Consider the following 72,089-nt stretch of genomic DNA (forward strand, 5'->3'; position numbering starts at 1 on the left):
ACTCATCTTAAGATGGAGAGTAGCTATATAATTGACCTTGCCCTCATGGTAATTCTTCTTCCTTGTCTATCCAGAGGTCAGACAAAGCCACCCTTTACTCAGTGGTTTTCTGGGGAAACTATGGGAAGTGGGAAAAATGAAAGTTTGTAAGCCCACTTGCTTTGAGCCACCAAAATGGGGTGATCTTTAGCTGGGTTTAGACCACCTCTGGGAAGACAGCTATGCAGTGAAATAGATGCCCACCAGTGCTTTCGTGTACTCAGGAACCATAAGTCTTTGCCAGAAATTAAAAAAAAAAAATCTGGGAGTAGGGAGAAAACATCTCCCTGAGACTGTGTGTTAAAGAGAGCCAGTGAGCACGCTGCATTGCTTGCTGGGTGACCACGTGGATCTACATATGGAGTGGAGGTCAGAGAAATGCAGCAATAAAAGGACTGCTTGTGTATGGGCCCGCATACCTGTGGATTTGGTTTACGTGAAAACGATGAGAACACGAGGGTGACTCGACTCAAGTTCACCACGTCGCATCAGGAGCCCAGGCTTGTTGAATAGTGGCGAGAGCCCATGGTCTACAACCAAGGTGACCGGTGGACACGCCGTGGAGGCTGAGCGAGGTAGCCGGCACGGGTCGACCAGAAGCCCTCCAGACGGCGATATTCGAGACTATGAACTGGTGCCTAAGAGTGCTGATTTTATTCACGGCCTGTCCGGCTTTGGTTTTGCGATGGACACAGACTTTGAAAAGTTCCTATTGGAATGCAGATTTCTTCATGGCGAGCAATGATGGTTTCCTCTGAGCACTGGTTTTATATTAGTGGGCCATAAGTAAAGTGGTTAGGTAAAATTTGGGGTATAAAAGCACAGAGTAGTTGGCTTACAAACTTTCCGTGTGGGGGAACATTCCATAAGTTTTAGAATTAAGGTCCTGATGTTACTTAATTCCATGTTGGTGTTAAAGAATTTTGAATGGGTGCCAGGTTCGCAAATGTGCAATTAGTTCGTGGATTGTGCCAACCTGGATGATACACACGTGCGGTTAAATGAAGGGCAGAGGGATCAATGGCTCCTTGAGCATTGCCATTCTAGTTAGGTCCCTTCATTTCTGAACGTGGGAGCAGGGTGCAGCTGCCTCAGCTTGTTCCCTGCTTTAGCTGTCAAGGCTCCTTTCCGGCAAGACGTCCCTGAGCCGAAGACACATGGACCAACCCAGAGGAAGCCCTGGGCTGTTGGAGTAGCCGTGCAGAGATATGCTGACATATCCACTGCCCACGGTGCTCTGCTTACACATTCACTGCCTCGGCTCTCCTCCTTAAGCCAGCAACATGCCGTCTGTTTTGAAAGATGGAGGAGGACATTGCAATTGGTGTTGGACATGTGGGTTAATGGGTTAATGTCGGACTTGTGGGTTTGGACCACACTGCTTTCGGATGTCTGCTTGATGAACACTTAACCTTGATATATGAGTCTCACTTAGACATGAGTTTCTGTGCCCCCGTTTCTCTACGAGAGCCAGAGTCACAAATAGGACACCTAGCAGTGGGGCAATGGAAAACTCATCTTAAGATGGAGAGTAGCTATATAATTGACCTTGCCCTCATGGTAATTCTTCTTCCTTGTCTATCCAGAGGTCAGACAAAGCCACCCTTTACTCAGTGGTTTTCTGGGGAAACTATGGGAAGTGGGAAAAATGAAAGTTTGTAAGCCCACTTGCTTTGAGCCACCAAAATGGGCTGACCTTTAGCTGGGTTTAGACCACCTCTGGGAAGACAGCTATGCAGTGAAATAGATGCCCACCAGTGCTTTCGTGTACTCAGGAACCATAAGTCTTTGCCAGAAATTAAAAAAAAAAATCTGGGAGTAGGGAGAAAACATCTCCCTGAGACTGTGTGTTAAAGAGAGCCAGTGAGCACGCTGCATTGCTTGCTGGGTGACCACGTGGATCTACATATGGAGTGGAGGTCAGAGAAATGCAGCAATAAAAGGACTGCTTGTGTATGGGCCCGCATACCTGTGGATTTGGTTTACGTGAAAACGATGAGAACACGAGGGTGACTCGACTCAAGTTCACCACGTCGCATCAGGAGCCCAGGCTTGTTGAATAGTGGCGAGAGCCCATGGTCTACAACCAAGGTGACCGGTGGACACCCCGTGGAGGCTGAGCGAGGTAGCCGGCACGGGTCGACCAGAAGCCCACCAGACGGCGATATTCGAGACTATGAACTGGTGCCTAAGAGTGCTGATTTTATTCACGGCCTGTCCGGCTTTGGTTTTGCGATGGACACAGACTTTGAAAAGTTCCTATTGGAATGCAGATTTCTTCATGGCGAGCAATGATGGTTTCCTCTGAGCACTGGTTTTATATTAGTGGGCCATAAGTAAAGTGGTTAGGTAAAATTTGGGGTATGAAAGCACAGAGTAGTTGGCTTACAAACTTTCCGTGTGGGGGAACATTCCATAAGTTTTAGAATTAAGGTCCTGATGTTACTTAATTCCATGTTGGTGTTAAAGAATTTTGAATGGGTGCCAGGTTCGCAAATGTGCAATTAGTTCGTGGATTGTGCCAACCTGGATGATACACACGTGCGGTTAAATGAAGGGCAGAGGGATCAATGGCTCCTTGAGCATTGCCATTCTAGTTAGGTCCCTTCATTTCTGAACGTGGGAGCAGGGTGCAGCTGCCTCAGCTTGTTCCCTGCTTTAGCTGTCAAGGCTCCTTTCCGGCAAGACGTCCCTGAGCCGAAGACACATGGACCAACCCAGAGGAAGCCCTGGGCTGTTGGAGTAGCCGTGCAGAGATATGCTGACATATCCACTGCCCACGGTGCTCTGCTTACACATTCACTGCCTCGGCTCTCCTCCTTAAGCCAGCAACATGCCGTCTGTTTTGAAAGATGGAGGAGGACATTGCAATTGGTGTTGGACATGTGGGTTAATGGGTTAATGTCGGACTTGTGGGTTTGGACCACACTGCTTTCGGATGTCTGCTTGATGAACACTTAACCTTGATATATGAGTCTCACTTAGACATGAGTTTCTGTGCCCCCGTTTCTCTACGAGAGCCAGAGTCACAAATAGGACACCTAGCAGTGGGGCAATGGAAAAACTCATCTTAAGATGGAGAGTAGCTATATAATTGACCTTGCCCTCATGGTAATTCTTCTTCCTTGTCTATCCAGAGGTCAGACAAAGCCACCCTTTACTCAGTGGTTTTCTGGGGAAACTATGGGAAGTGGGAAAAATGAAAGTTTGTAAGCCCACTTGCTTTGAGCCACCAAAATGGGCTGACCTTTAGCTGGGTTTAGACCACCTCTGGGAAGACAGCTATGCAGTGAAATAGATGCCCACCAGTGCTTTCGTGTACTCAGGAACCATAAGTCTTTGCCAGAAATTAAAAAAAAAATCTGGGAGTAGGGAGAAAACATCTCCCTGAGACTGTGTGTTAAAGAGAGCCAGTGAGCACGCTGCATTGCTTGCTGGGTGACCACGTGGATCTACATATGGAGTGGAGGTCAGAGAAATGCAGCAATAAAAGGACTGCTTGTGTATGGGCCCGCATACCTGTGGATTTGGTTTACGTGAAAACGATGAGAACACGAGGGTGACTCGACTCAAGTTCACCACGTCGCATCAGGAGCCCAGGCTTGTTGAATAGTGGCGAGAGCCCATGGTCTACAACCAAGGTGACCGGTGGACACCCCGTGGAGGCTGAGCGAGGTAGCCGGCACGGGTCGACCAGAAGCCCACCAGACGGCGATATTCGAGACTATGAACTGGTGCCTAAGAGTGCTGATTTTATTCACGGCCTGTCCGGCTTTGGTTTTGCGATGGACACAGACTTTGAAAAGTTCCTATTGGAATGCAGATTTCTTCATGGCGAGCAATGATGGTTTCCTCTGAGCACTGGTTTTATATTAGTGGGCCATAAGTAAAGTGGTTAGGTAAAATTTGGGGTATAAAAGCACAGAGTAGTTGGCTTACAAACTTTCCGTGTGGGGGAACATTCCATAAGTTTTAGAATTAAGGTCCTGATGTTACTTAATTCCATGTTGGTGTTAAAGAATTTTGAATGGGTGCCAGGTTCGCAAATGTGCAATTAGTTCGTGGATTGTGCCAACCTGGATGATACACACGTGCGGTTAAATGAAGGGCAGAGGGATCAATGGCTCCTTGAGCATTGCCATTCTAGTTAGGTCCCTTCATTTCTGAACGTGGGAGCAGGGTGCAGCTGCCTCAGCTTGTTCCCTGCTTTAGCTGTCAAGGCTCCTTTCCGGCAAGACGTCCCTGAGCCGAAGACACATGGACCAACCCAGAGGAAGCCCTGGGCTGTTGGAGTAGCCGTGCAGAGATATGCTGACATATCCACTGCCCACGGTGCTCTGCTTACACATTCACTGCCTCGGCTCTCCTCCTTAAGCCAGCAACATGCCGTCTGTTTTGAAAGATGGAGGAGGACATTGCAATTGGTGTTGGACATGTGGGTTAATGGGTTAATGTCGGACTTGTGGGTTTGGACCACACTGCTTTCGGATGTCTGCTTGATGAACACTTAACCTTGATATATGAGTCTCACTTAGACATGAGTTTCTGTGCCCCCGTTTCTCTACGAGAGCCAGAGTCACAAATAGGACACCTAGCAGTGGGGCAATGGAAAAACTCATCTTAAGATGGAGAGTAGCTATATAATTGACCTTGCCCTCATGGTAATTCTTCTTCCTTGTCTATCCAGAGGTCAGACAAAGCCACCCTTTACTCAGTGGTTTTCTGGGGAAACTATGGGAAGTGGGAAAAATGAAAGTTTGTAAGCCCACTTGCTTTGAGCCACCAAAATGGGCTGATCTTTAGCTGGGTTTAGACCACCTCTGGGAAGACAGCTATGCAGTGAAATAGATGCCCACCAGTGCTTTCGTGTACTCAGGAACCATAAGTCTTTGCCAGAAATTAAAAAAAAAAATCTGGGAGTAGGGAGAAAACATCTCCCTGAGACTGTGTGTTAAAGAGAGCCAGTGAGCACGCTGCATTGCTTGCTGGGTGACCACGTGGATCTACATATGGAGTGGAGGTCAGAGAAATGCAGCAATAAAAGGACTGCTTGTGTATGGGCCCGCATACCTGTGGATTTGGTTTACGTGAAAACGATGAGAACACGAGGGTGACTCGACTCAAGTTCACCACGTCGCATCAGGAGCCCAGGCTTGTTGAATAGTGGCGAGAGCCCATGGTCTACAACCAAGGTGACCGGTGGACACCCCGTGGAGGCTGAGCGAGGTAGCCGGCACGGGTCGACCAGAAGCCCACCAGACGGCGATATTCGAGACTATGAACTGGTGCCTAAGAGTGCTGATTTTATTCACGGCCTGTCCGGCTTTGGTTTTGCGATGGACACAGACTTTGAAAAGTTCCTATTGGAATGCAGATTTCTTCATGGCGAGCAATGATGGTTTCCTCTGAGCACTGGTTTTATATTAGTGGGCCATAAGTAAAGTGGTTAGGTAAAATTTGGGGTATAAAAGCACAGAGTAGTTGGCTTACAAACTTTCCGTGTGGGGGAACATTCCATAAGTTTTAGAATTAAGGTCCTGATGTTACTTAATTCCATGTTGGTGTTAAAGAATTTTGAATGGGTGCCAGGTTCGCAAATGTGCAATTAGTTCGTGGATTGTGCCAACCTGGATGATACACACGTGCGGTTAAATGAAGGGCAGAGGGATCAATGGCTCCTTGAGCATTGCCATTCTAGTTAGGTCCCTTCATTTCTGAACGTGGGAGCAGGGTGCAGCTGCCTCAGCTTGTTCCCTGCTTTAGCTGTCAAGGCTCCTTTCCGGCAAGACGTCCCTGAGCCGAAGACACATGGACCAACCCAGAGGAAGCCCTGGGCTGTTGGAGTAGCCGTGCAGAGATATGCTGACATATCCACTGCCCACGGTGCTCTGCTTACACATTCACTGCCTCGGCTCTCCTCCTTAAGCCAGCAACATGCCGTCTGTTTTGAAAGATGGAGGAGGACATTGCAATTGGTGTTGGACATGTGGGTTAATGGGTTAATGTCGGACTTGTGGGTTTGGACCACACTGCTTTCGGATGTCTGCTTGATGAACACTTAACCTTGATATATGAGTCTCACTTAGACATGAGTTTCTGTGCCCCCGTTTCTCTACGAGAGCCAGAGTCACAAATAGGACACCTAGCAGTGGGGCAATGGAAAAACTCATCTTAAGATGGAGAGTAGCTATATAATTGACCTTGCCCTCATGGTAATTCTTCTTCCTTGTCTATCCAGAGGTCAGACAAAGCCACCCTTTACTCAGTGGTTTTCTGGGGAAACTATGGGAAGTGGGAAAAATGAAAGTTTGTAAGCCCACTTGCTTTGAGCCACCAAAATGGGCTGATCTTTAGCTGGGTTTAGACCACCTCTGGGAAGACAGCTATGCAGTGAAATAGATGCCCACCAGTGCTTTCGTGTACTCAGGAACCATAAGTCTTTGCCAGAAATTAAAAAAAAAAATCTGGGAGTAGGGAGAAAACATCTCCCTGAGACTGTGTGTTAAAGAGAGCCTGTGAGCACGCTGCATTGCTTGCTGGGTGACCACGTGGATCTACATATGGAGTGGAGGTCAGAGAAATGCAGCAATAAAAGGACTGCTTGTGTATGGGCCCGCATACCTGTGGATTTGGTTTACGTGAAAACGATGAGAACACGAGGGTGACTCGACTCAAGTTCACCACGTCGCATCAGGAGCCCAGGCTTGTTGAATAGTGGCGAGAGCCCATGGTCTACAACCAAGGTGACCGGTGGACACCCCGTGGAGGCTGAGCGAGGTAGCCGGCACGGGTCGACCAGAAGCCCTCCAGACGGCGATATTCGAGACTATGAACTGGTGCCTAAGAGTGCTGATTTTATTCACGGCCTGTCCGGCTTTGGTTTTGCGATGGACACAGACTTTGAAAAGTTCCTATTGGAATGCAGATTTCTTCATGGCGAGCAATGATGGTTTCCTCTGAGCACTGGTTTTATATTAGTGGGCCATAAGTAAAGTGGTTAGGTAAAATTTGGGGTATAAAAGCACAGAGTAGTTGGCTTACAAACTTTCCGTGTGGGGGAACATTCCATAAGTTTTAGAATTAAGGTCCTGATGTTACTTAATTCCATGTTGGTGTTAAAGAATTTTGAATGGGTGCCAGGTTCGCAAATGTGCAATTAGTTCGTGGATTGTGCCAACCTGGATGATACACACGTGCGGTTAAATGAAGGGCAGAGGGATCAATGGCTCCTTGAGCATTGCCATTCTAGTTAGGTCCCTTCATTTCTGAACGTGGGAGCAGGGTGCAGCTGCCTCAGCTTGTTCCCTGCTTTAGCTGTCAAGGCTCCTTTCCGGCAAGACGTCCCTGAGCCGAAGACACATGGACCAACCCAGAGGAAGCCCTGGGCTGTTGGAGTAGCCGTGCAGAGATATGCTGACATATCCACTGCCCACGGTGCTCTGCTTACACATTCACTGCCTCGGCTCTCCTCCTTAAGCCAGCAACATGCCGTCTGTTTTGAAAGATGGAGGAGGACATTGCAATTGGTGTTGGACATGTGGGTTAATGGGTTAATGTCGGACTTGTGGGTTTGGACCACACTGCTTTCGGATGTCTGCTTGATGAACACTTAACCTTGATATATGAGTCTCACGTAGACATGAGTTTCTGTGCCCCCGTTTCTCTACGAGAGCCAGAGTCACAAATAGGACACCTAGCAGTGGGGCAATGGAAAAACTCATCTTAAGATGGAGAGTAGCTATATAATTGACCTTGCCCTCATGGTAATTCTTCTTCCTTGTCTATCCAGAGGTCAGACAAAGCCACCCTTTACTCAGTGGTTTTCTGGGGAAACTATGGGAAGTGGGAAAAATGAAAGTTTGTAAGCCCACTTGCTTTGAGCCACCAAAATGGGCTGATCTTTAGCTGGGTTTAGACCACCTCTGGGAAGACAGCTATGCAGTGAAATAGATGCCCACCAGTGCTTTCGTGTACTCAGGAACCATAAGTCTTTGCCAGAAATTAAAAAAAAAAATCTGGGAGTAGGGAGAAAACATCTCCCTGAGACTGTGTGTTAAAGAGAGCCTGTGAGCACGCTGCATTGCTTGCTGGGTGACCACGTGGATCTACATATGGAGTGGAGGTCAGAGAAATGCAGCAATAAAAGGACTGCTTGTGTATGGGCCCGCATACCTGTGGATTTGGTTTACGTGAAAACGATGAGAACACGAGGGTGACTCGACTCAAGTTCACCACGTCGCATCAGGAGCCCAGGCTTGTTGAATAGTGGCGAGAGCCCATGGTCTACAACCAAGGTGACCGGTGGACACCCCGTGGAGGCTGAGCGAGGTAGCCGGCACGGGTCGACCAGAAGCCCACCAGACGGCGATATTCGAGACTATGAACTGGTGCCTAAGAGTGCTGATTTTATTCACGGCCTGTCCGGCTTTGGTTTTGCGATGGACACAGACTTTGAAAAGTTCCTATTGGAATGCAGATTTCTTCATGGCGAGCAATGATGGTTTCCTCTGAGCACTGGTTTTATATTAGTGGGCCATAAGTAAAGTGGTTAGGTAAAATTTGGGGTATAAAAGCACAGAGTAGTTGGCTTACAAACTTTCCGTGTGGGGGAACATTCCATAAGTTTTAGAATTAAGGTCCTGATGTTACTTAATTCCATGTTGGTGTTAAAGAATTTTGAATGGGTGCCAGGTTCGCAAATGTGCAATTAGTTCGTGGATTGTGCCAACCTGGATGATACACACGTGCGGTTAAATGAAGGGCAGAGGGATCAATGGCTCCTTGAGCATTGCCATTCTAGTTAGGTCCCTTCATTTCTGAACGTGGGAGCAGGGTGCAGCTGCCTCAGCTTGTTCCCTGCTTTAGCTGTCAAGGCTCCTTTCCGGCAAGACGTCCCTGAGCCGAAGACACATGGACCAACCCAGAGGAAGCCCTGGGCTGTTGGAGTAGCCGTGCAGAGATATGCTGACATATCCACTGCCCACGGTGCTCTGCTTACACATTCACTGCCTCGGCTCTCCTCCTTAAGCCAGCAACATGCCGTCTGTTTTGAAAGATGGAGGAGGACATTGCAATTGGTGTTGGACATGTGGGTTAATGGGTTAATGTCGGACTTGTGGGTTTGGACCACACTGCTTTCGGATGTCTGCTTGATGAACACTTAACCTTGATATATGAGTCTCACTTAGACATGAGTTTCTGTGCCCCCGTTTCTCTACGAGAGCCAGAGTCACAAATAGGACACCTAGCAGTGGGGCAATGGAAAAACTCATCTTAAGATGGAGAGTAGCTATATAATTGACCTTGCCCTCATGGTAATTCTTCTTCCTTGTCTATCCAGAGGTCAGACAAAGCCACCCTTTACTCAGTGGTTTTCTGGGGAAACTATGGGAAGTGGGAAAAATGAAAGTTTGTAAGCCCACTTGCTTTGAGCCACCAAAATGGGGTGACCTTTAGCTGGGTTTAGACCACCTCTGGGAAGACAGCTATGCAGTGAAATAGATGCCCACCAGTGCTTTCGTGTACTCAGGAACCATAAGTCTTTGCCAGAAATTAAAAAAAAAAATCTGGGAGTAGGGAGAAAACATCTCCCTGAGACTGTGTGTTAAAGAGAGCCAGTGAGCACGCTGCATTGCTTGCTGGGTGACCACGTGGATCTACATATGGAGTTGAGGTCAGAGAAATGCAGCAATAAAAGGACTGCTTGTGTATGGGCCCGCATACCTGTGGATTTGGTTTACGTGAAAACGATGAGAACACGAGGGTGACTCGACTCAAGTTCACCACGTCGCATCAGGAGCCCAGGCTTGTTGAATAGTGGCGAGAGCCCATGGTCTACAACCAAGGTGACCGGTGGACACCCCGTGGAGGCTGAGCGAGGTAGCCGGCACGGGTCGACCAGAAGCCCACCAGACGGCGATATTCGAGACTATGAACTGGTGCCTAAGAGTGCTGATTTTATTCACGGCCTGTCCGGCTTTGGTTTTGCGATGGACACAGACTTTGAAAAGTTCCTATTGGAATGCAGATTTCTTCATGGCGAGCAATGATGGTTTCCTCTGAGCACTGGTTTTATATTAGTGGGCCATAAGTAAAGTGGTTAGGTAAAATTTGGGGTATAAAAGCACAGAGTAGTTGGCTTACAAACTTTCCGTGTGGGGGAACATTCCATAAGTTTTAGAATTAAGGTCCTGATGTTACTTAATTCCATGTTGGTGTTAAAGAATTTTGAATGGGTGCCAGGTTCGCAAATGTGCAATTAGTTCGTGGATTGTGCCAACCTGGATGATACACACGTGCGGTTAAATGAAGGGCAGAGGGATCAATGGCTCCTTGAGCATTGCCATTCTAGTTAGGTCCCTTCATTTCTGAACGTGGGAGCAGGGTGCAGCTGCCTCAGCTTGTTCCCTGCTTTAGCTGTCAAGGCTCCTTTCCGGCAAGACGTCCCTGAGCCGAAGACACATGGACCAACCCAGAGGAAGCCCTGGGCTGTTGGAGTAGCCGTGCAGAGATATGCTGACATATCCACTGCCCACGGTGCTCTGCTTACACATTCACTGCCTCGGCTCTCCTCCTTAAGCCAGCAACATGCCGTCTGTTTTGAAAGATGGAGGAGGACATTGCAATTGGTGTTGGACATGTGGGTTAATGGGTTAATGTCGGACTTGTGGGTTTGGACCACACTGCTTTCGGATGTCTGCTTGATGAACACTTAACCTTGATATATGAGTCTCACTTAGACATGAGTTTCTGTGCCCCCGTTTCTCTACGAGAGCCAGAGTCACAAATAGGACACCTAGCAGTGGGGCAATGGAAAAACTCATCTTAAGATGGAGAGTAGCTATATAATTGACCTTGCCCTCATGGTAATTCTTCTTCCTTGTCTATCCAGAGGTCAGACAAAGCCACCCTTTACTCAGTGGTTTTCTGGGGAAACTATGGGAAGTGGGAAAAATGAAAGTTTGTAAGCCCACTTGCTTTGAGCCACCAAAATGGGCTGATCTTTAGCTGGGTTTAGACCACCTCTGGGAAGACAGCTATGCAGTGAAATAGATGCCCACCAGTGCTTTCGTGTACTCAGGAACCATAAGTCTTTGCCAGAAATTAAAAAAAAAAATCTGGGAGTAGGGAGAAAACATCTCCCTGAGACTGTGTGTTAAAGAGAGCCTGTGAGCACGCTGCATTGCTTGCTGGGTGACCACGTGGATCTACATATGGAGTGGAGGTCAGAGAAATGCAGCAATAAAAGGACTGCTTGTGTATGGGCCCGCATACCTGTGGATTTGGTTTACGTGAAAACGATGAGAACACGAGGGTGACTCGACTCAAGTTCACCACGTCGCATCAGGAGCCCAGGCTTGTTGAATAGTGGCGAGAGCCCATGGTCTACAACCAAGGTGACCGGTGGACACCCCGTGGAGGCTGAGCGAGGTAGCCGGCACGGGTCGACCAGAAGCCCACCAGACGGCGATATTCGAGACTCTGAACTGGTGCCTAAGAGTGCTGATTTTATTCACGGCCTGTCCGGCTTTGGTTTTGCGATGGACACAGACTTTGAAAAGTTCCTATTGGAATGCAGATTTCTTCATGGCGAGCAATGATGGTTTCCTCTGAGCACTGGTTTTATATTAGTGGGCCATAAGTAAAGTGGTTAGGTAAAATTTGGGGTATAAAAGCACAGAGTAGTTGGCTTACAAACTTTCCGTGTGGGGGAACATTCCATAAGTTTTAGAATTAAGGTCCTGATGTTACTTAATTCCATGTTGGTGTTAAAGAATTTTGAATGGGTGCCAGGTTCGCAAATGTGCAATTAGTTCGTGGATTGTGCCAACCTGGATGATACACACGTGCGGTTAAATGAAGGGCAGAGGGATCAATGGCTCCTTGAGCATTGCCATTCTAGTTAGGTCCCTTCATTTCTGAACGTGGGAGCAGGGTGCAGCTGCCTCAGCTTGTTCCCTGCTTTAGCTGTCAAGGCTCCTTTCCGGCAAGACGTCCCTGAGCCGAAGACACATGGACCAACCCAGAGGAAGCCCTGGGCTGTTGGAGTAGCCGTGCAGAGATATGCTGACATATCCACTGCCCACGGTGCTCTGCTTACACATTCACTGCCTCGGCTCTCCTCCTTAAGCCAGCAACATGCCGTCTGTTTTGAAAGATGGAGGAGGACATTGCAATTGGTGTTGGACATGTGGGTTAATGGGTTAATGTCGGACTTGTGGGTTTGGACCACACTGCTTTCGGATGTCTGCTTGATGAACACTTAACCTTGATATATGAGTCTCACTTAGACATGAGTTTCTGTGCCCCCGTTTCTCTACGAGAGCCAGAGTCACAAATAGGACACCTAGCAGTGGGGCAATGGAAAAACTCATCTTAAGATGGAGAGTAGCTATATAATTGACCTTGCCCTCATGGTAATTCTTCTTCCTTGTCTATCCAGAGGTCAGACAAAGCCACCCTTTACTCAGTGGTTTTCTGGGGAAACTATGGGAAGTGGGAAAAATGAAAGTTTGTAAGCCCACTTGCTTTGAGCCACCAAAATGGGGTGACCTTTAGCTGGGTTTAGACCACCTCTGGGAAGACAGCTATGCAGTGAAATAGATGCCCACCAGTGCTTTCGTGTACTCAGGAACCATAAGTCTTTGCCAGAAATTAAAAAAAAAAATCTGGGAGTAGGGAGAAAACATCTCCCTGAGACTGTGTGTTAAAGAGAGCCAGTGAGCACGCTGCATTGCTTGCTGGGTGACCACGTGGATCTACATATGGAGTGGAGGTCAGAGAAATGCAGCAATAAAAGGACTGCTTGTGTATGGGCCCGCATACCTGTGGATTTGGTTTACGTGAAAACGATGAGAACACGAGGGTGACTCGACTCAAGTTCACCACGTCGCATCAGGAGCCCAGGCTTGTTGAATAGTGGCGAGAGCCCATGGTCTACAACCAAGGTGACCGGTGGACACCCCGTGGAGGCTGAGCGAGGTAGCCGGCACGGGTCGACCAGAAGCCCACCAGACGGCGATATTCGAGACTATGAACTGGTGCCTAAGAGTGCTGATTTTATTCACGGCCTGTCCGGCTTTGGTTTTGCGATGGACACAGACTTTGAAAAGTTCCTATTGGAATGCAGATTTCTTCATGGCGAGCAATGATGGTTTCCTCTGAGCACTGGTTTTATATTAGTGGGCCATAAGTAAAGTGGTTAGGTAAAATTTGGGGTATAAAAGCACAGAGTAGTTGGCTTACAAACTTTCCGTGTGGGGGAACATTCCATAAGTTTTAGAATTAAGGTCCTGATGTTACTTAATTCCATGTTGGTGTTAAAGAATTTTGAATGGGTGCCAGGTTCGCAAATGTGCAATTAGTTCGTGGATTGTGCCAACCTGGATGATACACACGTGCGGTTAAATGAAGGGCAGAGGGATCAATGGCTCCTTGAGCATTGCCATTCTAGTTAGGTCCCTTCATTTCTGAACGTGGGAGCAGGGTGCAGCTGCCTCAGCTTGTTCCCTGCTTTAGCTGTCAAGGCTCCTTTCCGGCAAGACGTCCCTGAGCCGAAGACACATGGACCAACCCAGAGGAAGCCCTGGGCTGTTGGAGTAGCCGTGCAGAGATATGCTGACATATCCACTGCCCACGGTGCTCTGCTTACACATTCACTGCCTCGGCTCTCCTCCTTAAGCCAGCAACATGCCGTCTGTTTTGAAAGATGGAGGAGGACATTGCAATTGGTGTTGGACATGTGGGTTAATGGGTTAATGTCGGACTTGTGGGTTTGGACCACACTGCTTTCGGATGTCTGCTTGATGAACACTTAACCTTGATATATGAGTCTCACTTAGACATGAGTTTCTGTGCCCCCGTTTCTCTACGAGAGCCAGAGTCACAAATAGGACACCTAGCAGTGGGGCAATGGAAAAACTCATCTTAAGATGGAGAGTAGCTATATAATTGACCTTGCCCTCATGGTAATTCTTCTTCCTTGTCTATCCAGAGGTCAGACAAAGCCACCCTTTACTCAGTGGTTTTCTGGGGAAACTATGGGAAGTGGGAAAAATGAAAGTTTGTAAGCCCACTTGCTTTGAGCCACCAAAATGGGCTGATCTTTAGCTGGGTTTAGACCACCTCTGGGAAGACAGCTATGCAGTGAAATAGATGCCCACCAGTGCTTTCGTGTACTCAGGAACCATAAGTCTTTGCCAGAAATTAAAAAAAAAAATCTGGGAGTAGGGAGAAAACATCTCCCTGAGACTGTGTGTTAAAGAGAGCCTGTGAGCACGCTGCATTGCTTGCTGGGTGACCACGTGGATCTACATATGGAGTGGAGGTCAGAGAAATGCAGCAATAAAAGGACTGCTTGTGTATGGGCCCGCATACCTGTGGATTTGGTTTACGTGAAAACGATGAGAACACGAGGGTGACTCGACTCAAGTTCACCACGTCGCATCAGGAGCCCAGGCTTGTTGAATAGTGGCGAGAGCCCATGGTCTACAACCAAGGTGACCGGTGGACACCCCGTGGAGGCTGAGCGAGGTAGCCGGCACGGGTCGACCAGAAGCCCACCAGACGGCGATATTCGAGACTATGAACTGGTGCCTAAGAGTGCTGATTTTATTCACGGCCTGTCCGGCTTTGGTTTTGCGATGGACACAGACTTTGAAAAGTTCCTATTGGAATGCAGATTTCTTCATGGCGAGCAATGATGGTTTCCTCTGAGCACTGGTTTTATATTAGTGGGCCATAAGTAAAGTGGTTAGGTAAAATTTGGGGTATAAAAGCACAGAGTAGTTGGCTTACAAACTTTCCGTGTGGGGGAACATTCCATAAGTTTTAGAATTAAGGTCCTGATGTTACTTAATTCCATGTTGGTGTTAAAGAATTTTGAATGGGTGCCAGGTTCGCAAATGTGCAATTAGTTCGTGGATTGTGCCAACCTGGATGATACACACGTGCGGTTAAATGAAGGGCAGAGGGATCAATGGCTCCTTGAGCATTGCCATTCTAGTTAGGTCCCTTCATTTCTGAACGTGGGAGCAGGGTGCAGCTGCCTCAGCTTGTTCCCTGCTTTAGCTGTCAAGGCTCCTTTCCGGCAAGACGTCCCTGAGCCGAAGACACATGGACCAACCCAGAGGAAGCCCTGGGCTGTTGGAGTAGCCGTGCAGAGATATGCTGACATATCCACTGCCCACGGTGCTCTGCTTACACATTCACTGCCTCGGCTCTCCTCCTTAAGCCAGCAACATGCCGTCTGTTTTGAAAGATGGAGGAGGACATTGCAATTGGTGTTGGACATGTGGGTTAATGGGTTAATGTCGGACTTGTGGGTTTGGACCACACTGCTTTCGGATGTCTGCTTGATGAACACTTAACCTTGATATATGAGTCTCACTTAGACATGAGTTTCTGTGCCCCCGTTTCTCTACGAGAGCCAGAGTCACAAATAGGACACCTAGCAGTGGGGCAATGGAAAAACTCATCTTAAGATGGAGAGTAGCTATATAATTGACCTTGCCCTCATGGTAATTCTTCTTCCTTGTCTATCCAGAGGTCAGACAAAGCCACCCTTTACTCAGTGGTTTTCTGGGGAAACTATGGGAAGTGGGAAAAATGAAAGTTTGTAAGCCCACTTGCTTTGAGCCACCAAAATGGGCTGATCTTTAGCTGGGTTTAGACCACCTCTGGGAAGACAGCTATGCAGTGAAATAGATGCCCACCAGTGCTTTCGTGTACTCAGGAACCATAAGTCTTTGCCAGAAATTAAAAAAAAAAATCTGGGAGTAGGGAGAAAACATCTCCCTGAGACTGTGTGTTAAAGAGAGCCTGTGAGCACGCTGCATTGCTTGCTGGGTGACCACGTGGATCTACATATGGAGTGGAGGTCAGAGAAATGCAGCAATAAAAGGACTGCTTGTGTATGGGCCCGCATACCTGTGGATTTGGTTTACGTGAAAACGATGAGAACACGAGGGTGACTCGACTCAAGTTCACCACGTCGCATCAGGAGCCCAGGCTTGTTGAATAGTGGCGAGAGCCCATGGTCTACAACCAAGGTGACCGGTGGACACCCCGTGGAGGCTGAGCGAGGTAGCCGGCACGGGTCGACCAGAAGCCCACCAGACGGCGATATTCGAGACTATGAACTGGTGCCTAAGAGTGCTGATTTTATTCACGGCCTGTCCGGCTTTGGTTTTGCGATGGACACAGACTTTGAAAAGTTCCTATTGGAATGCAGATTTCTTCATGGCGAGCAATGATGGTTTCCTCTGAGCACTGGTTTTATATTAGTGGGCCATAAGTAAAGTGGTTAGGTAAAATTTGGGGTATAAAAGCACAGAGTAGTTGGCTTACAAACTTTCCGTGTGGGGGAACATTCCATAAGTTTTAGAATTAAGGTCCTGATGTTACTTAATTCCATGTTGGTGTTAAAGAATTTTGAATGGGTGCCAGGTTCGCAAATGTGCAATTAGTTCGTGGATTGTGCCAACCTGGATGATACACACGTGCGGTTAAATGAAGGGCAGAGGGATCAATGGCTCCTTGAGCATTGCCATTCTAGTTAGGTCCCTTCATTTCTGAACGTGGGAGCAGGGTGCAGCTGCCTCAGCTTGTTCCCTGCTTTAGCTGTCAAGGCTCCTTTCCGGCAAGACGTCCCTGAGCCGAAGACACATGGACCAACCCAGAGGAAGCCCTGGGCTGTTGGAGTAGCCGTGCAGAGATATGCTGACATATCCACTGCCCACGGTGCTCTGCTTACACATTCACTGCCTCGGCTCTCCTCCTTAAGCCAGCAACATGCCGTCTGTTTTGAAAGATGGAGGAGGACATTGCAATTGGTGTTGGACATGTGGGTTAATGGGTTAATGTCGGACTTGTGGGTTTGGACCACACTGCTTTCGGATGTCTGCTTGATGAACACTTAACCTTGATATATGAGTCTCACTTAGACATGAGTTTCTGTGCCCCCGTTTCTCTACGAGAGCCAGAGTCACAAATAGGACACCTAGCAGTGGGGCAATGGAAAAACTCATCTTAAGATGGAGAGTAGCTATATAATTGACCTTGCCCTCATGGTAATTCTTCTTCCTTGTCTATCCAGAGGTCAGACAAAGCCACCCTTTACTCAGTGGTTTTCTGGGGAAACTATGGGAAGTGGGAAAAATGAAAGTTTGTAAGCCCACTTGCTTTGAGCCACCAAAATGGGCTGATCTTTAGCTGGGTTTAGACCACCTCTGGGAAGACAGCTATGCAGTGAAATAGATGCCCACCAGTGCTTTCGTGTACTCAGGAACCATAAGTCTTTGCCAGAAATTAAAAAAAAAAAATCTGGGAGTAGGGAGAAAACATCTCCCTGAGACTGTGTGTTAAAGAGAGCCTGTGAGCACGCTGCATTGCTTGCTGGGTGACCACGTGGATCTACATATGGAGTGGAGGTCAGAGAAATGCAGCAATAAAAGGACTGCTTGTGTATGGGCCCGCATACCTGTGGATTTGGTTTACGTGAAAACGATGAGAACACGAGGGTGACTCGACTCAAGTTCACCACGTCGCATCAGGAGCCCAGGCTTGTTGAATAGTGGCGAGAGCCCATGGTCTACAACCAAGGTGACCGGTGGACACCCCGTGGAGGCTGAGCGAGGTAGCCGGCACGGGTCGACCAGAAGCCCACCAGACGGCGATATTCGAGACTCTGAACTGGTGCCTAAGAGTGCTGATTTTATTCACGGCCTGTCCGGCTTTGGTTTTGCGATGGACACAGACTTTGAAAAGTTCCTATTGGAATGCAGATTTCTTCATGGCGAGCAATGATGGTTTCCTCTGAGCACTGGTTTTATATTAGTGGGCCATAAGTAAAGTGGTTAGGTAAAATTTGGGGTATAAAAGCACAGAGTAGTTGGCTTACAAACTTTCCGTGTGGGGGAACATTCCATAAGTTTTAGAATTAAGGTCCTGATGTTACTTAATTCCATGTTGGTGTTAAAGAATTTTGAATGGGTGCCAGGTTCGCAAATGTGCAATTAGTTCGTGGATTGTGCCAACCTGGATGATACACACGTGCGGTTAAATGAAGGGCAGAGGGATCAATGGCTCCTTGAGCATTGCCATTCTAGTTAGGTCCCTTCATTTCTGAACGTGGGAGCAGGGTGCAGCTGCCTCAGCTTGTTCCCTGCTTTAGCTGTCAAGGCTCCTTTCCGGCAAGACGTCCCTGAGCCGAAGACACATGGACCTACCCAGAGGAAGCCCTGGGCTGTTGGAGTAGCCGTGCAGAGATATGCTGACTTATCCACTGCCCACGGTGCTCTGCTTACACATTCACTGCCTCGGCTCTCCTCCTTAAGCCAGCAACATGCCGTCTGTTTTGAAAGATGGAGGAGGACATTGCAATTGGTGTTGGACATGTGGGTTAATGGTTTAATGTCGGACTTGTGGGTTTGGACCACACTGCTTTCGGATGTCTGCTTGATGAACACTTAACCTTGATATATGAGTCTCACTTAGACATGAGTTTCTGTGCCCCCGTTTCTCTACGAGAGCCAGAGTCACAAATAGGACACCTAGCAGTGGGGCAATGGAAAAACTCATCTTAAGATGGAGAGTAGCTATATAATTGACCTTGCCCTCATGGTAATTCTTCTTCCTTGTCTATCCAGAGGTCAGACAAAGCCACCCTTTACTCAGTGGTTTTCTGGGGAAACTATGGGAAGTGGGAAAAATGAAAGTTTGTAAGCCCACTTGCTTTGAGCCACCAAAATGGGCTGATCTTTAGCTGGGTTTAGACCACCTCTGGGAAGACAGCTATGCAGTGAAATAGATGCCCACCAGTGCTTTCGTGTACTCAGGAACCATAAGTCTTTGCCAGAAATTAAAAAAAAAATCTGGGAGTAGGGAGAAAACATCTCCCTGAGACTGTGTGTTAAAGAGAGCCTGTGAGCACGCTGCATTGCTTGCTGGGTGACCACGTGGATCTACATATGGAGTGGAGGTCAGAGAAATGCAGCAATAAAAGGACTGCTTGTGTATGGGCCCGCATACCTGTGGATTTGGTTTACGTGAAAACGATGAGAACACGAGGGTGACTCGACTCAAGTTCACCACGTCGCATCAGGAGCCCAGGCTTGTTGAATAGTGGCGAGAGCCCATGGTCTACAACCAAGGTGACCGGTGGACACCCCGTGGAGGCTGAGCGAGGTAGCCGGCACGGGTCGACCAGAAGCCCACCAGACGGCGATATTCGAGACTATGAACTGGTGCCTAAGAGTGCTGATTTTATTCACGGCCTGTCCGGCTTTGGTTTTGCGATGGACACAGACTTTGAAAAGTTCCTATTGGAATGCAGATTTCTTCGTGGCGAGCAATGATGGTTTCCTCTGAGCACTGGTTTTATATTAGTGGGCCATAAGTAAAGTGGTTAGGTAAAATTTGGGGTATAAAAGCACAGAGTAGTTGGCTTACAAACTTTCCGTGTGGGGGAACATTCCATAAGTTTTAGAATTAAGGTCCTGATGTTACTTAATTCCATGTTGGTGTTAAAGAATTTTGAATGGGTGCCAGGTTCGCAAATGTGCAATTAGTTCGTGGATTGTGCCAACCTGGATGATACACACGTGCGGTTAAATGAAGGGCAGAGGGATCAATGGCTCCTTGAGCATTGCCATTCTAGTTAGGTCCCTTCATTTCTGAACGTGGGAGCAGGGTGCAGCTGCCTCAGCTTGTTCCCTGCTTTAGCTGTCAAGGCTCCTTTCCGGCAAGACGTCCCTGAGCCGAAGACACATGGACCAACCCAGAGGAAGCCCTGGGCTGTTGGAGTAGCCGTGCAGAGATATGCTGACATATCCACTGCCCACGGTGCTCTGCTTACACATTCACTGCCTCGGCTCTCCTCCTTAAGCCAGCAACATGCCGTCTGTTTTGAAAGATGGAGGAGGACATTGCAATTGGTGTTGGACATGTGGGTTAATGGGTTAATGTCGGACTTGTGGGTTTGGACCACACTGCTTTCGGATGTCTGCTTGATGAACACTTAACCTTGATATATGAGTCTCACTTAGACATGAGTTTCTGTGCCCCCGTTTCTCTACGAGAGCCAGAGTCACAAATAGGACACCTAGCAGTGGGGCAATGGAAAAACTCATCTTAAGATGGAGAGTAGCTATATGATTGACCTTGCCCTCATGGTAATTCTTCTTCCTTGTCTATCCAGAGGTCAGACAAAGCCACCCTTTACTCAGTGGTTTTCTGGGGAAACTATGGGAAGTGGGAAAAATGAAAGTTTGTAAGCCCACTTGCTTTGAGCCACCAAAATGGGCTGATCTTTAGCTGGGTTTAGACCACCTCTGGGAAGACAGCTATGCAGTGAAATAGATGCCCACCAGTGCTTTCGTGTACTCAGGAACCATAAGTCTTTGCCAGAAATTAAAAAAAAAAAATCTGGGAGTAGGGAGAAAACATCTCCCTGAGACTGTGTGTTAAAGAGAGCCTGTGAGCACGCTGCATTGCTTGCTGGGTGACCACGTGGATCTACATATGGAGTGGAGGTCAGAGAAATGCAGCAATAAAAGGACTGCTTGTGTATGGGCCCGCATACCTGTGGATTTGGTTTACGTGAAAACGATGAGAACACGAGGGTGACTCGACTCAAGTTCACCACGTCGCATCAGGAGCCCAGGCTTGTTGAATAGTGGCGAGAGCCCATGGTCTACAACCAAGGTGACCGGTGGACACCCCGTGGAGGCTGAGCGAGGTAGCCGGCACGGGTCGACCAGAAGCCCACCAGACGGCGATATTCGAGACTATGAACTGGTGCCTAAGAGTGCTGATTTTATTCACGGCCTGTCCGGCTTTGGTTTTGCGATGGACACAGACTTTGAAAAGTTCCTATTGGAATGCAGATTTCTTCGTGGCGAGCAATGATGGTTTCCTCTGAGCACTGGTTTTATATTAGTGGGCCATAAGTAAAGTGGTTAGGTAAAATTTGGGGTATAAAAGCACAGAGTAGTTGGCTTACAAACTTTCCGTGTGGGGGAACATTCCATAAGTTTTAGAATTAAGGTCCTGATGTTACTTAATTCCATGTTGGTGTTAAAGAATTTTGAATGGGTGCCAGGTTCGCAAATGTGCAATTAGTTCGTGGATTGTGCCAACCTGGATGATACACACGTGCGGTTAAATGAAGGGCAGAGGGATCAATGGCTCCTTGAGCATTGCCATTCTAGTTAGGTCCCTTCATTTCTGAACGTGGGAGCAGGGTGCAGCTGCCTCAGCTTGTTCCCTGCTTTAGCTGTCAAGGCTCCTTTCCGGCAAGACGTCCCTGAGCCGAAGACACATGGACCAACCCAGAGGAAGCCCTGGGCTGTTGGAGTAGCCGTGCAGAGATATGCTGACATATCCACTGCCCACGGTGCTCTGCTTACACATTCACTGCCTCGGCTCTCCTCCTTAAGCCAGCAACATGCCGTCTGTTTTGAAAGATGGAGGAGGACATTGCAATTGGTGTTGGACATGTGGGTTAATGGGTTAATGTCGGACTTGTGGGTTTGGACCACACTGCTTTCGGATGTCTGCTTGATGAACACTTAACCTTGATATATGAGTCTCACTTAGACATGAGTTTCTGTGCCCCCGTTTCTCTACGAGAGCCAGAGTCACAAATAGGACACCTAGCAGTGGGGCAATGGAAAAACTCATCTTAAGATGGAGAGTAGCTATATAATTGACCTTGCCCTCATGGTAATTCTTCTTCCTTGTCTATCCAGAGGTCAGACAAAGCCACCCTTTACTCAGTGGTTTTCTGGGGAAACTATGGGAAGTGGGAAAAATGAAAGTTTGTAAGCCCACTTGCTTTGAGCCACCAAAATGGGCTGATCTTTAGCTGGGTTTAGACCACCTCTGGGAAGACAGCTATGCAGTGAAATAGATGCCCACCAGTGCTTTCGTGTACTCAGGAACCATAAGTCTTTGCCAGAAATTAAAAAAAAAAAATCTGGGAGTAGGGAGAAAACATCTCCCTGAGACTGTGTGTTAAAGAGAGCCTGTGAGCACGCTGCATTGCTTGCTGGGTGACCACGTGGATCTACATATGGAGTGGAGGTCAGAGAAATGCAGCAATAAAAGGACTGCTTGTGTATGGGCCCGCATACCTGTGGATTTGGTTTACGTGAAAACGATGAGAACACGAGGGTGACTCGACTCAAGTTCACCACGTCGCATCAGGAGCCCAGGCTTGTTGAATAGTGGCGAGAGCCCATGGTCTACAACCAAGGTGACCGGTGGACACCCCGTGGAGGCTGAGCGAGGTAGCCGGCACGGGTCGACCAGAAGCCCACCAGACGGCGATATTCGAGACTCTGAACTGGTGCCTAAGAGTGCTGATTTTATTCACGGCCTGTCCGGCTTTGGTTTTGCGATGGACACAGACTTTGAAAAGTTCCTATTGGAATGCAGATTTCTTCATGGCGAGCAATGATGGTTTCCTCTGAGCACTGGTTTTATATTAGTGGGCCATAAGTAAAGTGGTTAGGTAAAATTTGGGGTATAAAAGCACAGAGTAGTTGGCTTACAAACTTTCCGTGTGGGGGAACATTCCATAAGTTTTAGAATTAAGGTCCTGATGTTACTTAATTCCATGTTGGTGTTAAAGAATTTTGAATGGGTGCCAGGTTCGCAAATGTGCAATTAGTTCGTGGATTGTGCCAACCTGGATGATACACACGTGCGGTTAAATGAAGGGCAGAGGGATCAATGGCTCCTTGAGCATTGCCATTCTAGTTAGGTCCCTTCATTTCTGAACGTGGGAGCAGGGTGCAGCTGCCTCAGCTTGTTCCCTGCTTTAGCTGTCAAGGCTCCTTTCCGGCAAGACGTCCCTGAGCCGAAGACACATGGACCTACCCAGAGGAAGCCCTGGGCTGTTGGAGTAGCCGTGCAGAGATATGCTGACTTATCCACTGCCCACGGTGCTCTGCTTACACATTCACTGCCTCGGCTCTCCTCCTTAAGCCAGCAACATGCCGTCTGTTTTGAAAGATGGAGGAGGACATTGCAATTGGTGTTGGACATGTGGGTTAATGGTTTAATGTCGGACTTGTGGGTTTGGACCACACTGCTTTCGGATGTCTGCTTGATGAACACTTAACCTTGATATATGAGTCTCACTTAGACATGAGTTTCTGTGCCCCCGTTTCTCTACGAGAGCCAGAGTCACAAATAGGACACCTAGCAGTGGGGCAATGGAAAAACTCATCTTAAGATGGAGAGTAGCTATATAATTGACCTTGCCCTCATGGTAATTCTTCTTCCTTGTCTATCCAGAGGTCAGACAAAGCCACCCTTTACTCAGTGGTTTTCTGGGGAAACTATGGGAAGTGGGAAAAATGAAAGTTTGTAAGCCCACTTGCTTTGAGCCACCAAAATGGGCTGATCTTTAGCTGGGTTTAGACCACCTCTGGGAAGACAGCTATGCAGTGAAATAGATGCCCACCAGTGCTTTCGTGTACTCAGGAACCATAAGTCTTTGCCAGAAATTAAAAAAAAAAAATCTGGGAGTAGGGAGAAAACATCTCCCTGAGACTGTGTGTTAAAGAGAGCCTGTGAGCACGCTGCATTGCTTGCTGGGTGACCACGTGGATCTACATATGGAGTGGAGGTCAGAGAAATGCAGCAATAAAAGGACTGCTTGTGTATGGGCCCGCATACCTGTGGATTTGGTTTACGTGAAAACGATGAGAACACGAGGGTGACTCGACTCAAGTTCACCACGTCGCATCAGGAGCCCAGGCTTGTTGAATAGTGGCGAGAGCCCATGGTCTACAACCAAGGTGACCGGTGGACACCCCGTGGAGGCTGAGCGAGGTAGCCGGCACGGGTCGACCAGAAGCCCACCAGACGGCGATATTCGAGACTATGAACTGGTGCCTAAGAGTGCTGATTTTATTCACGGCCTGTCCGGCTTTGGTTTTGCGATGGACACAGACTTTGAAAAGTTCCTATTGGAATGCAGATTTCTTCGTGGCGAGCAATGATGGTTTCCTCTGAGCACTGGTTTTATATTAGTGGGCCATAAGTAAAGTGGTTAGGTAAAATTTGGGGTATAAAAGCACAGAGTAGTTGGCTTACAAACTTTCCGTGTGGGGGAACATTCCATAAGTTTTAGAATTAAGGTCCTGATGTTACTTAATTCCATGTTGGTGTTAAAGAATTTTGAATGGGTGCCAGGTTCGCAAATGTGCAATTAGTTCGTGGATTGTGCCAACCTGGATGATACACACGTGCGGTTAAATGAAGGGCAGAGGGATCAATGGCTCCTTGAGCATTGCCATTCTAGTTAGGTCCCTTCATTTCTGAACGTGGGAGCAGGGTGCAGCTGCCTCAGCTTGTTCCCTGCTTTAGCTGTCAAGGCTCCTTTCCGGCAAGACGTCCCTGAGCCGAAGACACATGGACCTACCCAGAGGAAGCCCTGGGCTGTTGGAGTAGCCGTGCAGAGATATGCTGACATATCCACTGCCCACGGTGCTCTGCTTACACATTCACTGCCTCGGCTCTCCTCCTTAAGCCAGCAACATGCCGTCTGTTTTGAAAGATGGAGGAGGACATTGCAATTGGTGTTGGACATGTGGGTTAATGGGTTAATGTCGGACTTGTGGGTTTGGACCACACTGCTTTCGGATGTCTGCTTGATGAACACTTAACCTTGATATATGAGTCTCACTTAGACATGAGTTTCTGTGCCCCCGTTTGTCTACGAGAGCCAGAGTCACAAATAGGACACCTAGCAGTGGGGCAATGGAAAAACTCATCTTAAGATGGAGAGTAGCTATATAATTGACCTTGCCCTCATGGTAATTCTTCTTCCTTGTCTATCCAGAGGTCAGACAAAGCCACCCTTTACTCAGTGGTTTTCTGGGGAAACTATGGGAAGTGGGAAAAATGAAAGTTTGTAAGCCCACTTGCTTTGAGCCACCAAAATGGGCTGATCTTTAGCTGGGTTTAGACCACCTCTGGGAAGACAGCTATGCAGTGAAATAGATGCCCACCAGTGCTTTCGTGTACTCAGGAACCATAAGTCTTTGCCAGAAATTAAAAAAAAAAAAATCTGGGAGTAGGGAGAAAACATCTCCCTGAGACTGTGTGTTAAAGAGAGCCTGTGAGCACGCTGCATTGCTTGCTGGGTGACCACGTGGATCTACATATGGAGTGGAGGTCAGAGAAATGCAGCAATAAAAGGACTGCTTGTGTATGGGCCCGCATACCTGTGGATTTGGTTTACGTGAAAACGATGAGAACACGAGGGTGACTCGACTCAAGTTCACCACGTCGCATCAGGAGCCCAGGCTTGTTGAATAGTGGCGAGAGCCCATGGTCTACAACCAAGGTGACCGGTGGACACCCCGTGGAGGCTGAGCGAGGTAGCCGGCACGGGTCGACCAGAAGCCCACCAGACGGCGATATTCGAGACTATGAACTGGTGCCTAAGAGTGCTGATTTTATTCACGGCCTGTCCGGCTTTGGTTTTGCGATGGACACAGACTTTGAAAAGTTCCTATTGGAATGCAGATTTCTTCATGGCGAGCAATGATGGTTTCCTCTGAGCACTGGTTTTATATTAGTGGGCCATAAGTAAAGTGGTTAGGTAAAATTTGGGGTATAAAAGCACAGAGTAGTTGGCTTACAAACTTTCCGTGTGGGGGAACATTCCATAAGTTTTAGAATTAAGGTCCTGATGTTACTTAATTCCATGTTGGTGTTAAAGAATTTTGAATGGGTGCCAGGTTCGCAAATGTGCAATTAGTTCGTGGATTGTGCCAACCTGGATGATACACACGTGCGGTTAAATGAAGGGCAGAGGGATCAATGGCTCCTTGAGCATTGCCATTCTAGTTAGGTCCCTTCATTTCTGAACGTGGGAGCAGGGTGCAGCTGCCTCAGCTTGTTCCCTGCTTTAGCTGTCAAGGCTCCTTTCCGGCAAGACGTCCCTGAGCCGAAGACACATGGACCAACCCAGAGGAAGCCCTGGGCTGTTGGAGTAGCCGTGCAGAGATATGCTGACATATCCACTGCCCACGGTGCTCTGCTTACACATTCACTGCCTCGGCTCTCCTCCTTAAGCCAGCAACATGCCGTCTGTTTTGAAAGATGGAGGAGGACATTGCAATTGGTGTTGGACATGTGGGTTAATGGGTTAATGTCGGACTTGTGGGTTTGGACCACACTGCTTTCGGATGTCTGCTTGATGAACACTTAACCTTGATATATGAGTCTCACTTAGACATGAGTTTCTGTGCCCCCGTTTCTCTACGAGAGCCAGAGTCACAAATAGGACACCTAGCAGTGGGGCAATGGAAAAACTCATCTTAAGATGGAGAGTAGCTATATAATTGACCTTGCCCTCATGGTAATTCTTCTTCCTTGTCTATCCAGAAGTCAGACAAAGCCACCCTTTACTCAGTGGTTTTCTGGGGAAACTATGGGAAGTGGGAAAAATGAAAGTTTGTAAGCCCACTTGCTTTGAGCCACCAAAATGGGGTGATCTTTAGCTGGGTTTAGACCACCTCTGGGAAGACAGCTATGCAGTGAAATAGATGCCCACCAGTGCTTTCGTGTACTCAGGAACCATAAGTCTTTGCCAGAAATTAAAAAAAAAAAATCTGGGAGTAGGGAGAAAACATCTCCCTGAGACTGTGTGTTAAAGAGAGCCTGTGAGCACGCTGCATTGCTTGCTGGGTGACCACGTGGATCTACATATGGAGTGGAGGTCAGAGAAATGCAGCAATAAAAGGACTGCTTGTGTATGGGCCCGCATACCTGTGGATTTGGTTTACGTGAAAACGATGAGAACACGAGGGTGACTCGACTCAAGTTCACCACGTCGCATCAGGAGCCCAGGCTTGTTGAATAGTGGCGAGAGCCCATGGTCTACAACCAAGGTGACCGGTGGACACCCCGTGGAGGCTGAGCGAGGTAGCCGGCACGGGTCGACCAGAAGCCCACCAGACGGCGATATTCGAGACTATGAACTGGTGCCTAAGAGTGCTGATTTTATTCACGGCCTGTCCGGCTTTGGTTTTGCGATGGACACAGACTTTGAAAAGTTCCTATTGGAATGCAGATTTCTTCATGGCGAGCAATGATGGTTTCCTCTGAGCACTGGTTTTATATTAGTGGGCCATAAGTAAAGTGGTTAGGTAAAATTTGGGGTATAAAAGCACAGAGTAGTTGGCTTACAAACTTTCCGTGTGGGGGAACATTCCATAAGTTTTAGAATTAAGGTCCTGATGTTACTTAATTCCATGTTGGTGTTAAAGAATTTTGAATGGGTGCCAGGTTCGCAAATGTGCAATTAGTTCGTGGATTGTGCCAACCTGGATGATACACACGTGCGGTTAAATGAAGGGCAGAGGGATCAATGGCTCCTTGAGCATTGCCATTCTAGTTAGGTCCCTTCATTTCTGAACGTGGGAGCAGGGTGCAGCTGCCTCAGCTTGTTCCCTGCTTTAGCTGTCAAGGCTCCTTTCCGGCAAGACGTCCCTGAGCCGAAGACACATGGACCAACCCAGAGGAAGGCCTGGGCTGTTGGAGTAGCCGTGCAGAGATATGCTGACATATCCACTGCCCACGGTGCTCTGCTTACACATTCACTGCCTCGGCTCTCCTCCTTAAGCCAGCAACATGCCGTCTGTTTTGAAAGATGGAGGAGGACATTGCAATTGGTGTTGGACATGTGGGTTAATGGGTTAATGTCGGACTTGTGGGTTTGGACCACACTGCTTTCGGATGTCTGCTTGATGAACACTTAACCTTGATATATGAGTCTCACTTAGACATGAGTTTCTGTGCCCCCGTTTCTCTACGAGAGCCAGAGTCACAAATAGGACACCTAGCAGTGGGGCAATGGAAAAACTCATCTTAAGATGGAGAGTAGCTATATAATTGACCTTGCCCTCATGGTAATTCTTCTTCCTTGTCTATCCAGAGGTCAGACAAAGCCACCCTTTACTCAGTGGTTTTCTGGGGAAACTATGGGAAGTGGGAAAAATGAAAGTTTGTAAGCCCACTTGCTTTGAGCCACCAAAATGGGCTGATCTTTAGCTGGGTTTAGACCACCTCTGGGAAGACAGCTATGCAGTGAAATAGATGCCCACCAGTGCTTTCGTGTACTCAGGAACCATAAGTCTTTGCCAGAAATTAAAAAAAAAAAAATCTGGGAGTAGGGAGAAAACATCTCCCTGAGACTGTGTGTTAAAGAGAGCCTGTGAGCACGCTGCATTGCTTGCTGGGTGACCACGTGGATCTACATATGGAGTGGAGGTCAGAGAAATGCAGCAATAAAAGGACTGCTTGTGTATGGGCCCGCATACCTGTGGATTTGGTTTACGTGAAAACGATGAGAACACGAGGGTGACTCGACTCAAGTTCACCACGTCGCATCAGGAGCCCAGGCTTGTTGAATAGTGGCGAGAGCCCATGGTCTACAACCAAGGTGACCGGTGGACACCCCGTGGAGGCTGAGCGAGGTAGCCGGCACGGGTCGACCAGAAGCCCACCAGACGGCGATATTCGAGACTCTGAACTGGTGCCTAAGAGTGCTGATTTTATTCACGGCCTGTCCGGCTTTGGTTTTGCGATGGACACAGACTTTGAAAAGTTCCTATTGGAATGCAGATTTCTTCATGGCGAGCAATGATGGTTTCCTCTGAGCACTGGTTTTATATTAGTGGGCCATAAGTAAAGTGGTTAGGTAAAATTTGGGGTATAAAAGCACAGAGTAGTTGGCTTACAAACTTTCCGTGTGGGGGAACATTCCATAAGTTTTAGAATTAAGGTCCTGATGTTACTTAATTCCATGTTGGTGTTAAAGAATTTTGAATGGGTGCCAGGTTCGCAAATGTGCAATTAGTTCGTGGATTGTGCCAACCTGGATGATACACACGTGCGGTTAAATGAAGGGCAGAGGGATCAATGGCTCCTTGAGCATTGCCATTCTAGTTAGGTCCCTTCATTTCTGAACGTGGGAGCAGGGTGCAGCTGCCTCAGCTTGTTCCCTGCTTTAGCTGTCAAGGCTCCTTTCCGGCAAGACGTCCCTGAGCCGAAGACACATGGACCTACCCAGAAGAAGCCCTGGGCTGTTGGAGTAGCCGTGCAGAGATATGCTGACTTATCCACTGCCCACGGTGCTCTGCTTACACATTCACTGCCTCGGCTCTCCTCCTTAAGCCAGCAACATGCCGTCTGTTTTGAAAGATGGAGGAGGACATTGCAATTGGTGTTGGACATGTGGGTTAATGGGTTAATGTCGGACTTGTGGGTTTGGACCACACTGCTTTCGGATGTCTGCTTGATGAACACTTAACCTTGATATATGAGTCTCACTTAGACATGAGTTTCTGTGCCCCCGTTTCTCTACGAGAGCCAGAGTCACAAATAGGACACCTAGCAGTGGGGCAATGGAAAAACTCATCTTAAGATGGAGAGTAGCTATATAATTGACCTTGCCCTCATGGTAATTCTTCTTCCTTGTCTATCCAGAGGTCAGACAAAGCCACCCTTTACTCAGTGGTTTTCTGGGGAAACTATGGGAAGTGGGAAAAATGAAAGTTTGTAAGCCCACTTGCTTTGAGCCACCAAAATGGGCTGATCTTTAGCTGGGTTTAGACCACCTCTGGGAAGACAGCTATGCAGTGAAATAGATGCCCACCAGTGCTTTCGTGTACTCAGGAACCATAAGTCTTTGCCAGAAATTAAAAAAAAAAAATCTGGGAGTAGGGAGAAAACATCTCCCTGAGACTGTGTGTTAAAGAGAGCCTGTGAGCACGCTGCATTGCTTGCTGGGTGACCACGTGGATCTACATATGGAGTGGAGGTCAGAGAAATGCAGCAATAAAAGGACTGCTTGTGTATGGGCCCGCATACCTGTGGATTTGGTTTACGTGAAAACGATGAGAACACGAGGGTGACTCGACTCAAGTTCACCACGTCGCATCAGGAGCCCAGGCTTGTTGAATAGTGGCGAGAGCCCATGGTCTACAACCAAGGTGACCGGTGGACACCCCGTGGAGGCTGAGCGAGGTAGCCGGCACGGGTCGACCAGAAGCCCACCAGACGGCGATATTCGAGACTATGAACTGGTGCCTAAGAGTGCTGATTTTATTCACGGCCTGTCCGGCTTTGGTTTTGCGATGGACACAGACTTTGAAAAGTTCCTATTGGAATGCAGATTTCTTCATGGCGAGCAATGATGGTTTCCTCTGAGCACTGGTTTTATATTAGTGGGCCATAAGTAAAGTGGTTAGGTAAAATTTGGGGTATAAAAGCACAGAGTAGTTGGCTTACAAACTTTCCGTGTGGGGGAACATTCCATAAGTTTTAGAATTAAGGTCCTGATGTTACTTAATTCCATGTTGGTGTTAAAGAATTTTGAATGGGTGCCAGGTTCGCAAATGTGCAATTAGTTCGTGGATTGTGCCAACCTGGATGATACACACGTGCGGTTAAATGAAGGGCAGAGGGATCAATGGCTCCTTGAGCATTGCCATTCTAGTTAGGTCCCTTCATTTCTGAACGTGGGAGCAGGGTGCAGCTGCCTCAGCTTGTTCCCTGCTTTAGCTGTCAAGGCTCCTTTCCGGCAAGACGTCCCTGAGCCGAAGACACATGGACCTACCCAGAAGAAGCCCTGGGCTGTTGGAGTAGCCGTGCAGAGATATGCTGACTTATCCACTGCCCACGGTGCTCTGCTTACACATTCACTGCCTCGGCTCTCCTCCTTAAGCCAGCAACATGCCGTCTGTTTTGAAAGATGGAGGAGGACATTGCAATTGGTGTTGGACATGTGGGTTAATGGGTTAATGTCGGACTTGTGGGTTTGGACCACACTGCTTTCGGATGTCTGCTTGATGAACACTTAACCTTGATATATGAGTCTCACTTAGACATGAGTTTCTGTGCCCCCGTTTCTCTACGAGAGCCAGAGTCACAAATAGGACACCTAGCAGTGGGGCAATGGAAAAACTCATCTTAAGATGGAGAGTAGCTATATAATTGACCTTGCCCTCATGGTAATTCTTCTTCCTTGTCTATCCAGAGGTCAGACAAAGCCACCCTTTACTCAGTGGTTTTCTGGGGAAACTATGGGAAGTGGGAAAAATGAAAGTTTGTAAGCCCACTTGCTTTGAGCCACCAAAATGGGCTGATCTTTAGCTGGGTTTAGACCACCTCTGGGAAGACAGCTATGCAGTGAAATAGATGCCCACCAGTGCTTTCGTGTACTCAGGAACCATAAGTCTTTGCCAGAAATTAAAAAAAAAAAATCTGGGAGTAGGGAGAAAACATCTCCCTGAGACTGTGTGTTAAAGAGAGCCTGTGAGCACGCTGCATTGCTTGCTGGGTGACCACGTGGATCTACATATGGAGTGGAGGTCAGAGAAATGCAGCAATAAAAGGACTGCTTGTGTATGGGCCCGCATACCTGTGGATTTGGTTTACGTGAAAACGATGAGAACACGAGGGTGACTCGACTCAAGTTCACCACGTCGCATCAGGAGCCCAGGCTTGTTGAATAGTGGCGAGAGCCCATGGTCTACAACCAAGGTGACCGGTGGACACCCCGTGGAGGCTGAGCGAGGTAGCCGGCACGGGTCGACCAGAAGCCCACCAGACGGCGATATTCGAGACTATGAACTGGTGCCTAAGAGTGCTGATTTTATTCACGGCCTGTCCGGCTTTGGTTTTGCGATGGACACAGACTTTGAAAAGTTCCTATTGGAATGCAGATTTCTTCATGGCGAGCAATGATGGTTTCCTCTGAGCACTGGTTTTATATTAGTGGGCCATAAGTAAAGTGGTTAGGTAAAATTTGGGGTATAAAAGCACAGAGTAGTTGGCTTACAAACTTTCCGTGTGGGGGAACATTCCATAAGTTTTAGAATTAAGGTCCTGATGTTACTTAATTCCATGTTGGTGTTAAAGAATTTTGAATGGGTGCCAGGTTCGCAAATGTGCAATTAGTTCGTGGATTGTGCCAACCTGGATGATACACACGTGCGGTTAAATGAAGGGCAGAGGGATCAATGGCTCCTTGAGCATTGCCATTCTAGTTAGGTCCCTTCATTTCTGAACGTGGGAGCAGGGTGCAGCTGCCTCAGCTTGTTCCCTGCTTTAGCTGTCAAGGCTCCTTTCCGGCAAGACGTCCCTGAGCCGAAGACACATGGACCTACCCAGAGGAAGCCCGGGCTGTTGGAGTAGCCGTGCAGAGATATGCTGACATATCCACTGCCCACGGTGCTCTGCTTACACATTCACTGCCTCGGCTCTCCTCCTTAAGCCAGCAACATGCCGTCTGTTTTGAAAGATGGAGGAGGACATTGCAATTGGTGTTGGACATGTGGGTTAATGGGTTAATGTCGGACTTGTGGGTTTGGACCACACTGCTTTCGGATGTCTGCTTGATGAACACTTAACCTTGATATATGAGTCTCACTTAGACATGAGTTTCTGTGCCCCCGTTTCTCTACGAGAGCCAGAGTCACAAATAGGACACCTAGCAGTGGGGCAATGGAAAAACTCATCTTAAGATGGAGAGTAGCTATATAATTGACCTTGCCCTCATGGTAATTCTTCTTCCTTGTCTATCCAGAGGTCAGACAAAGCCACCCTTTACTCAGTGGTTTTCTGGGGAAACTATGGGAAGTGGGAAAAATGAAAGTTTGTAAGCCCACTTGCTTTGAGCCACCAAAATGGGCTGATCTTTAGCTGGGTTTAGACCACCTCTGGGAAGACAGCTATGCAGTGAAATAGATGCCCACCAGTGCTTTCGTGTACTCAGGAACCATAAGTCTTTGCCAGAAATTAAAAAAAAAAAATCTGGGAGTAGGGAGAAAACATCTCCCTGAGACTGTGTGTTAAAGAGAGCCTGTGAGCACGCTGCATTGCTTGCTGGGTGACCACGTGGATCTACATATGGAGTGGAGGTCAGAGAAATGCAGCAATAAAAGGACTGCTTGTGTATGGGCCCGCATACCTGTGGATTTGGTTTACGTGAAAACGATGAGAACACGAGGGTGACTCGACTCAAGTTCACCACGTCGCATCAGGAGCCCAGGCTTGTTGAATAGTGGCGAGAGCCCATGGTCTACAACCAAGGTGACCGGTGGACACCCCGTGGAGGCTGAGCGAGGTAGCCGGCACGGGTCGACCAGAAGCCCACCAGACGGCGATATTCGAGACTCTGAACTGGTGCCTAAGAGTGCTGATTTTATTCACGGCCTGTCCGGCTTTGGTTTTGCGATGGACACAGACTTTGAAAAGTTCCTATTGGAATGCAGATTTCTTCATGGCGAGCAATGATGGTTTCCTCTGAGCACTGGTTTTATATTAGTGGGCCATAAGTAAAGTGGTTAGGTAAAATTTGGGGTATAAAAGCACAGAGTAGTTGGCTTACAAACTTTCCGTGTGGGGGAACATTCCATAAGTTTTAGAATTAAGGTCCTGATGTTACTTAATTCCATGTTGGTGTTAAAGAATTTTGAATGGGTGCCAGGTTCGCAAATGTGCAATTAGTTCGTGGATTGTGCCAACCTGGATGATACACACGTGCGGTTAAATGAAGGGCAGAGGGATCAATGGCTCCTTGAGCATTGCCATTCTAGTTAGGTCCCTTCATTTCTGAACGTGGGAGCAGGGTGCAGCTGCCTCAGCTTGTTCCCTGCTTTAGCTGTCAAGGCTCCTTTCCGGCAAGACGTCCCTGAGCCGAAGACACATGGACCAACCCAGAGGAAGCCCTGGGCTGTTGGAGTAGCCGTGCAGAGATATGCTGACATATCCACTGCCCACGGTGCTCTGCTTACACATTCACTGCCTCGGCTCTCCTCCTTAAGCCAGCAACATGCCGTCTGTTTTGAAAGATGGAGGAGGACATTGCAATTGGTGTTGGACATGTGGGTTAATGGGTTAATGTCGGACTTGTGGGTTTGGACCACACTGCTTTCGGATGTCTGCTTGATGAACACTTAACCTTGATATATGAGTCTCACTTAGACATGAGTTTCTGTGCCCCCGTTTCTCTACGAGAGCCAGAGTCACAAATAGGACACCTAGCAGTGGGGCAATGGAAAAACTCATCTTAAGATGGAGAGTAGCTATATAATTGACCTTGCCCTCATGGTAATTCTTCTTCCTTGTCTATCCAGAGGTCAGACAAAGCCACCCTTTACTCAGTGGTTTTCTGGGGAAACTATGGGAAGTGGGAAAAATGAAAGTTTGTAAGCCCACTTGCTTTGAGCCACCAAAATGGGCTGATCTTTAGCTGGGTTTAGACCACCTCTGGGAAGACAGCTATGCAGTGAAATAGATGCCCACCAGTGCTTTCGTGTACTCAGGAACCATAAGTCTTTGCCAGAAATTAAAAAAAAAAAATCTGGGAGTAGGGAGAAAACATCTCCCTGAGACTGTGTGTTAAAGAGAGCCTGTGAGCACGCTGCATTGCTTGCTGGGTGACCACGTGGATCTACATATGGAGTGGAGGTCAGAGAAATGCAGCAATAAAAGGACTGCTTGTGTATGGGCCCGCATACCTGTGGATTTGGTTTACGTGAAAACGATGAGAACACGAGGGTGACTCGACTCAAGTTCACCACGTCGCATCAGGAGCCCAGGCTTGTTGAATAGTGGCGAGAGCCCATGGTCTACAACCAAGGTGACCGGTGGACACCCCGTGGAGGCTGAGCGAGGTAGCCGGCACGGGTCGACCAGAAGCCCACCAGACGGCGATATTCGAGACTATGAACTGGTGCCTAAGAGTGCTGATTTTATTCACGGCCTGTCCGGCTTTGGTTTTGCGATGGACACAGACTTTGAAAAGTTCCTATTGGAATGCAGATTTCTTCGTGGCGAGCAATGATGGTTTCCTCTGAGCACTGGTTTTATATTAGTGGGCCATAAGTAAAGTGGTTAGGTAAAATTTGGGGTATAAAAGCACAGAGTAGTTGGCTTACAAACTTTCCGTGTGGGGGAACATTCCATAAGTTTTAGAATTAAGGTCCTGATGTTACTTAATTCCATGTTGGTGTTAAAGAATTTTGAATGGGTGCCAGGTTCGCAAATGTGCAATTAGTTCGTGGATTGTGCCAACCTGGATGATACACACGTGCGGTTAAATGAAGGGCAGAGGGATCAATGGCTCCTTGAGCATTGCCATTCTAGTTAGGTCCCTTCATTTCTGAACGTGGGAGCAGGGTGCAGCTGCCTCAGCTTGTTCCCTGCTTTAGCTGTCAAGGCTCCTTTCCGGCAAGACGTCCCTGAGCCGAAGACACATGGACCTACCCAGAGGAAGCCCGGGCTGTTGGAGTAGCCGTGCAGAGATATGCTGACATATCCACTGCCCACGGTGCTCTGCTTACACATTCACTGCCTCGGCTCTCCTCCTTAAGCCAGCAACATGCCGTCTGTTTTGAAAGATGGAGGAGGACATTGCAATTGGTGTTGGACATGTGGGTTAATGGGTTAATGTCGGACTTGTGGGTTTGGACCACACTGCTTTCGGATGTCTGCTTGATGAACACTTAACCTTGATATATGAGTCTCACTTAGACATGAGTTTCTGTGCCCCCGTTTGTCTACGAGAGCCAGAGTCACAAATAGGACACCTAGCAGTGGGGCAATGGAAAAACTCATCTTAAGATGGAGAGTAGCTATATAATTGACCTTGCCCTCATGGTAATTCTTCTTCCTTGTCTATCCAGAGGTCAGACAAAGCCACCCTTTACTCAGTGGTTTTCTGGGGAAACTATGGGAAGTGGGAAAAATGAAAGTTTGTAAGCCCACTTGCTTTGAGCCACCAAAATGGGGTGATCTTTAGCTGGGTTTAGACCACCTCTGGGAAGACAGCCATGCAGTGAAATAGATGCCCACCAGTGCTTTCGTGTACTCAGGAACCATAAGTCTTTGCCAGAAATTAAAAAAAAAAAATCTGGGAGTAGGGAGAAAACATCTCCCTGAGACTGTGTGTTAAAGAGAGCCTGTGAGCACGCTGCATTGCTTGCTGGGTGACCACGTGGATCTACATATGGAGTGGAGGTCAGAGAAATGCAGCAATAAAAGGACTGCTTGTGTATGGGCCCGCATACCTGTGGATTTGGTTTACGTGAAAACGATGAGAACACGAGGGTGACTCGACTCAAGTTCACCACGTCGCATCAGGAGCCCAGGCTTGTTGAATAGTGGCGAGAGCCCATGGTCTACAACCAAGGTGACCGGTGGACACCCCGTGGAGGCTGAGCGAGGTAGCCGGCACGGGTCGACCAGAAGCCCACCAGACGGCGATATTCGAGACTATGAACTGGTGCCTAAGAGTGCTGATTTTATTCACGGCCTGTCCGGCTTTGGTTTTGCGATGGACACAGACTTTGAAAAGTTCCTATTGGAATGCAGATTTCTTCGTGGCGAGCAATGATGGTTTCCTCTGAGCACTGGTTTTATATTAGTGGGCCATAAGTAAAGTGGTTAGGTAAAATTTGGGGTATAAAAGCACAGAGTAGTTGGCTTACAAACTTTCCGTGTGGGGGAACATTCCATAAGTTTTAGAATTAAGGTCCTGATGTTACTTAATTCCATGTTGGTGTTAAAGAATTTTGAATGGGTGCCAGGTTCGCAAATGTGCAATTAGTTCGTGGATTGTGCCAACCTGGATGATACACACGTGCGGTTAAATGAAGGGCAGAGGGATCAATGGCTCCTTGAGCATTGCCATTCTAGTTAGGTCCCTTCATTTCTGAACGTGGGAGCAGGGTGCAGCTGCCTCAGCTTGTTCCCTGCTTTAGCTGTCAAGGCTCCTTTCCGGCAAGACGTCCCTGAGCCGAAGACACATGGACCTACCCAGAGGAAGCCCGGGCTGTTGGAGTAGCCGTGCAGAGATATGCTGACATATCCACTGCCCACGGTGCTCTGCTTACACATTCACTGCCTCGGCTCTCCTCCTTAAGCCAGCAACATGCCGTCTGTTTTGAAAGATGGAGGAGGACATTGCAATTGGTGTTGGACATGTGGGTTAATGGGTTAATGTCGGACTTGTGGGTTTGGACCACACTGCTTTCGGATGTCTGCTTGATGAACACTTAACCTTGATATATGAGTCTCACTTAGACATGAGTTTCTGTGCCCCCGTTTGTCTACGAGAGCCAGAGTCACAAATAGGACACCTAGCAGTGGGGCAATGGAAAAACTCATCTTAAGATGGAGAGTAGCTATATAATTGACCTTGCCCTCATGGTAATTCTTCTTCCTTGTCTATCCAGAGGTCAGACAAAGCCACCCTTTACTCAGTGGTTTTCTGGGGAAACTATGGGAAGTGGGAAAAATGAAAGTTTGTAAGCCCACTTGCTTTGAGCCACCAAAATGGGGTGATCTTTAGCTGGGTTTAGACCACCTCTGGGAAGACAGCCATGCAGTGAAATAGATGCCCACCAGTGCTTTCGTGTACTCAGGAACCATAAGTCTTTGCCAGAAATTAAAAAAAAAAAATCTGGGAGTAGGGAGAAAACATCTCCCTGAGACTGTGTGTTAAAGAGAGCCTGTGAGCACGCTGCATTGCTTGCTGGGTGACCACGTGGATCTACATATGGAGTGGAGGTCAGAGAAATGCAGCAATAAAAGGACTGCTTGTGTATGGGCCCGCATACCTGTGGATTTGGTTTACGTGAAAACGATGAGAACACGAGGGTGACTCGACTCAAGTTCACCACGTCGCATCAGGAGCCCAGGCTTGTTGAATAGTGGCGAGAGCCCATGGTCTACAACCAAGGTGACCGGTGGACACCCCGTGGAGGCTGAGCGAGGTAGCCGGCACGGGTCGACCAGAAGCCCACCAGACGGCGATATTCGAGACTATGAACTGGTGCCTAAGAGTGCTGATTTTATTCACGGCCTGTCCGGCTTTGGTTTTGCGATGGACACAGACTTTGAAAAGTTCCTATTGGAATGCAGATTTCTTCATGGCGAGCAATGATGGTTTCCTCTGAGCACTGGTTTTATATTAGTGGGCCATAAGTAAAGTGGTTAGGTAAAATTTGGGGTATAAAAGCACAGAGTAGTTGGCTTACAAACTTTCCGTGTGGGGGAACATTCCATAAGTTTTAGAATTAAGGTCCTGATGTTACTTAATTCCATGTTGGTGTTAAAGAATTTTGAATGGGTGCCAGGTTCGCAAATGTGCAATTAGTTCGTGGATTGTGCCAACCTGGATGATACACACGTGCGGTTAAATGAAGGGCAGAGGGATCAATGGCTCCTTGAGCATTGCCATTCTAGTTAGGTCCCTTCATTTCTGAACGTGGGAGCAGGGTGCAGCTGCCTCAGCTTGTTCCCTGCTTTAGCTGTCAAGGCTCCTTTCCGGCAAGACGTCCCTGAGCCGAAGACACATGGACCAACCCAGAGGAAGCCCTGGGCTGTTGGAGTAGCCGTGCAGAGATATGCTGACATATCCACTGCCCACGGTGCTCTGCTTACACATTCACTGCCTCGGCTCTCCTCCTTAAGCCAGCAACATGCCGTCTGTTTTGAAAGATGGAGGAGGACATTGCAATTGGTGTTGGACATGTGGGTTAATGGGTTAATGTCGGACTTGTGGGTTTGGACCACACTGCTTTCGGATGTCTGCTTGATGAACACTTAACCTTGATATATGAGTCTCACTTAGACATGAGTTTCTGTGCCCCCGTTTCTCTACGAGAGCCAGAGTCACAAATAGGACACCTAGCAGTGGGGCAATGGAAAAACTCATCTTAAGATGGAGAGTAGCTATATAATTGACCTTGCCCTCATGGTAATTCTTCTTCCTTGTCTATCCAGAGGTCAGACAAAGCCACCCTTTACTCAGTGGTTTTCTGGGGAAACTATGGGAAGTGGGAAAAATGAAAGTTTGTAAGCCCACTTGCTTTGAGCCACCAAAATGGGCTGATCTTTAGCTGGGTTTAGACCACCTCTGGGAAGACAGCTATGCAGTGAAATAGATGCCCACCAGTGCTTTCGTGTACTCAGGAACCATAAGTCTTTGCCAGAAATTAAAAAAAAAAAATCTGGGAGTAGGGAGAAAACATCTCCCTGAGACTGTGTGTTAAAGAGAGCCTGTGAGCACGCTGCATTGCTTGCTGGGTGACCACGTGGATCTACATATGGAGTGGAGGTCAGAGAAATGCAGCAATAAAAGGACTGCTTGTGTATGGGCCCGCATACCTGTGGATTTGGTTTACGTGAAAACGATGAGAACACGAGGGTGACTCGACTCAAGTTCACCACGTCGCATCAGGAGCCCAGGCTTGTTGAATAGTGGCGAGAGCCCATGGTCTACAACCAAGGTGACCGGTGGACACCCCGTGGAGGCTGAGCGAGGTAGCCGGCACGGGTCGACCAGAAGCCCACCAGACGGCGATATTCGAGACTATGAACTGGTGCCTAAGAGTGCTGATTTTATTCACGGCCTGTCCGGCTTTGGTTTTGCGATGGACACAGACTTTGAAAAGTTCCTATTGGAATGCAGATTTCTTCGTGGCGAGCAATGATGGTTTCCTCTGAGCACTGGTTTTATATTAGTGGGCCATAAGTAAAGTGGTTAGGTAAAATTTGGGGTATAAAAGCACAGAGTAGTTGGCTTACAAACTTTCCGTGTGGGGGAACATTCCATAAGTTTTAGAATTAAGGTCCTGATGTTACTTAATTCCATGTTGGTGTTAAAGAATTTTGAATGGGTGCCAGGTTCGCAAATGTGCAATTAGTTCGTGGATTGTGCCAACCTGGATGATACACACGTGCGGTTAAATGAAGGGCAGAGGGATCAATGGCTCCTTGAGCATTGCCATTCTAGTTAGGTCCCTTCATTTCTGAACGTGGGAGCAGGGTGCAGCTGCCTCAGCTTGTTCCCTGCTTTAGCTGTCAAGGCTCCTTTCCGGCAAGACGTCCCTGAGCCGAAGACACATGGACCTACCCAGAGGAAGCCCGGGCTGTTGGAGTAGCCGTGCAGAGATATGCTGACATATCCACTGCCCACGGTGCTCTGCTTACACATTCACTGCCTCGGCTCTCCTCCTTAAGCCAGCAACATGCCGTCTGTTTTGAAAGATGGAGGAGGACATTGCAATTGGTGTTGGACATGTGGGTTAATGGGTTAATGTCGGACTTGTGGGTTTGGACCACACTGCTTTCGGATGTCTGCTTGATGAACACTTAACCTTGATATATGAGTCTCACTTAGACATGAGTTTCTGTGCCCCCGTTTCTCTACGAGAGCCAGAGTCACAAATAGGACACCTAGCAGTGGGGCAATGGAAAAACTCATCTTAAGATGGAGAGTAGCTATATAATTGACCTTGCCCTCATGGTAATTCTTCTTCCTTGTCTATCCAGAGGTCAGACAAAGCCACCCTTTACTCAGTGGTTTTCTGGGGAAACTATGGGAAGTGGGAAAAATGAAAGTTTGTAAGCCCACTTGCTTTGAGCCACCAAAATGGGCTGATCTTTAGCTGGGTTTAGACCACCTCTGGGAAGACAGCTATGCAGTGAAATAGATGCCCACCAGTGCTTTCGTGTACTCAGGAACCATAAGTCTTTGCCAGAAATTAAAAAAAAAAAATCTGGGAGTAGGGAGAAAACATCTCCCTGAGACTGTGTGTTAAAGAGAGCCTGTGAGCACGCTGCATTGCTTGCTGGGTGACCACGTGGATCTACATATGGAGTGGAGGTCAGAGAAATGCAGCAATAAAAGGACTGCTTGTGTATGGGCCCGCATACCTGTGGATTTGGTTTACGTGAAAACGATGAGAACACGAGGGTGACTCGACTCAAGTTCACCACGTCGCATCAGGAGCCCAGGCTTGTTGAATAGTGGCGAGAGCCCATGGTCTACAACCAAGGTGACCGGTGGACACCCCGTGGAGGCTGAGCGAGGTAGCCGGCACGGGTCGACCAGAAGCCCACCAGACGGCGATATTCGAGACTATGAACTGGTGCCTAAGAGTGCTGATTTTATTCACGGCCTGTCCGGCTTTGGTTTTGCGATGGACACAGACTTTGAAAAGTTCCTATTGGAATGCAGATTTCTTCGTGGCGAGCAATGATGGTTTCCTCTGAGCACTGGTTTTATATTAGTGGGCCATAAGTAAAGTGGTTAGGTAAAATTTGGGGTATAAAAGCACAGAGTAGTTGGCTTACAAACTTTCCGTGTGGGGGAACATTCCATAAGTTTTAGAATTAAGGTCCTGATGTTACTTAATTCCATGTTGGTGTTAAAGAATTTTGAATGGGTGCCAGGTTCGCAAATGTGCAATTAGTTCGTGGATTGTGCCAACCTGGATGATACACACGTGCGGTTAAATGAAGGGCAGAGGGATCAATGGCTCCTTGAGCATTGCCATTCTAGTTAGGTCCCTTCATTTCTGAACGTGGGAGCAGGGTGCAGCTGCCTCAGCTTGTTCCCTGCTTTAGCTGTCAAGGCTCCTTTCCGGCAAGACGTCCCTGAGCCGAAGACACATGGACCTACCCAGAGGAAGCCCGGGCTGTTGGAGTAGCCGTGCAGAGATATGCTGACATATCCACTGCCCACGGTGCTCTGCTTACACATTCACTGCCTCGGCTCTCCTCCTTAAGCCAGCAACATGCCGTCTGTTTTGAAAGATGGAGGAGGACATTGCAATTGGTGTTGGACATGTGGGTTAATGGGTTAATGTCGGACTTGTGGGTTTGGACCACACTGCTTTCGGATGTCTGCTTGATGAACACTTAACCTTGATATATGAGTCTCACTTAGACATGAGTTTCTGTGCCCCCGTTTCTCTACGAGAGCCAGAGTCACAAATAGGACACCTAGCAGTGGGGCAATGGAAAAACTCATCTTAAGATGGAGAGTAGCTATATAATTGACCTTGCCCTCATGGTAATTCTTCTTCCTTGTCTATCCAGAGGTCAGACAAAGCCACCCTTTACTCAGTGGTTTTCTGGGGAAACTATGGGAAGTGGGAAAAATGAAAGTTTGTAAGCCCACTTGCTTTGAGCCACCAAAATGGGGTGATCTTTAGCTGGGTTTAGACCACCTCTGGGAAGACAGCCATGCAGTGAAATAGATGCCCACCAGTGCTTTCGTGTACTCAGGAACCATAAGTCTTTGCCAGAAATTAAAAAAAAAAAATCTGGGAGTAGGGAGAAAACATCTCCCTGAGACTGTGTGTTAAAGAGAGCCTGTGAGCACGCTGCATTGCTTGCTGGGTGACCACGTGGATCTACATATGGAGTGGAGGTCAGAGAAATGCAGCAATAAAAGGACTGCTTGTGTATGGGCCCGCATACCTGTGGATTTGGTTTACGTGAAAACGATGAGAACACGAGGGTGACTCGACTCAAGTTCACCACGTCGCATCAGGAGCCCAGGCTTGTTGAATAGTGGCGAGAGCCCATGGTCTACAACCAAGGTGACCGGTGGACACCCCGTGGAGGCTGAGCGAGGTAGCCGGCACGGGTCGACCAGAAGCCCACCAGACGGCGATATTCGAGACTCTGAACTGGTGCCTAAGAGTGCTGATTTTATTCACGGCCTGTCCGGCTTTGGTTTTGCGATGGACACAGACTTTGAAAAGTTCCTATTGGAATGCAGATTTCTTCATGGCGAGCAATGATGGTTTCCTCTGAGCACTGGTTTTATATTAGTGGGCCATAAGTAAAGTGGTTAGGTAACATTTGGGGTATAAAAGCACAGAGTAGTTGGCTTACAAACTTTCCGTGTGGGGGAACATTCCATAAGTTTTAGAATTAAGGTCCTGATGTTACTTAATTCCATGTTGGTGTTAAAGAATTTTGAATGGGTGCCAGGTTCGCAAATGTGCAATTAGTTCGTGGATTGTGCCAACCTGGATGATACACACGTGCGGTTAAATGAAGGGCAGAGGGATCAATGGCTCCTTGAGCATTGCCATTCTAGTTAGGTCCCTTCATTTCTGAACGTGGGAGCAGGGTGCAGCTGCCTCAGCTTGTTCCCTGCTTTAGCTGTCAAGGCTCCTTTCCGGCAAGACGTCCCTGAGCCGAAGACACATGGACCAACCCAGAGGAAGCCCTGGGCTGTTGGAGTAGCCGTGCAGAGATATGCTGACATATCCACTGCCCACGGTGCTCTGCTTACACATTCACTGCCTCGGCTCTCCTCCTTAAGCCAGCAACATGCCGTCTGTTTTGAAAGATGGAGGAGGACATTGCAATTGGTGTTGGACATGTGGGTTAATGGGTTAATGTCGGACTTGTGGGTTTGGACCACACTGCTTTCGGATGTCTGCTTGATGAACACTTAACCTTGATATATGAGTCTCACTTAGACATGAGTTTCTGTGCCCCCGTTTCTCTACGAGAGCCAGAGTCACAAATAGGACACCTAGCAGTGGGGCAATGGAAAAACTCATCTTAAGATGGAGAGTAGCTATATAATTGACCTTGCCCTCATGGTAATTCTTCTTCCTTGTCTATCCAGAGGTCAGACAAAGCCAGCCTTTACTCAGTGGTTTTCTGGGGAAACTATGGGAAGTGGGAAAAATGAAAGTTTGTAAGCCCACTTGCTTTGAGCCACCAAAATGGGGTGATCTTTAGCTGGGTTTAGACCACCTCTGGGAAGACAGCTATGCAGTGAAATAGATGCCCACCAGTGCTTTCGTGTACTCAGGAACCATAAGTCTTTGCCAGAAATTAAAAAAAAAAAATCTGGGAGTAGGGAGAAAACATCTCCCTGAGACTGTGTGTTAAAGAGAGCCTGTGAGCACGCTGCATTGCTTGCTGGGTGACCACGTGGATCTACATATGGAGTGGAGGTCAGAGAAATGCAGCAATAAAAGGACTGCTTGTGTATGGGCCCGCATACCTGTGGATTTGGTTTACGTGAAAACGATGAGAACACGAGGGTGACTCGACTCAAGTTCACCACGTCGCATCAGGAGCCCAGGCTTGTTGAATAGTGGCGAGAGCCCATGGTCTACAACCAAGGTGACCGGTGGACACCCCGTGGAGGCTGAGCGAGGTAGCCGGCACGGGTCGACCAGAAGCCCACCAGACGGCGATATTCGAGACTCTGAACTGGTGCCTAAGAGTGCTGATTTTATTCACGGCCTGTCCGGCTTTGGTTTTGCGATGGACACAGACTTTGAAAAGTTCCTATTGGAATGCAGATTTCTTCATGGCGAGCAATGATGGTTTCCTCTGAGCACTGGTTTTATATTAGTGGGCCATAAGTAAAGTGGTTAGGTAACATTTGGGGTATAAAAGCACAGAGTAGTTGGCTTACAAACTTTCCGTGTGGGGGAACATTCCATAAGTTTTAGAATTAAGGTCCTGATGTTACTTAATTCCATGTTGGTGTTAAAGAATTTTGAATGGGTGCCAGGTTCGCAAATGTGCAATTAGTTCGTGGATTGTGCCAACCTGGATGATACACACGTGCGGTTAAATGAAGGGCAGAGGGATCAATGGCTCCTTGAGCATTGCCATTCTAGTTAGGTCCCTTCATTTCTGAACGTGGGAGCAGGGTGCAGCTGCCTCAGCTTGTTCCCTGCTTTAGCTGTCAAGGCTCCTTTCCGGCAAGACGTCCCTGAGCCGAAGACACATGGACCAACCCAGAGGAAGCCCTGGGCTGTTGGAGTAGCCGTGCAGAGATATGCTGACATATCCACTGCCCACGGTGCTCTGCTTACACATTCACTGCCTCGGCTCTCCTCCTTAAGCCAGCAACATGCCGTCTGTTTTGAAAGATGGAGGAGGACATTGCAATTGGTGTTGGACATGTGGGTTAATGGGTTAATGTCGGACTTGTGGGTTTGGACCACACTGCTTTCGGATGTCTGCTTGATGAACACTTAACCTTGATATATGAGTCTCACTTAGACATGAGTTTCTGTGCCCCCGTTTCTCTACGAGAGCCAGAGTCACAAATAGGACACCTAGCAGTGGGGCAATGGAAAAACTCATCTTAAGATGGAGAGTAGCTATATAATTGACCTTGCCCTCATGGTAATTCTTCTTCCTTGTCTATCCAGAGGTCAGACAAAGCCAGCCTTTACTCAGTGGTTTTCTGGGGAAACTATGGGAAGTGGGAAAAATGAAAGTTTGTAAGCCCACTTGCTTTGAGCCACCAAAATGGGGTGATCTTTAGCTGGGTTTAGACCACCTCTGGGAAGACAGCTATGCAGTGAAATAGATGCCCACCAGTGCTTTCGTGTACTCAGGAACCATAAGTCTTTGCCAGAAATTAAAAAAAAAAATCTGGGAGTAGGGAGAAAATATCTCCCTGAGACTGTGTGTTAAGAGAGCCTGTGAGCACGCTGCATTGCTTGCTGGGTGACCACGTGGATCTACATATGGAGTGGAGGTCAGAGAAATGCAGCAATAAAAGGACTGCTTGTGTATGGGCCCGCATACCTGTGGATTTGGTTTACGTGAAAACGATGAGAACACGAGGGTGACTCGACTCAAGTTCACCACGTCGCATCAGGAGCCCAGGCTTGTTGAATAGTGGCGAGAGCCCATGGTCTACAACCAAGGTGACCGGTGGACACCCCGTGGAGGCTGAGCGAGGTAGCCGGCACGGGTCGACCAGAAGCCCACCAGACGGCGATATTCGAGACTATGAACTGGTGCCTAAGAGTGCTGATTTTATTCACGGCCTGTCCGGCTTTGGTTTTGCGATGGACACAGACTTTGAAAAGTTCCTATTGGAATGCAGATTTCTTCATGGCGAGCAATGATGGTTTCCTCTGAGCACTGGTTTTATATTAGTGGGCCATAAGTAAAGTGGTTAGGTAAAATTTGGGGTATAAAAGCACAGAGTAGTTGGCTTACAAACTTTCCGTGTGGGGGAACATTCCATAAGTTTTAGAATTAAGGTCCTGATGTTACTTAATTCCATGTTGGTGTTAAAGAATTTTGAATGGGTGCCAGGTTCGCAAATGTGCAATTAGTTCGTGGATTGTGCCAACCTGGATGATACACACGTGCGGTTAAATGAAGGGCAGAGGGATCAATGGCTCCTTGAGCATTGCCATTCTAGTTAGGTCCCTTCATTTCTGAACGTGGGAGCAGGGTGCAGCTGCCTCAGCTTGTTCCCTGCTTTAGCTGTCAAGGCTCCTTTCCGGCAAGACGTCCCTGAGCCGAAGACACATGGACCAACCCAGAGGAAGCCCTGGGCTGTTGGAGTAGCCGTGCAGAGATATGCTGACATATCCACTGCCCACGGTGCTCTGCTTACACATTCACTGCCTCGGCTCTCCTCCTTAAGCCAGCAACATGCCGTCTGTTTTGAAAGATGGAGGAGGACATTGCAATTGGTGTTGGACATGTGGGTTAATGGGTTAATGTCGGACTTGTGGGTTTGGACCACACTGCTTTCGGATGTCTGCTTGATGAACACTTAACCTTGATATATGAGTCTCACTTAGACATGAGTTTCTGTGCCCCCGTTTCTCTACGAGAGCCAGAGTCACAAATAGGACACCTAGCAGTGGGGCAATGGAAAAACTCATCTTAAGATGGAGAGTAGCTATATAATTGACCTTGCCCTCATGGTAATTCTTCTTCCTTGTCTATCCAGAGGTCAGACAAAGCCACCCTTTACTCAGTGGTTTTCTGGGGAAACTATGGGAAGTGGGAAAAATGAAAGTTTGTAAGCCCACTTGCTTTGAGCCACCAAAATGGGCTGATCTTTAGCTGGGTTTAGACCACCTCTGGGAAGACAGCTATGCAGTGAAATAGATGCCCACCAGTGCTTTCGTGTACTCTGGAACCATAAGTCTTTGCCAGAAATTAAAAAAAAAAAATCTGGGAGTAGGGAGAAAACATCTCCCTGAGACTGTGTGTTAAAGAGAGCCTGTGAGCACGCTGCATTGCTTGCTGGGTGACCACGTGGATCTACATATGGAGTGGAGGTCAGAGAAATGCAGCAATAAAAGGACTGCTTGTGTATGGGCCCGCATACCTGTGGATTTGGTTTACGTGAAAACGATGAGAACACGAGGGTGACTCGACTCAAGTTCACCACGTCGCATCAGGAGCCCAGGCTTGTTGAATAGTGGCGAGAGCCCATGGTCTACAACCAAGGTGACCGGTGGACACCCCGTGGAGGCTGAGCGAGGTAGCCGGCACGGGTCGACCAGAAGCCCACCAGACGGCGATATTCGAGACTCTGAACTGGTGCCTAAGAGTGCTGATTTTATTCACGGCCTGTCCGGCTTTGGTTTTGCGATGGACACAGACTTTGAAAAGTTCCTATTGGAATGCAGATTTCTTCATGGCGAGCAATGATGGTTTCCTCTGAGCACTGGTTTTATATTAGTGGGCCATAAGTAAAGTGGTTAGGTAAAATTTGGGGTATAAAAGCACAGAGTAGTTGGCTTACAAACTTTCCGTGTGGGGGAACATTCCATAAGTTTTAGAATTAAGGTCCTGATGTTACTTAATTCCATGTTGGTGTTAAAGAATTTTGAATGGGTGCCAGGTTCGCAAATGTGCAATTAGTTCGTGGATTGTGCCAACCTGGATGATACACACGTGCGGTTAAATGAAGGGCAGAGGGATCAATGGCTCCTTGAGCATTGCCATTCTAGTTAGGTCCCTTCATTTCTGAACGTGGGAGCAGGGTGCAGCTGCCTCAGCTTGTTCCCTGCTTTAGCTGTCAAGGCTCCTTTCCGGCAAGACGTCCCTGAGCCGAAGACACATGGACCAACCCAGAGGAAGCCCTGGGCTGTTGGAGTAGCCGTGCAGAGATATGCTGACATATCCACTGCCCACGGTGCTCTGCTTACACATTCACTGCCTCGGCTCTCCTCCTTAAGCCAGCAACATGCCGTCTGTTTTGAAAGATGGAGGAGGACATTGCAATTGGTGTTGGACATGTGGGTTAATGGGTTAATGTCGGACTTGTGGGTTTGGACCACACTGCTTTCGGATGTCTGCTTGATGAACACTTAACCTTGATATATGAGTCTCACTTAGACATGAGTTTCTGTGCCCCCGTTTCTCTACGAGAGCCAGAGTCACAAATAGGACACCTAGCAGTGGGGCAATGGAAAAACTCATCTTAAGATGGAGAGTAGCTATATGATTGACCTTGCCCTCATGGTAATTCTTCTTCCTTGTCTATCCAGAGGTCAGACAAAGCCACCCTTTACTCAGTGGTTTTCTGGGGAAACTATGGGAAGTGGGAAAAATGAAAGTTTGTAAGCCCACTTGCTTTGAGCCACCAAAATGGGGTGATCTTTAGCTGGGTTTAGACCACCTCTGGGAAGACAGCTATGCAGTGAAATAGATGCCCACCAGTGCTTTCGTGTACTCAGGAACCATAAGTCTTTGCCAGAAATTAAAAAAAAAAAATCTGGGAGTAGGGAGAAAACATCTCCCTGAGACTGTGTGTTAAAGAGAGCCTGTGAGCACGCTGCATTGCTTGCTGGGTGACCACGTGGATCTACATATGGAGTGGAGGTCAGAGAAATGCAGCAATAAAAGGACTGCTTGTGTATGGGCCCGCATACCTGTGGATTTGGTTTACGTGAAAACGATGAGAACACGAGGGTGACTCGACTCAAGTTCACCACGTCGCATCAGGAGCCCAGGCTTGTTGAATAGTGGCGAGAGCCCATGGTCTACAACCAAGGTGACCGGTGGACACCCCGTGGAGGCTGAGCGAGGTAGCCGGCACGGGTCGACCAGAAGCCCACCAGACGGCGATATTCGAGACTCTGAACTGGTGCCTAAGAGTGCTGATTTTATTCACGGCCTGTCCGGCTTTGGTTTTGCGATGGACACAGACTTTGAAAAGTTCCTATTGGAATGCAGATTTCTTCATGGCGAGCAATGATGGTTTCCTCTGAGCACTGGTTTTATATTAGTGGGCCATAAGTAAAGTGGTTAGGTAACATTTGGGGTATAAAAGCACAGAGTAGTTGGCTTACAAACTTTCCGTGTGGGGGAACATTCCATAAGTTTTAGAATTAAGGTCCTGATGTTACTTAATTCCATGTTGGTGTTAAAGAATTTTGAATGGGTGCCAGGTTCGCAAATGTGCAATTAGTTCGTGGATTGTGCCAACCTGGATGATACACACGTGCGGTTAAATGAAGGGCAGAGGGATCAATGGCTCCTTGAGCATTGCCATTCTAGTTAGGTCCCTTCATTTCTGAACGTGGGAGCAGGGTGCAGCTGCCTCAGCTTGTTCCCTGCTTTAGCTGTCAAGGCTCCTTTCCGGCAAGACGTCCCTGAGCCGAAGACACATGGACCAACCCAGAGGAAGCCCTGGGCTGTTGGAGTAGCCGTGCAGAGATATGCTGACATATCCACTGCCCACGGTGCTCTGCTTACACATTCACTGCCTCGGCTCTCCTCCTTAAGCCAGCAACATGCCGTCTGTTTTGAAAGATGGAGGAGGACATTGCAATTGGTGTTGGACATGTGGGTTAATGGGTTAATGTCGGACTTGTGGGTTTGGACCACACTGCTTTCGGATGTCTGCTTGATGAACACTTAACCTTGATATATGAGTCTCACTTAGACATGAGTTTCTGTGCCCCCGTTTCTCTACGAGAGCCAGAGTCACAAATAGGACACCTAGCAGTGGGGCAATGGAAAAACTCATCTTAAGATGGAGAGTAGCTATATAATTGACCTTGCCCTCATGGTAATTCTTCTTCCTTGTCTATCCAGAGGTCAGACAAAGCCACCCTTTACTCAGTGGTTTTCTGGGGAAACTATGGGAAGTGGGAAAAATGAAAGTTTGTAAGCCCACTTGCTTTGAGCCACCAAAATGGGGTGATCTTTAGCTGGGTTTAGACCACCTCTGGGAAGACAGCTATGCAGTGAAATAGATGCCCACCAGTGCTTTCGTGTACTCAGGAACCATAAGTCTTTGCCAGAAATTAAAAAAAAAAAATCTGGGAGTAGGGAGAAAACATCTCCCTGAGACTGTGTGTTAAAGAGAGCCTGTGAGCACGCTGCATTGCTTGCTGGGTGACCACGTGGATCTACATATGGAGTGGAGGTCAGAGAAATGCAGCAATAAAAGGACTGCTTGTGTATGGGCCCGCATACCTGTGGATTTGGTTTACGTGAAAACGATGAGAACACGAGGGTGACTCGACTCAAGTTCACCACGTCGCATCAGGAGCCCAGGCTTGTTGAATAGTGGCGAGAGCCCATGGTCTACAACCAAGGTGACCGGTGGACACCCCGTGGAGGCTGAGCGAGGTAGCCGGCACGGGTCGACCAGAAGCCCACCAGACGGCGATATTCGAGACTATGAACTGGTGCCTAAGAGTGCTGATTTTATTCACGGCCTGTCCGGCTTTGGTTTTGCGATGGACACAGACTTTGAAAAGTTCCTATTGGAATGCAGATTTCTTCATGGCGAGCAATGATGGTTTCCTCTGAGCACTGGTTTTATATTAGTGGGCCATAAGTAAAGTGGTTAGGTAACATTTGGGGTATAAAAGCACAGAGTAGTTGGCTTACAAACTTTCCGTGTGGGGGAACATTCCATAAGTTTTAGAATTAAGGTCCTGATGTTACTTAATTCCATGTTGGTGTTAAAGAATTTTGAATGGGTGCCAGGTTCGCAAATGTGCAATTAGTTCGTGGATTGTGCCAACCTGGATGATACACACGTGCGGTTAAATGAAGGGCAGAGGGATCAATGGCTCCTTGAGCATTGCCATTCTAGTTAGGTCCCTTCATTTCTGAACGTGGGAGCAGGGTGCAGCTGCCTCAGCTTGTTCCCTGCTTTAGCTGTCAAGGCTCCTTTCCGGCAAGACGTCCCTGAGCCGAAGACACATGGACCAACCCAGAGGAAGCCCTGGGCTGTTGGAGTAGCCGTGCAGAGATATGCTGACATATCCACTGCCCACGGTGCTCTGCTTACACATTCACTGCCTCGGCTCTCCTCCTTAAGCCAGCAACATGCCGTCTGTTTTGAAAGATGGAGGAGGACATTGCAATTGGTGTTGGACATGTGGGTTAATGGGTTAATGTCGGACTTGTGGGTTTGGACCACACTGCTTTCGGATGTCTGCTTGATGAACACTTAACCTTGATATATGAGTCTCACTTAGACATGAGTTTCTGTGCCCCCGTTTCTCTACGAGAGCCAGAGTCACAAATAGGACACCTAGCAGTGGGGCAATGGAAAAACTCATCTTAAGATGGAGAGTAGCTATATGATTGACCTTGCCCTCATGGTAATTCTTCTTCCTTGTCTATCCAGAGGTCAGACAAAGCCAGCCTTTACTCAGTGGTTTTCTGGGGAAACTATGGGAAGTGGGAAAAATGAAAGTTTGTAAGCCCACTTGCTTTGAGCCACCAAAATGGGGTGATCTTTAGCTGGGTTTAGACCACCTCTGGGAAGACAGCTATGCAGTGAAATAGATGCCCACCAGTGCTTTCGTGTACTCAGGAACCATAAGTCTTTGCCAGAAATTAAAAAAAAAAATCTGGGAGTAGGGAGAAAATATCTCCCTGAGACTGTGTGTTAAGAGAGCCTGTGAGCACGCTGCATTGCTTGCTGGGTGACCACGTGGATCTACATATGGAGTGGAGGTCAGAGAAATGCAGCAATAAAAGGACTGCTTGTGTATGGGCCCGCATACCTGTGGATTTGGTTTACGTGAAAACGATGAGAACACGAGGGTGACTCGACTCAAGTTCACCACGTCGCATCAGGAGCCCAGGCTTGTTGAATAGTGGCGAGAGCCCATGGTCTACAACCAAGGTGACCGGTGGACACCCCGTGGAGGCTGAGCGAGGTAGCCGGCACGGGTCGACCAGAAGCCCACCAGACGGCGATATTCGAGACTATGAACTGGTGCCTAAGAGTGCTGATTTTATTCACGGCCTGTCCGGCTTTGGTTTTGCGATGGACACAGACTTTGAAAAGTTCCTATTGGAATGCAGATTTCTTCATGGCGAGCAATGATGGTTTCCTCTGAGCACTGGTTTTATATTAGTGGGCCATAAGTAAAGTGGTTAGGTAAAATTTGGGGTATAAAAGCACAGAGTAGTTGGCTTACAAACTTTCCGTGTGGGGGAACATTCCATAAGTTTTAGAATTAAGGTCCTGATGTTACTTAATTCCATGTTGGTGTTAAAGAATTTTGAATGGGTGCCAGGTTCGCAAATGTGCAATTAGTTCGTGGATTGTGCCAACCTGGATGATACACACGTGCGGTTAAATGAAGGGCAGAGGGATCAATGGCTCCTTGAGCATTGCCATTCTAGTTAGGTCCCTTCATTTCTGAACGTGGGAGCAGGGTGCAGCTGCCTCAGCTTGTTCCCTGCTTTAGCTGTCAAGGCTCCTTTCCGGCAAGACGTCCCTGAGCCGAAGACACATGGACCAACCCAGAGGAAGCCCTGGGCTGTTGGAGTAGCCGTGCAGAGATATGCTGACATATCCACTGCCCACGGTGCTCTGCTTACACATTCACTGCCTCGGCTCTCCTCCTTAAGCCAGCAACATGCCGTCTGTTTTGAAAGATGGAGGAGGACATTGCAATTGGTGTTGGACATGTGGGTTAATGGGTTAATGTCGGACTTGTGGGTTTGGACCACACTGCTTTCGGATGTCTGCTTGATGAACACTTAACCTTGATATATGAGTCTCACTTAGACATGAGTTTCTGTGCCCCCGTTTCTCTACGAGAGCCAGAGTCACAAATAGGACACCTAGCAGTGGGGCAATGGAAAAACTCATCTTAAGATGGAGAGTAGCTATATGATTGACCTTGCCCTCATGGTAATTCTTCTTCCTTGTCTATCCAGAGGTCAGACAAAGCCACCCTTTACTCAGTGGTTTTCTGGGGAAACTATGGGAAGTGGGAAAAATGAAAGTTTGTAAGCCCACTTGCTTTGAGCCACCAAAATGGGGTGACCTTTAGCTGGGTTTAGACCACCTCTGGGAAGAGAGCTATGCAGTGAAATAGATGCCCACCAGTGCTTTCGTGTACTCAGGAACCATAAGTCTTTGCCAGAAATTAAAAAAAAAAATCTGGGAGTAGGGAGAAAACATCTCCCTGAGACTGTGTGTTAAAGAGAGCCTGTGAGCACGCTGCATTGCTTGCTGGGTGACCACGTGGATCTACATATGGAGTGGAGGTCAGAGAAATGCAGCAATAAAAGGACTGCTTGTGTATGGGCCCGCATACCTGTGGATTTGGTTTACGTGAAAACGATGAGAACACGAGGGTGACTCGACTCAAGTTCACCACGTCGCATCAGGAGCCCAGGCTTGTTGAATAGTGGCGAGAGCCCATGGTCTACAACCAAGGTGACCGGTGGACACCCCGTGGAGGCTGAGCGAGGTAGCCGGCACGGGTCGACCAGAAGCCCACCAGACGGCGATATTCGAGACTATGAACTGGTGCCTAAGAGTGCTGATTTTATTCACGGCCTGTCCGGCTTTGGTTTTGCGATGGACACAGACTTTGAAAAGTTCCTATTGGAATGCAGATTTCTTCATGGCGAGCAATGATGGTTTCCTCTGAGCACTGGTTTTATATTAGTGGGCCATAAGTAAAGTGGTTAGGTAAAATTTGGGGTATAAAAGCACAGAGTAGTTGGCTTACAAACTTTCCGTGTGGGGGAACATTCCATAAGTTTTAGAATTAAGGTCCTGATGTTACTTAATTCCATGTTGGTGTTAAAGAATTTTGAATGGGTGCCAGGTTCGCAAATGTGCAATTAGTTCGTGGATTGTGCCAACCTGGATGATACACACGTGCGGTTAAATGAAGGGCAGAGGGATCAATGGCTCCTTGAGCATTGCCATTCTAGTTAGGTCCCTTCATTTCTGAACGTGGGAGCAGGGTGCAGCTGCCTCAGCTTGTTCCCTGCTTTAGCTGTCAAGGCTCCTTTCCGGCAAGACGTCCCTGAGCCGAAGACACATGGACCAACCCAGAGGAAGCCCTGGGCTGTTGGAGTAGCCGTGCAGAGATATGCTGACATATCCACTGCCCACGGTGCTCTGCTTACACATTCACTGCCTCGGCTCTCCTCCTTAAGCCAGCAACATGCCGTCTGTTTTGAAAGATGGAGGAGGACATTGCAATTGGTGTTGGACATGTGGGTTAATGGGTTAATGTCGGACTTGTGGGTTTGGACCACACTGCTTTCGGATGTCTGCTTGATGAACACTTAACCTTGATATATGAGTCTCACTTAGACATGAGTTTCTGTGCCCCCGTTTCTCTACGAGAGCCAGAGTCACAAATAGGACACCTAGCAGTGGGGCAATGGAAAAACTCATCTTAAGATGGAGAGTAGCTATATGATTGACCTTGCCCTCATGGTAATTCTTCTTCCTTGTCTATCCAGAGGTCAGACAAAGCCACCCTTTACTCAGTGGTTTTCTGGGGAAACTATGGGAAGTGGGAAAAATGAAAGTTTGTAAGCCCACTTGCTTTGAGCCACCAAAATGGGGTGATCTTTAGCTGGGTTTAGACCACCTCTGGGAAGACAGCTATGCAGTGAAATAGATGCCCACCAGTGCTTTCGTGTACTCAGGAACCATAAGTCTTTGCCAGAAATTAAAAAAAAAAAATCTGGGAGTAGGGAGAAAACATCTCCCTGAGACTGTGTGTTAAAGAGAGCCTGTGAGCACGCTGCATTGCTTGCTGGGTGACCACGTGGATCTACATATGGAGTGGAGGTCAGAGAAATGCAGCAATAAAAGGACTGCTTGTGTATGGGCCCGCATACCTGTGGATTTGGTTTACGTGAAAACGATGAGAACACGAGGGTGACTCGACTCAAGTTCACCACGTCGCATCAGGAGCCCAGGCTTGTTGAATAGTGGCGAGAGCCCATGGTCTACAACCAAGGTGACCGGTGGACACCCCGTGGAGGCTGAGCGAGGTAGCCGGCACGGGTCGACCAGAAGCCCACCAGACGGCGATATTCGAGACTATGAACTGGTGCCTAAGAGTGCTGATTTTATTCACGGCCTGTCCGGCTTTGGTTTTGCGATGGACACAGACTTTGAAAAGTTCCTATTGGAATGCAGATTTCTTCATGGCGAGCAATGATGGTTTCCTCTGAGCACTGGTTTTATATTAGTGGGCCATAAGTAAAGTGGTTAGGTAAAATTTGGGGTATAAAAGCACAGAGTAGTTGGCTTACAAACTTTCCGTGTGGGGGAACATTCCATAAGTTTTAGAATTAAGGTCCTGATGTTACTTAATTCCATGTTGGTGTTAAAGAATTTTGAATGGGTGCCAGGTTCGCAAATGTGCAATTAGTTCGTGGATTGTGCCAACCTGGATGATACACACGTGCGGTTAAATGAAGGGCAGAGGGATCAATGGCTCCTTGAGCATTGCCATTCTAGTTAGGTCCCTTCATTTCTGAACGTGGGAGCAGGGTGCAGCTGCCTCAGCTTGTTCCCTGCTTTAGCTGTCAAGGCTCCTTTCCGGCAAGACGTCCCTGAGCCGAAGACACATGGACCAACCCAGAGGAAGCCCTGGGCTGTTGGAGTAGCCGTGCAGAGATATGCTGACATATCCACTGCCCACGGTGCTCTGCTTACACATTCACTGCCTCGGCTCTCCTCCTTAAGCCAGCAACATGCCGTCTGTTTTGAAAGATGGAGGAGGACATTGCAATTGGTGTTGGACATGTGGGTTAATGGGTTAATGTCGGACTTGTGGGTTTGGACCACACTGCTTTCGGATGTCTGCTTGATGAACACTTAACCTTGATATATGAGTCTCACTTAGACATGAGTTTCTGTGCCCCCGTTTCTCTACGAGAGCCAGAGTCACAAATAGGACACCTAGCAGTGGGGCAATGGAAAAACTCATCTTAAGATGGAGAGTAGCTATATGATTGACCTTGCCCTCATGGTAATTCTTCTTCCTTGTCTATCCAGAGGTCAGACAAAGCCACCCTTTACTCAGTGGTTTTCTGGGGAAACTATGGGAAGTGGGAAAAATGAAAGTTTGTAAGCCCACTTGCTTTGAGCCACCAAAATGGGCTGATCTTTAGCTGGGTTTAGACCACCTCTGGGAAGACAGCTATGCAGTGAAATAGATGCCCACCAGTGCTTTCGTGTACTCTGGAACCATAAGTCTTTGCCAGAAATTAAAAAAAAAAAATCTGGGAGTAGGGAGAAAACATCTCCCTGAGACTGTGTGTTAAAGAGAGCCTGTGAGCACGCTGCATTGCTTGCTGGGTGACCACGTGGATCTACATATGGAGTGGAGGTCAGAGAAATGCAGCAATAAAAGGACTGCTTGTGTATGGGCCCGCATACCTGTGGATTTGGTTTACGTGAAAACGATGAGAACACGAGGGTGACTCGACTCAAGTTCACCACGTCGCATCAGGAGCCCAGGCTTGTTGAATAGTGGCGAGAGCCCATGGTCTACAACCAAGGTGACCGGTGGACACCCCGTGGAGGCTGAGCGAGGTAGCCGGCACGGGTCGACCAGAAGCCCACCAGACGGCGATATTCGAGACTATGAACTGGTGCCTAAGAGTGCTGATTTTATTCACGGCCTGTCCGGCTTTGGTTTTGCGATGGACACAGACTTTGAAAAGTTCCTATTGGAATGCAGATTTCTTCATGGCGAGCAATGATGGTTTCCTCTGAGCACTGGTTTTATATTAGTGGGCCATAAGTAAAGTGGTTAGGTAAAATTTGGGGTATAAAAGCACAGAGTAGTTGGCTTACAAACTTTCCGTGTGGGGGAACATTCCATAAGTTTTAGAATTAAGGTCCTGATGTTACTTAATTCCATGTTGGTGTTAAAGAATTTTGAATGGGTGCCAGGTTCGCAAATGTGCAATTAGTTCGTGGATTGTGCCAACCTGGATGATACACACGTGCGGTTAAATGAAGGGCAGAGGGATCAATGGCTCCTTGAGCATTGCCATTCTAGTTAGGTCCCTTCATTTCTGAACGTGGGAGCAGGGTGCAGCTGCCTCAGCTTGTTCCCTGCTTTAGCTGTCAAGGCTCCTTTCCGGCAAGACGTCCCTGAGCCGAAGACACATGGACCAACCCAGAGGAAGCCCTGGGCTGTTGGAGTAGCCGTGCAGAGATATGCTGACATATCCACTGCCCACGGTGCTCTGCTTACACATTCACTGCCTCGGCTCTCCTCCTTAAGCCAGCAACATGCCGTCTGTTTTGAAAGATGGAGGAGGACATTGCAATTGGTGTTGGACATGTGGGTTAATGGGTTAATGTCGGACTTGTGGGTTTGGACCACACTGCTTTCGGATGTCTGCTTGATGAACACTTAACCTTGATATATGAGTCTCACTTAGACATGAGTTTCTGTGCCCCCGTTTCTCTACGAGAGCCAGAGTCACAAATAGGACACCTAGCAGTGGGGCAATGGAAAAACTCATCTTAAGATGGAGAGTAGCTATATAATTGACCTTGCCCTCATGGTAATTCTTCTTCCTTGTCTATCCAGAGGTCAGACAAAGCCACCCTTTACTCAGTGGTTTTCTGGGGAAACTATGGGAAGTGGGAAAAATGAAAGTTTGTAAGCCCACTTGCTTTGAGCCACCAAAATGGGGTGATCTTTAGCTGGGTTTAGACCACCTCTGGGAAGACAGCTATGCAGTGAAATAGATGCCCACCAGTGCTTTCGTGTACTCAGGAACCATAAGTCTTTGCCAGAAATTAAAAAAAAAAAATCTGGGAGTAGGGAGAAAACATCTCCCTGAGACTGTGTGTTAAAGAGAGCCTGTGAGCACGCTGCATTGCTTGCTGGGTGACCACGTGGATCTACATATGGAGTGGAGGTCAGAGAAATGCAGCAATAAAAGGACTGCTTGTGTATGGGCCCGCATACCTGTGGATTTGGTTTACGTGAAAACGATGAGAACACGAGGGTGACTCGACTCAAGTTCACCACGTCGCATCAGGAGCCCAGGCTTGTTGAATAGTGGCGAGAGCCCATGGTCTACAACCAAGGTGACCGGTGGACACCCCGTGGAGGCTGAGCGAGGTAGCCGGCACGGGTCGACCAGAAGCCCACCAGACGGCGATATTCGAGACTATGAACTGGTGCCTAAGAGTGCTGATTTTATTCACGGCCTGTCCGGCTTTGGTTTTGCGATGGACACAGACTTTGAAAAGTTCCTATTGGAATGCAGATTTCTTCATGGCGAGCAATGATGGTTTCCTCTGAGCACTGGTTTTATATTAGTGGGCCATAAGTAAAGTGGTTAGGTAACATTTGGGGTATAAAAGCACAGAGTAGTTGGCTTACAAACTTTCCGTGTGGGGGAACATTCCATAAGTTTTAGAATTAAGGTCCTGATGTTACTTAATTCCATGTTGGTGTTAAAGAATTTTGAATGGGTGCCAGGTTCGCAAATGTGCAATTAGTTCGTGGATTGTGCCAACCTGGATGATACACACGTGCGGTTAAATGAAGGGCAGAGGGATCAATGGCTCCTTGAGCATTGCCATTCTAGTTAGGTCCCTTCATTTCTGAACGTGGGAGCAGGGTGCAGCTGCCTCAGCTTGTTCCCTGCTTTAGCTGTCAAGGCTCCTTTCCGGCAAGACGTCCCTGAGCCGAAGACACATGGACCAACCCAGAGGAAGCCCTGGGCTGTTGGAGTAGCCGTGCAGAGATATGCTGACATATCCACTGCCCACGGTGCTCTGCTTACACATTCACTGCCTCGGCTCTCCTCCTTAAGCCAGCAACATGCCGTCTGTTTTGAAAGATGGAGGAGGACATTGCAATTGGTGTTGGACATGTGGGTTAATGGGTTAATGTCGGACTTGTGGGTTTGGACCACACTGCTTTCGGATGTCTGCTTGATGAACACTTAACCTTGATATATGAGTCTCACTTAGACATGAGTTTCTGTGCCCCCGTTTCTCTACGAGAGCCAGAGTCACAAATAGGACACCTAGCAGTGGGGCAATGGAAAAACTCATCTTAAGATGGAGAGTAGCTATATAATTGACCTTGCCCTCATGGTAATTCTTCTTCCTTGTCTATCCAGAGGTCAGACAAAGCCACCCTTTACTCAGTGGTTTTCTGGGGAAACTATGGGAAGTGGGAAAAATGAAAGTTTGTAAGCCCACTTGCTTTGAGCCACCAAAATGGGGTGATCTTTAGCTGGGTTTAGACCACCTCTGGGAAGACAGCTATGCAGTGAAATAGATGCCCACCAGTGCTTTCGTGTACTCAGGAACCATAAGTCTTTGCCAGAAATTAAAAAAAAAAAATCTGGGAGTAGGGAGAAAACATCTCCCTGAGACTGTGTGTTAAAGAGAGCCTGTGAGCACGCTGCATTGCTTGCTGGGTGACCACGTGGATCTACATATGGAGTGGAGGTCAGAGAAATGCAGCAATAAAAGGACTGCTTGTGTATGGGCCCGCATACCTGTGGATTTGGTTTACGTGAAAACGATGAGAACACGAGGGTGACTCGACTCAAGTTCACCACGTCGCATCAGGAGCCCAGGCTTGTTGAATAGTGGCGAGAGCCCATGGTCTACAACCAAGGTGACCGGTGGACACCCCGTGGAGGCTGAGCGAGGTAGCCGGCACGGGTCGACCAGAAGCCCACCAGACGGCGATATTCGAGACTATGAACTGGTGCCTAAGAGTGCTGATTTTATTCACGGCCTGTCCGGCTTTGGTTTTGCGATGGACACAGACTTTGAAAAGTTCCTATTGGAATGCAGATTTCTTCATGGCGAGCAATGATGGTTTCCTCTGAGCACTGGTTTTATATTAGTGGGCCATAAGTAAAGTGGTTAGGTAAAATTTGGGGTATAAAAGCACAGAGTAGTTGGCTTACAAACTTTCCGTGTGGGGGAACATTCCATAAGTTTTAGAATTAAGGTCCTGATGTTACTTAATTCCATGTTGGTGTTAAAGAATTTTGAATGGGTGCCAGGTTCGCAAATGTGCAATTAGTTCGTGGATTGTGCCAACCTGGATGATACACACGTGCGGTTAAATGAAGGGCAGAGGGATCAATGGCTCCTTGAGCATTGCCATTCTAGTTAGGTCCCTTCATTTCTGAACGTGGGAGCAGGGTGCAGCTGCCTCAGCTTGTTCCCTGCTTTAGCTGTCAAGGCTCCTTTCCGGCAAGACGTCCCTGAGCCGAAGACACATGGACCAACCCAGAGGAAGCCCTGGGCTGTTGGAGTAGCCGTGCAGAGATATGCTGACATATCCACTGCCCACGGTGCTCTGCTTACACATTCACTGCCTCGGCTCTCCTCCTTAAGCCAGCAACATGCCGTCTGTTTTGAAAGATGGAGGAGGACATTGCAATTGGTGTTGGACATGTGGGTTAATGGGTTAATGTCGGACTTGTGGGTTTGGACCACACTGCTTTCGGATGTCTGCTTGATGAACACTTAACCTTGATATATGAGTCTCACTTAGACATGAGTTTCTGTGCCCCCGTTTGTCTACGAGAGCCAGAGTCACAAATAGGACACCTAGCAGTGGGGCAATGGAAAAACTCATCTTAAGATGGAGAGTAGCTATATAATTGACCTTGCCCTCATGGTAATTCTTCTTCCTTGTCTATCCAGAGGTCAGACAAAGCCACCCTTTACTCAGTGGTTTTCTGGGGAAACTATGGGAAGTGGGAAAAATGAAAGTTTGTAAGCCCACTTGCTTTGAGCCACCAAAATGGGGTGATCTTTAGCTGGGTTTAGACCACCTCTGGGAAGACAGCTATGCAGTGAAATAGATGCCCACCAGTGCTTTCGTGTACTCAGGAACCATAAGTCTTTGCCAGAAATTAAAAAAAAAAAATCTGGGAGTAGGGAGAAAACATCTCCCTGAGACTGTGTGTTAAAGAGAGCCTGTGAGCACGCTGCATTGCTTGCTGGGTGATCACGTGGATCTACATATGGAGTGGAGGTCAGAGAAATGCAGCAATAAAAGGACTGCTTGTGTATGGGCCCGCATACCTGTGGATTTGGTTTACGTGAAAACGATGAGAACACGAGGGTGACTCGACTCAAGTTCACCACGTCGCATCAGGAGCCCAGGCTTGTTGAATAGTGGCGAGAGCCCATGGTCTACAACCAAGGTGACCGGTGGACACCCCGTGGAGGCTGAGCGAGGTAGCCGGCACGGGTCGACCAGAAGCCCACCAGACGGCGATATTCGAGACTATGAACTGGTGCCTAAGAGTGCTGATTTTATTCACGGCCTGTCCGGCTTTGGTTTTGCGATGGACACAGACTTTGAAAAGTTCCTATTGGAATGCAGATTTCTTCATGGCGAGCAATGATGGTTTCCTCTGAGCACTGGTTTTATATTAGTGGGCCATAAGTAAAGTGGTTAGGTAAAATTTGGGGTATAAAAGCACAGAGTAGTTGGCTTACAAACTTTCCGTGTGGGGGAACATTCCATAAGTTTTAGAATTAAGGTCCTGATGTTACTTAATTCCATGTTGGTGTTAAAGAATTTTGAATGGGTGCCAGGTTCGCAAATGTGCAATTAGTTCGTGGATTGTGCCAACCTGGATGATACACACGTGCGGTTAAATGAAGGGCAGAGTGATCAATGGCTCCTTGAGCATTGCCATTCTAGTTAGGTCCCTTCATTTCTGAACGTGGGAGCAGGGTGCAGCTGCCTCAGCTTGTTCCCTGCTTTAGCTGTCAAGGCTCCTTTCCGGCAAGACGTCCCTGAGCCGAAGACACATGGACCTACCCAGAGGAAGCCCGGGCTGTTGGAGTAGCCGTGCAGAGATATGCTGACATATCCACTGCCCACGGTGCTCTGCTTACACATTCACTGCCTCGGCTCTCCTCCTTAAGCCAGCAACATGCCGTCTGTTTTGAAAGATGGAGGAGGACATTGCAATTGGTGTTGGACATGTGGGTTAATGGGTTAATGTCGGACTTGTGGGTTTGGACCACACTGCTTTCGGATGTCTGCTTGATGAACACTTAACCTTGATATATGAGTCTCACTTAGACATGAGTTTCTGTGCCCCCGTTTGTCTACGAGAGCCAGAGTCACAAATAGGACACCTAGCAGTGGGGCAATGGAAAAACTCATCTTAAGATGGAGAGTAGCTATATAATTGACCTTGCCCTCATGGTAATTCTTCTTCCTTGTCTATCCAGAGGTCAGACAAAGCCACCCTTTACTCAGTGGTTTTCTGGGGAAACTATGGGAAGTGGGAAAAATGAAAGTTTGTAAGCCCACTTGCTTTGAGCCACCAAAATGGGGTGATCTTTAGCTGGGTTTAGACCACCTCTGGGAAGACAGCTATGCAGTGAAATAGATGCCCACCAGTGCTTTCGTGTACTCAGGAACCATAAGTCTTTGCCAGAAATTAAAAAAAAAAATCTGGGAGTAGGGAGAAAACATCTCCCTGAGACTGTGTGTTAAAGAGAGCCAGTGAGCACGCTGCATTGCTTGCTGGGTGACCACGTGGATCTACATATGGAGTGGAGGTCAGAGAAATGCAGCAATAAAAGGACTGCTTGTGTATGGGCCCGCATACCTGTGGATTTGGTTTACGTGAAAACGATGAGAACACGAGGGTGACTCGACTCAAGTTCACCACGTCGCATCAGGAGCCCAGGCTTGTTGAATAGTGGCGAGAGCCCATGGTCTACAACCAAGGTGACCGGTGGACACCCCGTGGAGGCTGAGCGAGGTAGCCGGCACGGGTCGACCAGAAGCCCACCAGACGGCGATATTCGAGACTATGAACTGGTGCCTAAGAGTGCTGATTTTATTCACGGCCTGTCCGGCTTTGGTTTTGCGATGGACACAGACTTTGAAAAGTTCCTATTGGAATGCAGATTTCTTCATGGCGAGCAATGATGGTTTCCTCTGAGCACTGGTTTTATATTAGTGGGCCATAAGTAAAGTGGTTAGGTAAAATTTGGGGTATAAAAGCACAGAGTAGTTGGCTTACAAACTTTCCGTGTGGGGGAACATTCCATAAGTTTTAGAATTAAGGTCCTGATGTTACTTAATTCCATGTTGGTGTTAAAGAATTTTGAATGGGTGCCAGGTTCGCAAATGTGCAATTAGTTCGTGGATTGTGCCAACCTGGATGATACACACGTGCGGTTAAATGAAGGGCAGAGGGATCAATGGCTCCTTGAGCATTGCCATTCTAGTTAGGTCCCTTCATTTCTGAACGTGGGAGCAGGGTGCAGCTGCCTCAGCTTGTTCCCTGCTTTAGCTGTCAAGGCTCCTTTCCGGCAAGACGTCCCTGAGCCGAAGACACATGGACCAACCCAGAGGAAGCCCTGGGCTGTTGGAGTAGCCGTGCAGAGATATGCTGACATATCCACTGCCCACGGTGCTCTGCTTACACATTCACTGCCTCGGCTCTCCTCCTTAAGCCAGCAACATGCCGTCTGTTTTGAAAGATGGAGGAGGACATTGCAATTGGTGTTGGACATGTGGGTTAATGGGTTAATGTCGGACTTATGGGTTTGGACCACACTGCTTTCGGATGTCTGCTTGATGAACACTTAACCTTGATATATGAGTCTCACTTAGACATGAGTTTCTGTGCCCCCGTTTGTCTACGAGAGCCAGAGTCACAAATAGGACACCTAGCAGTGGGGCAATGGAAAAACTCATCTTAAGATGGAGAGTAGCTATATAATTGACCTTGCCCTCATGGTAATTCTTCTTCCTTGTCTATCCAGAGGTCAGACAAAGCCACCCTTTACTCAGTGGTTTTCTGGGGAAACTATGGGAAGTGGGAAAAATGAAAGTTTGTAAGCCCACTTGCTTTGAGCCACCAAAATGGGGTGATCTTTAGCTGGGTTTAGACCACCTCTGGGAAGACAGCTATGCAGTGAAATAGATGCCCACCAGTGCTTTCGTGTACTCAGGAACCATAAGTCTTTGCCAGAAATTAAAAAAAAAAATCTGGGAGTAGGGAGAAAACATCTCCCTGAGACTGTGTGTTAAAGAGAGCCTGTGAGCACGTTGCATTGCTTGCTGGGTGACCACGTGGATCTACATATGGAGTGGAGGTCAGAGAAATGCAGCAATAAAAGGACTGCTTGTGTATTGGCCCGCATACCTGTGGATTTGGTTTACGTGAAAACGATGAGAACACGAGGGTGACTCGACTCAAGTTCACCACGTCGCATCAGGAGCCCAGGCTTGTTGAATAGTGGCGAGAGCCCATGGTCTACAACCAAGGTGACCGGTGGACACCCCGTGGAGGCTGAGCGAGGTAGCCGGCACGGGTCGACCAGAAGCCCACCAGACGGCGATATTCGAGACTATGAACTGGTGCCTAAGAGTGCTGATTTTATTCACGGCCTGTCCGGCTTTGGTTTTGCGATGGACACAGACTTTGAAAAGTTCCTATTGGAATGCAGATTTCTTCATGGCGAGCAATGATGGTTTCCTCTGAGCACTGGTTTTATATTAGTGGGCCATAAGTAAAGTGGTTAGGTAAAATTTGGGGTATAAAAGCACAGAGTAGTTGGCTTACAAACTTTCCGTGTGGGGGAACATTCCATAAGTTTTAGAATTAAGGTCCTGATGTTACTTAATTCCATGTTGGTGTTAAAGAATTTTGAATGGGTGCCAGGTTCGCAAATGTGCAATTAGTTCGTGGATTGTGCCAACCTGGATGATACACACGTGCGGTTAAATGAAGGGCAGAGGGATCAATGGCTCCTTGAGCATTGCCATTCTAGTTAGGTCCCTTCATTTCTGAACGTGGGAGCAGGGTGCAGCTGCCTCAGCTTGTTCCCTGCTTTAGCTGTCAAGGCTCCTTTCCGGCAAGACGTCCCTGAGCCGAAGACACATGGACCAACCCAGAGGAAGCCCTGGGCTGTTGGAGTAGCCGTGCAGAGATATGCTGACATATCCACTGCCCACGGTGCTCTGCTTACACATTCACTGCCTCGGCTCTCCTCCTTAAGCCAGCAACATGCCGTCTGTTTTGAAAGATGGAGGAGGACATTGCAATTGGTGTTGGACATGTGGGTTAATGGGTTAATGTCGGACTTATGGGTTTGGACCACACTGCTTTCGGATGTCTGCTTGATGAACACTTAACCTTGATATATGAGTCTCACTTAGACATGAGTTTCTGTGCCCCCGTTTGTCTACGAGAGCCAGAGTCACAAATAGGACACCTAGCAGTGGGGCAATGGAAAAACTCATCTTAAGATGGAGAGTAGCTATATAATTGACCTTGCCCTCATGGTAATTCTTCTTCCTTGTCTATCCAGAGGTCAGACAAAGCCACCCTTTACTCAGTGGTTTTCTGGGGAAACTATGGGAAGTGGGAAAAATGAAAGTTTGTAAGCCCACTTGCTTTGAGCCACCAAAATGGGGTGATCTTTAGCTGGGTTTAGACCACCTCTGGGAAGACAGCTATGCAGTGAAATAGATGCCCACCAGTGCTTTCGTGTACTCAGGAACCATAAGTCTTTGCCAGAAATTAAAAAAAAAAATCTGGGAGTAGGGAGAAAACATCTCCCTGAGACTGTGTGTTAAAGAGAGCCTGTGAGCACGCTGCATTGCTTGCTGGGTGACCACGTGGATCTACATATGGAGTGGAGGTCAGAGAAATGCAGCAATAAAAGGACTGCTTGTGTATGGGCCCGCATACCTGTGGATTTGGTTTACGTGAAAACGATGAGAACACGAGGGTGACTCGACTCAAGTTCACCACGTCGCATCAGGAGCCCAGGCTTGTTGAATAGTGGCGAGAGCCCATGGTCTACAACCAAGGTGACCGGTGGACACCCCGTGGAGGCTGAGCGAGGTAGCCGGCACGGGTCGACCAGAAGCCCACCAGACGGCGATATTCGAGACTATGAACTGGTGCCTAAGAGTGCTGATTTTATTCACGGCCTGTCCGGCTTTGGTTTTGCGATGGACACAGACTTTGAAAAGTTCCTATTGGAATGCAGATTTCTTCATGGCGAGCAATGATGGTTTCCTCTGAGCACTGGTTTTATATTAGTGGGCCATAAGTAAAGTGGTTAGGTAAAATTTGGGGTATAAAAGCACAGAGTAGTTGGCTTACAAACTTTCCGTGTGGGGGAACATTCCATAAGTTTTAGAATTAAGGTCCTGATGTTACTTAATTCCATGTTGGTGTTAAAGAATTTTGAATGGGTGCCAGGTTCGCAAATGTGCAATTAGTTCGTGGATTGTGCCAACCTGGATGATACACACGTGCGGTTAAATGAAGGGCAGAGGGATCAATGGCTCCTTGAGCATTGCCATTCTAGTTAGGTCCCTTCATTTCTGAACGTGGGAGCAGGGTGCAGCTGCCTCAGCTTGTTCCCTGCTTTAGCTGTCAAGGCTCCTTTCCGGCAAGACGTCCCTGAGCCGAAGACACATGGACCAACCCAGAGGAAGCCCTGGGCTGTTGGAGTAGCCGTGCAGAGATATGCTGACATATCCACTGCCCACGGTGCTCTGCTTACACATTCACTGCCTCGGCTCTCCTCCTTAAGCCAGCAACATGCCGTCTGTTTTGAAAGATGGAGGAGGACATTGCAATTGGTGTTGGACATGTGGGTTAATGGGTTAATGTCGGACTTATGGGTTTGGACCACACTGCTTTCGGATGTCTGCTTGATGAACACTTAACCTTGATATATGAGTCTCACTTAGACATGAGTTTCTGTGCCCCCGTTTGTCTACGAGAGCCAGAGTCACAAATAGGACACCTAGCAGTGGGGCAATGGAAAAACTCATCTTAAGATGGAGAGTAGCTATAAAATTGACCTTGCCCTCATGGTAATTCTTCTTCCTTGTCTATCCAGAGGTCAGACAAAGCCACCCTTTACTCAGTGGTTTTCTGGGGAAACTATGGGAAGTGGGAAAAATGAAAGTTTGTAAGCCCACTTGCTTTGAGCCACCAAAATGGGGTGATCTTTAGCTGGGTTTAGACCACCTCTGGGAAGACAGCTATGCAGTGAAATAGATGCCCACCAGTGCTTTCGTGTACTCAGGAACCATAAGTCTTTGCCAGAAATTAAAAAAAAAAATCTGGGAGTAGGGAGAAAACATCTCCCTGAGACTGTGTGTTAAAGAGAGCCTGTGAGCACGCTGCATTGCTTGCTGGGTGACCACGTGGATCTACATATGGAGTGGAGGTCAGAGAAATGCAGCAATAAAAGGACTGCTTGTGTATGGGCCCGCATACCTGTGGATTTGGTTTACGTGAAAACGATGAGAACACGAGGGTGACTCGACTCAAGTTCACCACGTCGCATCAGGAGCCCAGGCTTGTTGAATAGTGGCGAGAGCCCATGGTCTACAACCAAGGTGACCGGTGGACACCCCGTGGAGGCTGAGCGAGGTAGCCGGCACGGGTCGACCAGAAGCCCACCAGACGGCGATATTCGAGACTATGAACTGGTGCCTAAGAGTGCTGATTTTATTCACGGCCTGTCCGGCTTTGGTTTTGCGATGGACACAGACTTTGAAAAGTTCCTATTGGAATGCAGATTTCTTCATGGCGAGCAATGATGGTTTCCTCTGAGCACTGGTTTTATATTAGTGGGCCATAAGTAAAGTGGTTAGGTAAAATTTGGGGTATAAAAGCACAGAGTAGTTGGCTTACAAACTTTCCGTGTGGGGGAACATTCCATAAGTTTTAGAATTAAGGTCCTGATGTTACTTAATTCCATGTTGGTGTTAAAGAATTTTGAATGGGTGCCAGGTTCGCAAATGTGCAATTAGTTCGTGGATTGTGCCAACCTGGATGATACACACGTGCGGTTAAATGAAGGGCAGAGGGATCAATGGCTCCTTGAGCATTGCCATTCTAGTTAGGTCCCTTCATTTCTGAACGTGGGAGCAGGGTGCAGCTGCCTCAGCTTGTTCCCTGCTTTAGCTGTCAAGGCTCCTTTCCGGCAAGACGTCCCTGAGCCGAAGACACATGGACCAACCCAGAGGAAGCCCTGGGCTGTTGGAGTAGCCGTGCAGAGATATGCTGACATATCCACTGCCCACGGTGCTCTGCTTACACATTCACTGCCTCGGCTCTCCTCCTTAAGCCAGCAACATGCCGTCTGTTTTGAAAGATGGAGGAGGACATTGCAATTGGTGTTGGACATGTGGGTTAATGGGTTAATGTCGGACTTATGGGTTTGGACCACACTGCTTTCGGATGTCTGCTTGATGAACACTTAACCTTGATATATGAGTCTCACTTAGACGTGAGTTTCTGTGCCCCCGTTTGTCTACGAGAGCCAGAGTCACAAATAGGACACCTAGCAGTGGGGCAATGGAAAAACTCATCTTAAGATGGAGAGTAGCTATAAAATTGACCTTGCCCTCATGGTAATTCTTCTTCCTTGTCTATCCAGAGGTCAGACAAAGCCACCCTTTACTCAGTGGTTTTCTGGGGAAACTATGGGAAGTGGGAAAAATGAAAGTTTGTAAGCCCACTTGCTTTGAGCCACCAAAATGGGGTGATCTTTAGCTGGGTTTAGACCACCTCTGGGAAGACAGCTATGCAGTGAAATAGATGCCCACCAGTGCTTTCGTGTACTCAGGAACCATAAGTCTTTGCCAGAAATTAAAAAAAAAAATCTGGGAGTAGGGAGAAAACATCTCCCTGAGACTGTGTGTTAAAGAGAGCCTGTGAGCACGCTGCATTGCTTGCTGGGTGACCACGTGGATCTACATATGGAGTGGAGGTCAGAGAAATGCAGCAATAAAAGGACTGCTTGTGTATGGGCCCGCATACCTGTGGATTTGGTTTACGTGAAAACGATGAGAACACGAGGGTGACTCGACTCAAGTTCACCACGTCGCATCAGGAGCCCAGGCTTGTTGAATAGTGGCGAGAGCCCATGGTCTACAACCAAGGTGACCGGTGGACACCCCGTGGAGGCTGAGCGAGGTAGCCGGCACGGGTCGACCAGAAGCCCACCAGACGGCGATATTTGAGACTATGAACTGGTGCCTAAGAGTGCTGATTTTATTCACGGCCTGTCCGGCTTTGGTTTTGCGATGGACACAGACTTTGAAAAGTTCCTATTGGAATGCAGATTTCTTCATGGCGAGCAATGATGGTTTCCTCTGAGCACTGGTTTTATATTAGTGGGCCATAAGTAAAGTGTTTATGTAAAATTTGGGGTATAAAAGCACAGAGTAGTTGGCTTACAAACTTTCCGTGTGGGGGAACATTCCATAAGTTTTAGAATTAAGGTCCTGATGTTACTTAATTCCATGTTGGTGTTAAAGAATTTTGAATGGGTGCCAGGTTCACAAATGTGCAATTAGTTCGTGGATTGTGCCAACCTGGATGATACACACGTGCGGTTAAATGAAGGGCAGAGGGATCAATGGCTCCTTGAGCATTGCCATTCTAGTTAGGTCCCTTCATTTCTGAACGTGGGAGCAGGGTGCAGCTGCCTCAGCTTGTTCCCTGCTTTAGCTGTCAAGGCTCCTTTCCGGCAAGACGTCCCTGAGCCTAAGACACATGGACCAACCCAGAGGAAGCCCTGGGCTGTTGGAGTAGCCGTGCAGAGATATGCTGACATATCCACTGCCCACGGTGCTCTGCTTACACATTCACTGCCTCGGCTCTCCTCCTTAAGCCAGCAACATGCCGTCTGTTTTGAAAGATGGAGGAGGACATTGCAATTGGTGTTGGACATGTGGGTTAATGGGTTAATGTCGGACTTATGGGTTTGGACCACACTGCTTTCGGATGTCTGCTTGATGAACACTTAACCTTGATATATGAGTCTCACTTAGACATGAGTTTCTGTGCCCCCGTTTGTCTACGAGAGCCAGAGTCACAAATAGGACACCTAGCAGTGGGGCAATGGAAAAACTCATCTTAAGATGGAGAGTAGCTATATAATTGACCTTGCCCTCATGGTAATTCTTCTTCCTTGTCTATCCAGAGGTCAGACAAAGCCACCCTTTACTCAGTGGTTTTCTGGGGAAAACTATGGGAAGTGGGAAAAATGAAAGTTTGTAAGCCCACTTGCTTTGAGCCACCAAAATGGGGTGATCTTTAGCTGGGTTTAGACCACCTCTGGGAAGACAGCTATGCAGTGAAATAGATGCCCACCAGTGCTTTCGTGTACTCAGGAACCATAAGTCTTTGCCAGAAATTAAAAACAAAAATCTGGGAGTAGGGAGAAAACATCTCCCTGAGACTGTGTGTTAAAGAGAGCCAGTGAGCACGCTGCATTGCTTGCTGGGTGACCACGTGGATCTACATATGGAGTGGAGGTCAGAGAAATGCAGCAATAAAAGGACTGCTTGTGTATGGGCCCGCATACCTGTGGATTTGGTTTACGTGAAAACGATGAGAACACGAGGGTGACTCGACTCAAGTTCACCACGTCGCATCAGGAGCCCAGGCTTGTTGAATAGTGGCGAGAGCCCATGGTCTAAACCAAGGTGACCGGTGGACACCCCGTGGAGGCTGAGCGAGGTAGCCGGCACGGGTCGACCAGAAGCCCACCAGACGGCGATATTCGAGACTATGAACTGGTGCCTAAGAGTGCTGATTTTATTCACGGCCTGTCCGGCTTTGGTTTTGCGATGGACACAGACTTTGAAAAGTTCCTATTGGAATGCAGATTTCTTCATGGCGAGCAATGATGGTTTCCTCTGAGCACTGGTTTTATATTAGTGGGCCATAAGTAAAGTGTTTATGTAAAATTTGGGGTATAAAAGCACAGAGTAGTTGGCTTACAAACTTTCCGTGTGGGGGAACATTCCATAAGTTTTAGAATTAAGGTCCTGATGTTACTTAATTCCATGTTGGTGTTAAAGAATTTTGAATGGGTGCCAGGTTCACAAATGTGCAATTAGTTCGTGGATTGTGTCAACCTGGATGATACACACGTGCGGTTAAATGAAGGGCAGAGGGATCAATGGCTCCTTGAGCATTGCCATTCTAGTTAGGTCCCTTCATTTCTGAACGTGGGAGCAGGGTGCAGCTGCCTCAGCTTGTTCCCTGCTTTAGCTGTCAAGGCTCCTTTCCGGCAAGACGTCCCTGAGCCGAAGACACATGGACCAACCCAGAGGAAGCCCTGGGCTGTTCGAGTAGCCGTGCAGAGATATGCTGACATATCCACTGCCCACGGTGCTCTGCTTACACATTCACTGCCTCGGCTCTCCTCCTTAAGCCAGCAACATGCCGTCTGTTTTGAAAGATGGAGGAGGACATTGCAATTGGTGTTGGACATGTGGGTTAATGGGTTAATGTCGGACTTGTGGGTTTGGACCACACTGCTTTCGGATGTCTGCTTGATGAACACTTAACCTTGATATATGAGTCTCACTTAGACATGAGTTTCTGTGCCCCCGTTTGTCTACGAGAGCCAGAGTCACAAATAGGACACCTAGCAGTGGGGCAATGGAAAAACTCATCTTAAGATGGAGAGTAGCTATATAATTGACCTTGCCCTCATGGTAATTCTTCTTCCTTGTCTATCCAGAGGTCAGACAAAGCCACCCTTTACTCAGTGGTTTTCTGGGGAAACTATGGGAAGTGGGAAAAATGAAAGTTTGTAAGCCCACTTGCTTTGAGCCACCAAAATGGGGTGATCTTTAGCTGGATTTAGACCACCTCTGGGAAGACAGCTATGCAGTGAAATAGATGCCCACCAGTGCTTTCGTGTACTCAGGAACCATAAGTCTTTGCCAGAAATTAAAAAAAAAAATCTGGGAGTAGGGAGAAAACATCTCCCTGAGACTGTGTGTTAAAGAGAGCCTGTGAGCACGCTGCATTGCTTGCTGGGTGACCACGTGGATCTACATATGGAGTGGAGGTCAGAGAAATGCAGCAATAAAAGGACTGCTTATGTATGGGCCCGCATACCTGTGGATTTGGTTTACGTGAAAACGATGAGAACACGAGGGTGACTCGACTCAAGTTCACCACGTCGCATCAGGAGCCCAGGCTTGTTGAATAGTGGCGAGAGCCCATGGTCTACAACCAAGGTGACCGGTGGACACCCCGTGGAGGCTGAGCGAGGTAGCCGGCACGGGTCGACCAGAAGCCCACCAGACGGCGATATTCGAGACTATGAACTGGTGCCTTAGAGTGCTGATTTTATTCACGGCCTGTCCGGCTTTGGTTTTGCGATG

Source organism: Tenrec ecaudatus, chromosome 12, assembly GCF_050624435.1.
Source record: "Tenrec ecaudatus isolate mTenEca1 chromosome 12, mTenEca1.hap1, whole genome shotgun sequence".
NCBI classification, from domain to species: domain Eukaryota; kingdom Metazoa; phylum Chordata; class Mammalia; order Afrosoricida; family Tenrecidae; genus Tenrec; species Tenrec ecaudatus.